At 43.7% G+C, this 72,089-nt stretch overlaps 1 protein-coding gene across 1 annotated transcript; it reads right to left on the bottom strand.

Annotated features, from left to right (window-relative positions):
- Positions 1–41,319: 41,319 nt before the first annotated feature.
- Positions 41,320–44,492, bottom strand: LOC144503562 (C-X-C chemokine receptor type 4-like). Its single transcript, XM_078228045.1, has 2 exons — positions 44,391–44,492; positions 41,320–42,821 (listed from the first exon to the last, which is right to left on the bottom strand). The coding sequence occupies exons 1-2, from the start codon at positions 44,418–44,420 to the stop codon at positions 41,751–41,753; spliced, it is 1,101 nt and encodes a 366-aa protein (XP_078084171.1). The 5' UTR covers positions 44,421–44,492; the 3' UTR covers positions 41,320–41,750.
- Positions 44,493–72,089: the final 27,597 nt, after the last annotated feature.

The raw sequence follows: 72,089 nt of genomic DNA, 5'->3' as shown, positions 1-72,089 counted from the left end.
GGTGCGACGCCTCCTGGGGGAGGGGATCATTGAGGCCAGTACCAGTTCCTGGAGGGCCCAAGTGGTGGTTGTCGAGACTGGGGAGAAACTTCGCACGGTCATTGACTACAGTCAGACCATCAACCGATACACGCAGCTGGACGCGTATCCTCTTCCCCACATATCGGACATGGTCAATCAGATTGCACAATATCGGATGTTCTCTACCATTGATTTGAAGTCTGCATACCACCAGCTCCCTATCCGCCCGGAAGACCGCCAATACACTGCCTTCAAGGCGGATGGCCGTCTCTACCACTTCCTTCGGGTCCCCTTTGGCGACTCCAACGGGGTCTCGGTTTTCCAGCGTGAGATGGACCGAATAATGGACCAGAACGGGTTGCGGGCCACCTTCCCGTACCTGGATAATGTCACCATCTGCGGTCACGATCAGCAGGATCACGACGCCAACCTCCAACAATTCCTCCACACTTCGGCACTCCTCAACCTGACCTACAATGAGGAGTAGTGTGTATTCCGCACGCGCCGCCTCACCATCCTTGGTTGTGTTGTGGAGAGCGGGGTCATCGGCCCCGACCCCGACGGCATGCGTCCCCTCCTGGAACTTCCCCTCGATAAGATAAGAACAATAAGATTTTGAGGTGGAGGATCGAGCTCTCCACCTACAATTAGGACATGTTATACCGGCCTGGGAAGCTCAATGAGCCCCCAGAAGCCCTGTCCCGGGGGACCTGTGCCAGTGCGAACCTAGACCAGTTACAGACCCTCCACGATGACCTCTGCCACCCGGCGGTTACCAGGTTCTTCCATTTCATCAAGGCCCGGAACCTGCCATATTCCATTGAGGAAGTCAGGTCTGTAACCAGGCACTGCCAAGTCTGCGCGGAGTGCAAGCTGCACTTCTACCGGCCGGACAGAGTGCACCTCATCAAAGCCACCCGCCCTTTCGAATGCCTGAGCGTTGACTTCAAAGGTCCCCTCCCCTCCTCTGACCGCAACGTATACTTCCTCAACATCGTTGATGAGTATTCGTGGTTCCCCTTTGCTATTCCCTGCCCGGATATGACCTCGGCCACGGTCGTCAGGGCCCTGCACAGCCTCTTCACCCTGTTTGGTTTCCCCAACTATATTCATAGCGACCGGGGTTCCTCTTTTATGAGTGATGAGCTGCGACAGTACCTGCTCTCCAAAGGCATAGCCTCGAGTAGGACCACCAGCTACAACCCCAGGGTGAACGGACAGGTGGAGAGGGAGAATGCGACAGTCTGGAAGGCCGTTTTATTAGCTCTCCGGTCTAAGGGTCTTCCAGTCTCCCGCTGGCAAGAGGTCCTCCCTGATGCGTTACACTCAATTAGATCTCTACTGTGCACGGCTACCAACGCCACCCCTCATGAGCGAATGTTTGTTTTCCCCAGGAAGTCCTCCTTGGGGACCTCATTACCGTCGTGGCTGATGTCCCCTGGCCCTGTCCTGCTCTGGAAGCACATGCGGACCCATAAGTCAGACCCCCTGGTCGAGACGGTCCGGCTCCTCCACGCCAACCCCCAATACGCCTATGTGGCGTATCACGACGGGCGGGAGGACACGGTCTCCATTCGCGATCTGGGCCCCGCAGGTACTACGTCCCATGGCCCCTCACCCCCAGCTCCCAACATCGTCCATGATGCACCAGAGTCGCAGCACGCTCATTTAGCCCCCGTGTACGGCACGCCTGAGCCCCAGGAGCAGCCTCCTCACACCCGGCAGTCTGAAGGCGCTACGGACGGCTTCACCGGTTATGGAATGGCGTCTGACCCATCACCGCGGCCTCCTGAACCAGCACCACGGCTGACATTGTGGCGGTCGCAGCGGCAGATCAAGCCCCCGGAGAGACTGAACTTGTAACTTGAATCAATAACTTGTGACTGTTCTTCCACCACCTCGCCCCTGCCGAACTCTTTTCTTAAACAGGGGGTGAATGTGGTGAACCACTGTAATACTGAGTGTATATGGGATATGCCTGGGCATGCCCCTGCTGCCTCAATCTGGGGCTCCGCCCTCCTCGGGGTATAAAAGTGGCTGCTCTCTGCCCCTTTTGCCTCAGTTCGGGTTTCGCCCTCGGTTTGGGAGCGCTTCTGTTTTTGTTAATAAAAGCCTGTTGTTTCGCAACATCTAGTCTTTGCGTGAATCAATGGTGCATCAGTTACCATCCCGCCCACCACGGGAATTGGAGCAGGTGAGGGGCGCGGACCATGGAAATGTCTGTTGACCGAGGGCGGGATTTTACGGTTTCAGGATGAGTGGGGCTGTAAAATCCAGCCCTATGAGTCCAACTGGGTACTTTGTAACAAAAACAGAAAATGTTGGAAAATCTCAGCAGGTCTGACAGCATTTGTGGAGAGAGAGCAGAGCTAGCCTAGCATTTCGTGTCTGGATGACCCATCGGACACTCAGACTTGAAACATAGCATCTGTGGAGAGAGAATAGAGGCAGTCAGACCTGCTGACATTCTCCAGCATTTTCTGTTTTAGTTTCAGATTCTAGCATCTGCAGTATTTTGCCTTTTTCTGGCTACTTGGTAAACCTTCCCAACTTAAATGTGGTGACATTGGATTGTAGATTTTCTACGCCCTGCTTTTTAATTGTCTATATTTTTAACTGTGAGACGGTGCACACATGCACCAAAACCTGCAGCCAGGTAGCATACACATCTAACACAAGCCTCCTATATTCAGCCACACAGGAGTAAGGCAATATAAACATTTCACAGCTGTAACCGAAAATGCAATTACTGATCTCAGCCATTTAGTGTGGTGTGAATGCAACCTTGGTTTCAGCGTAAGTGGATGTGAAGTATAGAAGGATTGTTTGTGGATCATTTGCCTATTAAATGTAACAGGCCGTGTTGTGAGAAACAGTTGAAGTTCAAGAAAATCATTGCCTGGGAAATGTGACCAGGGAATGATGACTTGAAGACCATTTATTTGATGCCAGCAGATTAATAGATCAATCCACGGCATACATGGAACATTTATACAACAGATTTGATGAAAAACATTGGAAATCTGAAAGAAAAATGCTGCAAGTATTGTGTAGGTTGTTTTCCTTAAGCTTTTAAAAGAAGAACATTCTTTTGAATTCAAACAGAAATAAATGATCCCACATTTTCCCACCTGTGAATCCCGTAATTCCTTCACCAAGTATACACAAGCCAAAAAAATAGAAATTTATTTTCCTTTCATTATAACACAAGATACTCCTCTAATATATTTAGTAATTTCTTAGAACAGCTACTTATTGTTGTAAAACAGTCTGCTAGCTGGTGACTTGTGTCAACCCATTGTATTTTAGAGATTTCCCTTCGCTCTAACATTTTTTTTATGTCGGCTAGGTCTATCCGCCTTTTCTCGGTTACATTCTTTGTTGAATGAACATTGTCTCAAAGAGACCACTTGTCAACATAACATTCTATGGGTAAACTTTTCCCACATTCCTCCTTATACAAAATATCTGACAATATACTGGAGAAGAGAACCCCCATATCCAGTGCTTCTTCCAATGCCAGTGTTTCAGCAGCTAATGTGTTTTTTATGATTCTTTTAATTTTCTTGGCCTCACAAACCAATGGACAACACTTCTCATTTTCTTCCCACCTCGAATATGATAACCCTGTTATGCTAAAGTACCCACCTGGGAGATTGGCATGTGAAACATCACTAACCACATATCTTCTGGCTCACCCAAGGCTGGGAACTTGAGCACACATCTTTCCAAATGTAACTTTTTTAGTGTGTTATTTGCTCTCAGAATTTCCTCAACTGAAGCATGTTTCATTTTGGTACTTAGCTAGCGTCAGGTCTAATATGAGTGCCCAATCAAACTTCTCAGTTGTTCTGTTTCTTCCTTGGTATCTGGATTCCCCCCTTTAGAACATAAGAACATAGAGGATCTAAACCAAGTCATAGGGATATAATTAATTTTTTCTAAACAAGACTATTGATTCAGTGTCACTCCTAACTTGTTTTGTGTAATGTCTAAACCTATGTATTTAAAGGTCACTGAAGCTGGACTTCCTACCTTGAATGCCTTCTTTATCTTCTTGACCACCCCTTTCTCAGTCTCCCCACCCCCCAGGAAATCATTAACATGCATGATGAAAATTCCAGCTACTTTCACCTTCAACTGAACGCAACCTGTTTTCAACAGGACAGAACTCATGGAAAAATACCATTCTTTTAACACATCATTCAATCTGTCAACATACTTGTTCAACTTCCATAGCTTTCCTTTTACATCACTAACTTTTTTGGGTGGTACCAAAAAAGATTTCTCTTTCAAACTTCTTCCCTTGCAAGAACGCAGCCTTTACATCAATTGATTTGTATTCCCAGGTATAGGATGCCAAAATAGCCAAAAAATCTTCAAACTTACTTTCTCTGCAATAGGTGAGTTTATCTGGACATTCTGATCCCCGACTCGCTGTTTAAAACCTCGGGACCTAATCTCGCTTTGGCCTGATATGTGCTATCTGGGAGTATCTTTTCTGTACAGTTCCACCAGTGAGATAAAGCTGGCTGTCCCCTTTCAAGTACTTCAGTAAATACTCCAAATTCCTTCCAACTTTAACCCTGTTTGGCTTTCTTTTAGCTTATTTTCCAGTTTATTAACAGCTACTAAAATGGCTTGGTCATGAAGATTTCTACTGAGATTGCTAGCTTGCTCTCTGGATCTCATTCTTGTTAAGCTATGGCTTCTATCATTCCTGTCCCTTTGGATTGCTACTATATGATCGTTCTCCCATACGAGCAGAACATCGTCCGCAAGTTCGTGATTTTTTTCTGGGGTTACAGCCACTTTCTGGGTCAGTGTCAGAACTGATACACCACTTTTGGACTTCAAACAACTGCCCAACCTCAAACAGTCCATTATTCGCAGCAAACTACCCAGCCTTCAGGAGAACAGTGACCACAACACCACACAGCCCTGCCACAGCAACCTCTGCAAGACGTGCCAGATCATTGACATGGATATCACTATCAAATGTGAGAAATCACCCATCAGGTACACGCTACATACTCATGCGACTTGGCCAACGTTGTCTACCTCTTACGCTGCAGGAAAGGATGGTCTGAGGCATGGTACATCGTCGAGACCATGCCGACGCTACGACAACGGATGAACGGACATCGTGCGACAATCGCCAGCAGGAGTGTTCCCTCCCAGTTGGGGAACACTCAAGCAGTCAAGCACATTCAGCCTCCGATCTTCGGGTAAGCGCTCTCCAAGGTGGCCTTCGAGACACAACAATGGAGAATCACCAAGCAGAAACTGATTGCCAAATTTGGTATGCATGAGGACAGCCTCAACCGGGATCTTGTGTTCATGTCACACTACATGTAACCCCCACCATTTGGCCTGGGCTTGCAGAATCCTACTAACTTTCCTGGCTTGAGACAATTCACACCTCTTTAACCTGTGATTATCCCTCTCTCCACTCACACTGTCTGTATCTGTCAAGACTTGATTACCTGTAAAGTCACCTTCCAATCTGTAATTATCTTGCAGTTGTGTCTATGCCTATATATGCCATGTTTGTGAACCTACCTCTCCACTCACCTGATGAAGGAGCAGTGCTCCAAAAGCTCATGATTCCAAATAAACCTGTTGGACTTTAACCTAGTGTTATGAGACCTCTTACTAATAATGCCAATGCCATACCTTGCTTCTTTCAGAGTACAGAAGTAACCCAAGTCCACATTTCAACTTAAGCTTTCGATTGCTCATATGGTTCAGAATCAGAAAAAAATAATGGATAGTCAAAACTTTCAATTTTGCACCATCCTTCTGCCAATCAGTAACTTAAATTGTCAGCTATAGTACATTTGTTTTCCTCAATGTACTGAGACAAAAAGGCTTCACGTATAGCCAGCCAGTCGCCAAGCTTAAGGTTCATCCTCTTCTACCATTGTTACTCAACAATAAAGAGTTATGGTGGAAGAATCAATCCCAACAGGTCATTCAGATTCAAGCAGGATTATTGTATAACACTTCCTCAGCGCTACTGACCTACAAGAAGCTCCCCAACCCTGAAGGGTTCCAGCTTTCTCTACTTATGGGGAAATCAATATCACATGTTTAACTAGCAATTCCCTGAACAAGGTGATTGTCATACAAGGTTCTTAATAGTATGTTGGCAAAGGAGTCCAGAGAAACAAGATTGAAACCTTGTGAAGTGATCCGCCTTTGAAGCAGTCCAACTTGAGCAACTTAGGACAGAATTCCAGGATCTTCAAAAGTGAAGACTGGAATCCCTCGTGGGAGAAACCGCGTTCCAATGATATTGGTTAACTCACAAGTGTTTACTGACATCTGGGTGGGATGTTGAGAAATCAGTGGGATCACTCTTTGTTACATTTTCTATTTTGCGTGCAGAGTGGTGTGTTTGGCCATAATTTGTCTGCTAATGTACATGTACCTCATATTCACCCTGAATGTTGGAATATAAGATAGATTGTTTTATCTTTCTGACTTTATATTTTGTTTGCTCAAGACCAGTGGAACCTGATCCTCTTAGCAAGTGTCTTGAATCTTAAACTTTGTTTACTTAAAACAAAAGGTTACTGGTTCCTAACAGGCTTGTATCAAGAACATGGGGTCTGGTCCAGGGTCATAACATCTGTGGTGCTACAAATTATTTCTCTTCAGATATAAATATCTTCTCTTCATATCAAATTTTCATTTAAAGACCTTGATTGTATCTGTTTTCACCTCACTCCCAGGCAGTGGATTCCAGATCCTAAACACTCGTTGCGTAAAATGCTTTTTCTCATGTCACTGTTGTTTCTTTTGCCAGTCGCCGTGAATTGGTGTCCTCTGGTTCTTGATCCTTCCATCAACGCAAACATTTTCTTCCTATCGAGGCTGTGCAAATCTCTCATGATTTTATTAAATGTCCTCTTAATTTTCTCTTCTCCAAGGAGAACAGTCCTAGCTTCTCCAATCGATCTGCATAACTGAAGTTCCTCATCCCTTGAACTATTCTGATGAATCTTTTCTATCCCCTCTTGAATGTCTTCACATCCTTCCTAAAGTGCCCAAACTGGATGGAAGACTCCAGCTGAGCTTGAATAAATGTTTTATACATGTTTATCATGACTTACATGTTTTTGGACTTTATAAGGCCTTATTTTTAAAGCCCAGGATCTCACTTCCGGTCTTGCCCTCTTCAGCAATTTGTGCATATATACCCCAGCTGAGCCTGCTCCTAAGTCACCTTTGCAATTGTGGCTTTTATTTTACATTGCCCCTCCTTTTTCTTCCTACTGAAATGAACCATTTTGCACTTCTCTGCATTTAATGTCTACCCGTTCCACCACCATGTCCATGTTTTTTAAAAGTTTAATACTATCCACTTCACAATTCACAATAATTTCAAGTTTTGTGTCATCCACAAGTTTTGAAATTGTGCCCATCACACCCAGTGTAGATTATCAATCTAGGTCAAGTAAAGCTAGGCCTCTCATAGTGACTCCTGATGAGCTCCACTATGTATCTTCCTCTAGTTCAAAAACAACCATTTTTCATTACTGTTAGCAAATTTCATTTTCCATGCTGCCATAGTTCCTTTTATTCCATGGTCTCGAACTTTGCTGACAAGCCTGTACTGTGGTACTTTTGCAAGAGCCTTTTGGAAGTCTGTGTAGACTATTTCAACCACATTGCCCTCATCCTTACTCTCTACTGCCTCATAAAAAAACTCAAGCAAATTAATTGAACATGATTTTTGCTTATCAATTGCAATTCTCAAGCCCTTTGGCATCACCCCTGGATCTAGGGAGGTTTAAAAAATTATGGCAAGCTACTGCCCTCAGTTTCTGGTATGTACATCATCCAAATCTGGGCCTGGATGGTGGGGGCTCACTCCCGATCGTCCGGTTGCCATTTCATGCTCAAATGAGCATTCAATGGCAGCAGGAAGGACCTCTATCTGCACTTGGAAGAAAGAGCTGCCTTGAAAGCTGTTGACCATTCAGCACTTAAGAGCCTTAATGGGGGCAAGAGCGAGCTTCCTATCTCACCATAAAATTGCGTCCTGATTGGGCCAAGTGGAATTCCAGAGGGAATCCCATCCATGCAATTTCACACTCCTAGCTGCCTCCTGGGGAATGTAAAATTCAGAACTTTAAGTGCAACCAGCCTATCCAATACGTCCTCTTTATCAAATTTTAGTCCATTCAGTATCCAAGCTATTTCCTGTTTCACTATGACTTGGCAGCATCTTCTTTCTCAGTAAAGAAAGATGCAAAATATGGATTTAGTATCTCAGCCATTCCCCCGCCTCCATGTGTAAATCACATTTTAGGTTTCTAATCGACTCAAATCCTCCTTTTACTATTAATGTGCTTATGGAAGACTTTTGGATTTCTCTTTGTGGTGGCTGTCAGTCTTTTCTCATATGCTCTCTCTCCCTCAGTATCAGCTGAATGTCGACCAGGACTTACTGTATGTTGACATGGACTGCATCATTACCTGAGGAATTGTGAATGTACCTGAACACTGTGCAATCATCAGCGAACCTTCCAAAATTGTGACTTTCTGATGGAGGGAATAACGTTGAAGAAGATGGTTAGGCCGAGAATATTGTCCTGATTAACTCCTGCTAGAACTTAGGTGATTGGCTTCCAACATTCAACGCCCTCTTCCTTTGTGCATGATATAACTCCAAACAGTGGAAAGATTTCTTCTTGATTCCCAATGACTTAATTTTACTAGGGCTCCTTGATGCCGCACTCGGTCAAATGTTGCTTTGATGTTTAAAGGCAATCACTTTCACCTCACACCTTGAGTTCAGTTCTTTTGTCCATGTTTAGACCAAGGCTGTATCCTGACAGAACCCTCTACTGAAGTGATTTAGCTTTGAAATGTTAACTCTGTTTCTCTCCACAGATGCTGCCAGACCTGCTGAGTTTATCCAGCTTTTTCTGCTTTTATTTTGGATTTCCAGTATCCATTTGCTTTAATCTGAGCCCAGTTAATTTCAGAAAAACTCTGATTTCTGTGAACAACCTTTGGCTTTTCATTATCCTTTTCTAATCTTACATAGGAACATAGAAACATAGAAGATAGGAGCAGGAGGAGGCCATTTGGCCCTTCAAGCCTGCTCCGTCAATCATCACGATCATGGCTGATCGTCCAACTCAATAGCCTACTCCTGCTTTTTCCCCATAACCTTTGATCCCATTCACCCCAAGTGCTATATCCAGCCACCTCTTGGATACATTCAATTACATTGAATGTTGTGATCAGTATTTTCCAGTTGTTTTCACAGCCTCACATGAATTGCTTGTCCAACTTCATTCCCCAGAACTAAAGTAGGCAATATTTTGTTCTTTATATTGGACAGAGTGAAGTCACTGCCTTCGCTCCCTGCCATAAACTCTGTTTACTGGACACTGACTTCACTGACTATTCCTGCCCATTCTGAGCTTGAGTCAGACTGTTTGCAACCTTGCCATCCTATGTGAACCTGAGCTGAGTATCTGATCTCATATCTTCTCCATCATCAGGACCTCCTATTTCCACTTCCACAATATCGGCTGGACCTGCCTCCGACTCAGCTAATTCACTGCTGAAATCCTCATCCTCCAGACGCGAATATTCCAATATTTTGTGACCCACATCTCACCTTCCACCCTGTGTAAATTTGAGCTCATCTAAACTTTGCCTCCCGTAATTCTCACTTGCATCAAATCCTATTTCATTCATCATCCCTGTTCTTGCTGATGCGCATTGCCTTCCGGCCTGGCAACGCCTCAATTTTCAAATTCTGATTCTTATTTTTCATTTCCCTCTATGGCACTCTCCCTCCCATTTCTGTAACCTTCACCAACCCATCAACACACTGAGATCTCAGTGCTTCTCTAATTCTTATCTATTGTGGATACCCTATTTTAATTGTTCCACTATTAGCGGACGTGTCCAGGTCCGAGCGAGTTCCTTTCCTAAACCCCTCCAGCTCTCTGTCTCTTTTTTCTCCTTTGAGATGCTCCTTGAGACTTATCTGTTTGAACAGGCTTGGTGAATGCCTTGGGTCATTTTTCTATGTTAAATTTGCGATATAGATATAAGTTGTTATGTTTATTACTGAACGGGGAACATACTAAACTTAGAAGCTTATCTCTTGAATGGCTTGCTTTGCCATTTCAGGGGCTATTTAAGAGTTAGTCATGTTAATATAGGACTAGAGTCACATATAGTCCAGCTCAGGTAAGAAGAGTGTTATTTTTTTCTGAAGGGATAATTTTGCAGGAATAGACTTTTAGCTTCTGCTCAGCCACCTCCCAATTATTTATTCCCTTCTAGGACTGACCCAGGGGCCACTCTGTTAACATTGCAGCAATTTGAAAATGAAACCTCTTCAGCAGTGGGCTTCCTGGAACACTCACCGTGCACTTGCGATTCACAGGTTTCAGATAACCGAAACTTAAGGCCTGATGTTAGCTGCAGTTCTGACCGAGTTATTCCAGTGCAGAATTAAAGCAAAATACAGCTGATACTGAAGCTCTGAAATGAAAACAGGAAATGCTGGAAAAACCCAGCAGCACCTGTGGGCAGAGAAACAGAATGTTTCCAGTCCAATATGACTCTTCTTCAAAGTTTTTGTTCCAGTGCAGGCTTTGTTTCCTGTGGTGCCCTGATTTCTAGTCTGTTATCTGGAGCCTCTTCCACTTGGGATGTGTTTATTAGAGCACCTCTGGAGTTACAAACATTGTTCCAAACTATTCCCCCCCCAAAAATCTGTTCAACCTGTGGTAAACCACTGTTAAACTTATTGCCTGTGGGTGTGTGTGACATGCCTGGGCATGCCCCTGCTCGCCCTGCCTGAGACTCCTCCCCTCCCTGGTCCAGGTATAAAGGTGACTGCTCCCAACCCCCCTGCCTCAGTCTCTGGACCAGTTCATCAGCATGGGTGTGCTCCAAGTCTTTTGCGAATAAAAGCCTATTTGTTCTTGCATACAAACTAGTCTTTGCTTGATTGATAGTGCATCACAACCATCACAGATTTAGGATGGTAACATTAATCTAAAAATATAAATTCATAACGCAAATTTCAAGGGAATCAGTGCCGAACTAATTCAAGGCTTCAACCAGATTTAAAGAATACTGAAACAGAGAATGCTGGAAAATCTCAACAGGCTTAACAGCATCTGTGGAGAGAGAATAGAGTCAACATTTCAAGTCAGGATGACCGTTCGTCAGAGCTAACTCTCTCCATAGATGCTGTCAGACCTGCTGAGATTTTCCAACATTTTCTGTTTTCGTTTCACTTTCCAGCATCCTCAGCACTTTGCTTTTGTTAAAGAATACTAAGTTCCTTTCACTACGTAAAAGAAATAGAAAAATGAAGATTTTAGGTAATGCAAGGTTCGAATGTATTTTATTGAAAAAGTATGGCAGTTGAAGGTTACCCTATTCTTCAGAATCATAGAATTTCTACAGTGCAGAAAGAGGCCATTCGGCCCATCGAGCTTGCACCGACAATAATCTGCATAACCCCATATATTTACTCTGCTAACCCCCCTGACACTCAGGATAAATTTACCATGGCCAGCCCATCTAACCAGCACATCTTTGGACAGTGGGGGGAAACTGGAGCATCCAGAGGAAACCCATGGAGACACGGGGAGAACGTGCAAACTCCACAAAGGCAGTCACCTAAGGAATTGAACCTGGGCCCCTGGCGCTGTGAGGCAGCAGTGCTAACCACTGTGCCATCGTGCCACCCTTTAATGTTATGCATTTATCATTCAGATGTATTATTGTTTTTGTTCCCAGCCTGATACAGTTTTCTATTTCACAAGTGTACAGTACTAACCACTTGCTGTAGAAGAATTCTAGCTACATCCTGCTGTTGTGTTACCATCTAAAGTCCGATGATATATGATGCAATTGCTGCTTGGAGAAATTTGAAAAGACAATGCTGCAATAGTCTTATGAAATGTTGTTTATGTGCAATTGTTTCTGACCAAGTTGACAACATGGAAAAAGGATTTCTGAGATTCCACACCATGGGTTACTTAAACAAACCAATGCAGCTTTATTTAAAAGGTGTTGCCTGATTGAAGTCCAACATGGAAGAGGGATAAAAAACTGTGAATGCTTCTGGTGCTGTCACAGCATGTCATGTGAATAATCACAGAGCGATGCATTTCTTTATCATACGCAATCTTCATTTGATATTTCTTTGCTCAATGCACAATATGCCATTTACCTTTGCAAAAAATAAATCTCTTACTAAATCTCCCAGGATGTTGCTCACAGTTAGTCTGAGATGTGGAATTTTACGTCATATGTTATCTGTATTGTTCTGATGTCTACTGTTTAGATTCAGGTTGAAGTCTTGTCTCTTGAGAAGTTTGTTTATTCATTGATGGAAATTGCAGGCATTCGAAGGGGAGCTGGAATTTGACTGGAATTCATGGACAGAATTCTCCCATGCCTTCGCCAGCTGGTTCAGTGGTGGACAGTGGGGAAGAATTCGGTGGGAGGCTTAAGAATCAGTTTTATGTACGCGTGAGTTTCCCACACTGGTGATCTTCCACTGGTGCCTGCTATGGCGGATTAGGAAAGCTGCAGGAGGACAGTATGAAGCCAATTTCCATGCCACTAATGGGATGCAGATGAAGGCCCGACTGGAATCTTCCACCCACGCTTGATTCTCCGCGACACCAGCGGGAAATCACTGGTCCAGTGGACCAGAACATGTGTGGAACAATCTTGTATGCAGGACTCACCCGAACAATGCCTGAAGCTGCCTCCAGAGTTCAAGATGGAGGCTGCCAGCTACCCTGGACCCCGGGACACCTCGGCAGTCAGTGGGATAAGGATTTACAGGTGGATCTTTCAGATTAGGTGTTCTGGGGGAGGTCCATCTTCCAACCTCAGAATGTTCCTGTCGATCCATCTTCATTTTCAGCAGGTCACCTTCTTCAATAGTGGGTCAGTCATAGAGTCATAGAGATTTACAGCATGGAAACAGGCCCTTCGACCCAACTTGTCCATGCTGCCCTTTTTTTTTAAACCCCTAAGCTAATCCCAATTGCCCGCATTTGGCCCATATCCCTCTATACCCATTTTACCCATGTAACTGTCTAAATGTTTTTTAAAGGACAAAATTTTACCTGCCTCTACTACTATGTCTGGCAGCTTGTTCCAGACACTCACCACCTTCTGTGTGAAAAGAATGCCCCTCTGGACACTTTTGTATCTCTCCCCTCTAACCTTAAACTTATGCCCTCTAGTTTTAGACTCCCCTACCTTTGGGGAAAGATCTAGCTGGTCTATCTAGCTGGTCCAAGCCCCTCATTATTTTATAGACCTCTATCTGATCACCCCTCAGTCTTCTACGCTCCAGAGAAAAAAGTCCCAGTCTATCCAGCCTCTCCTTATAACTCAAACCATCAAGTCCCGGTAGCATCCTGGTAAATCATTTCTGTATTCTTTCTAGTTTAGTCAGTGATGTCGAACACCTTTTCAATGTGGCGCCTGGATACGACGGTGGACTACGCACCATGGAATATGGTGCAAACCACCCGGGTGCATAATTAATGAGTTTGGAACCCGAGGATATGGTGTGTTTTCCAATGGCACCTTCAATGGGAAATACCCAATGTTCTTGCCCCAGCCACAGGACTTAGCCCAAGGTGGGAGAATTCTGCCCCACGTCTCCACCTTGGAGATGCTGTTGTGCCAATAGTTTTGTTGCCTTCTGGGAAGAGGTGCTATGTGGGCTCCAATATTAGTGCTACTAATTTTCTCAGGTATTTTGTTCCCTTTTCCACTCTCATAGTTTCTATTATTGTTGTTTTCTTGGATTTCTTGCTGGTTGCCTTTTTCCTGTGTCGATGTTCCTCTCTGTCTGCCTCACTGTCTTTCAGTGTTTGCCACTATTACATTTTCACTGTTGTTAGTGCGATCTCTATAATCTCTCCAGATTCTGCTCCATGGTAGCCACAGTGCTGTTAAATTATCCTCCAATATGCCACACATGTAGTCACTGAACTCCTTCACCCAATAGACCACTTGTAACACATTATCTGATACAGCTGTTTGATACATTATTTGTTTAAACACAGGACCACATATAGTGACAAATTTCTCCTGTCCACTCGTGCTCTGTGTATCACACAATGCATTTTCCTCTGACTTACTCTCTGATGCCCGGGTGCGGAATCACTCCCAAGTGGTACTTGAAAAAGATAGAATGAATAACAATGCATGCATGCTGACATTGCAAGATGCTAAAGGCTCTTTGGTTTCTTGCTGGGACTCATATCGAGGAGGATCAGAAATAGACAGATTAGGATGGTTTCCTGAGGAGCAAAGCTCAGACGGCACTTTTAATAGAAGGTTTGATATGAGAGATTCAGCAGTGGCTAATAGAAAATTAATGCAAGCTACAACAGGAAGAGATGAAACTGAAACAGATTTCACAATAAATCTTCTATTTGCACAATCCCGCCAAATTCTCAATTTCTGACACCCAAGAGGAAATCGAATGCCATGTATACACTCGGGAATCTCACTTGTTGCAGATCATGGTAACAAAATGTAATTCTCACTCTCTGGATTCTTTTCTGATGGGAAAGCAGCCCATAATAGTTAAGACTGTATCACAAAGGCTGAAGGTCCCCAAACCCTGCAATGAGGAGGGAACTTCACAAACTCTGCTAATTTTAGATTTTAAAGTGAAATTAAATTTAAAAATCCAGTCGGAACATGAAACACTGCTGATTTGCTTTCTGCGCAGTCCTTAGAAACCTGCAGCAGCATGTTTCTTGTTTCTCTCCCACAATCTCCAACAGGCGATCTCCCAACGTGAGGTGCTTATCGTGCTGAGAGTTTGCAGTTAGTAATGAAATTACATGCCTTTTCAGAAAATCTTGGCTGGTATATTCTACAACATACCTTGAACAACACAACTGGTGACTTTAACATCAATGACCTTCCTTCCATCATAAGGTCAGAAGGGGGAATGTTTTCTGATGACTGCACAATATTCAGTACCATTCGTGGCTCCTCAGGTAATGAAGCAGTTCATGTCCAAATACAGCACGACCTGGGCAACATACAGGCTCAGGCTGACAAGTAGCAAGTAACATTCGCAGCACAGAATTGCCAGGCAATGACCATCTGCAACAAGAGAGAATCTAGCTATCGCCTCTTGACATTCAATGGCATTACCATTGTTGAATCACCCACCATCAACATCCTGGGGGTTACCATTAACTAGAAACTGAACTGGACTAGCAATATAAATACTGTGGCATTCAGAGTAGCTTAAAGGCTAGGAATCCTGTGCAAGGAACTCACCTCCTGACTCCCCAAAGCCAGTCCACCATCTACAAAGCACAAGTCAGGAGTGTAATGGAATACTCTCCACTTGCCTGGACGAGTGCAGCTCCAACAGCACTCAAAAAGTTTGACACCATCCAGGACAAAGCAGCCTGCTTGATTGTTACCCCTTCCACAAACATTCAATTCCTCCACCACTGATGAACAGTGGCAGCCGTGTGCACCATCTACAAGATGTAATGCAGTAACTCACCAAGATTCCTTAGACAGCACCTTTCAAACCCATGACCACTAACATCTAGAAGAACAAGAACAACAGATACCTCAGAGCAGCACCACTTGGAGGTTCCCTCCAAATCATTCAGCATCCTGATTTAGAAATATATTGCTGTTCCTTTACTGTTGCTGGGTAAAAGTCCTGGAACTCCCTCCTTAACAGCACTGTGGGTGCACCTGCACCTCAAGGACTGCAGCAGTTCAAGAAGGCAGCTCACCATCATCTTCTCAAGGGCAACTAGGAATGTGCTATAAATGCTGGTCTGGCCAGCAATGTCCACATCCCACAAATGACTTTAAAAGAAGTCATGAACAAGAGTCATACGGACTTAGAATATTAGCTCTGTTCTCTCTCCACAGATGCTGCTTCTTGACCTGTTGAGTTTTTTCAGCATTTTCTATTTTTATTTCCGATTTCCAGCATCTGCAGCATTTTACTTTTGCAACTGATGATTTGTTAGTTCACACCAATTTTTTTTCATAAATGTACATCAAATCCAATGCATTCATTTAAGTAGTGAATTCAAACCCCTTTGGAATTGAAACAGTATGGTTTGATCCGAGCTCATTAGCCAAGATGGAGTAACTTTAACATTACCAGAGGTGGGAGCATGATAAGAGTAGAGGAGATGGAATTATTGGCTGCACCAAGACTACTGAGATGGCTTCAAAGCAATTATAGTATTATGACTTATATGGTAAGATGACTTGATTATATTATAAAATATATTAGCCCCATTACAGATGTCCTGATACCTTTCCTCAACAAATCTATTTAGTGGAAAGCCTCTCCCTTAAAATAAACACTCAACCGACACTGCCGGGGTGCCAGGTGGGCACTGCCCAATGGGCACTACCAAGCTATGCCTCTGACCACCCGGGGGCTAGATGGCCTCTCAGCCCCCAGCCAGGTGCGCTAGGTCCCCGCTAGTCTAGACCAGTACTGATTCTCACCGTTCTCGCGCCACACCCAAAGGTCAGAAGATTCCGTGGGCTGGGAGCTGAACAGGCCAAGCGTATTCAAATGCTACTCTAAATATGCTAAACCGCTTTCTGCCCTTTCTGGGGCTGTTTGTGCCATTGAAAAGGGACCGGGATGATTGCAAACTGTTTGGCGCTGGGCTGGAAACCGATTTTTAGGCCTGCACGCTATTTTCTGGGATCAGCACGACCTGTGCCAATCGCAGCGAGGCTGGAAAATCAGCCCCCGGTATCCCTGTTCACCTTACCAGAGATGCTCCCAGAGCTCCAAAGTATTTCCAGCATTTTATGCTTTTAATACTCCTCTCTCCACCTTTGAGTTAATAACAGAACCATTGTTCCAACAGAATACATACAGCCAGGAACGTAAAACAAAAGGAAAATGTGGGAGATACACAGCTGTTTAATTAAGAGAAATATGGGTTACTGTTTCACCATGACCATTCATTCAATTCCATATGGTCCAGCCGGAAAGTGTGTTTTATTGAACAAAAAGGAAGTCAGGACTTTTCCAAGATCCTTAGAACTATAAAAGTTCACAGCACAGAAGGAAGCTACTTAATTCATCATGTCCCTGCCGAATCTTTTTCAAAGCAATCCAAATCTATGTCTACTGTCACGGTCTACCATACTTTCCACAGCTTAAAAATAATATCCTATTTTCCTTTAAAAGAGGCAATGTTTTATGTCTATGTTCCAACCGCTTCTGATGACAATGTATTCCATGCTCCAACACCCTTTTGTATAAAGAAATTTTTCCTAATTCCTCTCCTCACTCAATTATTAATTTAATTGATAATTCCTTGTCATTGAGTTCCCAACCGCAGCAAATAGTTTTTCCCACTTCACCCTACCTAATGAAAATTAGCACTGTTAAATATTTTTTTCGCTTCAGTGAAAAATTGGCTGGAATTTTACTGGCACGCCTGCCCTGATTCCGGAGGTGGGTGAGGCTTGGAGAAAGGCATTCTCTGTTGGCCTCGGGCGGGATTGTACGAACCCCGGGTGGACGTGCCGGTAAAATTCCGCCCACTGTCTCAGTTTTGACTTCTAACTATAATTTTTCAGCTCACAACCTATGCTCTATTCTTTTTATGGCCTTACTGTCCATTTATAATGATGTACAATACAGTACATTGTATTTGAAAAGTGGTCAACAATAACAATTTACATTTTCATAGCACCTTTTCCACAGAAAAACACACTAAGGCACTTCATAGATATATAAGGAATAATGCATACTGAACCAAAGAATCAGAAATTTAGAGGGTTGACTAAAATATTGGTGAAATATGTTGGGGACGACTCTCCTAAAAAAAGTCTAAGTGCCGAATTCATATAAAAACTGGAGTAACTTCCGCTGGTTTTTTAGCGGGATTTTCAAAATGAATTCCCACACTCTGTGCACTGCAGAGTGCCCTAGCGAGATTCACGTTGAAAATCTGTGGACGGGGCTTATTCCAGCTAGAGAGGCTGGCAGTGTAGCGCTTGTGTTGATCTGTCAGTGCCGAGATCGGTGCATGCGCAGTGGCACCGCACTGCCAGCCTTTTGGTTGCTGGCTAGCTCGATCGCTGGCCAGCACAATGACCCCGCATCAATGTCACTCCGACCACCCCCAGCCCCCGATCACTGCCCTCCTGGACCTCTCTGGGCCAGCACTGACATCCCCCCTCTCCCCCGCCCACCCTCATCTCCCCAACTGCCCTCCTGATGCCCCTCCCACCCCCTTGGCAGTTCCGACACTCCCCACCACCCAGATAGAGTCATAGAGGTTTGCAGCATGGAAAAAGGCCCTTCGGCCCAACTTGTCCATGCTGCCCGTTTTTTTAAACCCCTAAACTAGTCCCAATTGCCCACATTTGGCCCATATCCCTCTATACCCATGTAACTGTCTAAATGCTTTTTAAAAGACAAAATTATACCTGCCTCTACTACTACTACATCTGTCAGCTTGTTCCAGACACTCATCACCCTCTGTGTGAAAAAATTGCCCCTCTCACCTTAAACCTATCCCCGCTCACCTTAAACCTATGCCCTCTAGTTTTAGACTCCCCTACCTTTGGGAAAAGATATTGACTATCTAGCTGATCTGTGACCTTCATTATTTTATAAACCTCTATAAGATCACCCCTCAGCCTCCTATGCTCCAGAGAAAAAAGTCTCAGTCTATCCAGCCTCTCTTTATAACTCAAACCATCAAGTCCAGGTAGCATCCTAGTAAGTCTTTTCTGCACTCTTTCTAGTTTAATAATATCCTTTCTATCATAGGATGACCAGAACTGTACACAGTATTCCAAGTGTGGCCTTACCAATATCTTGTACAACTTTAACAAGACGCCCCAACTCCAGTATTCAATGTTCTGACCGATGAAACCAAGCATGCCGAATGCCTTCTTCACCACTCTATCCACCTGTGACTCCACTTTCAAGGAACAATGAACATGTACCCCTAGATCTCTTTGTTCTGTAACTCTCCCCAACGCCTTACCATTAACTAAGTAAGTCCTGCCCTGGTTCAATCTACCAAAATGCATCACCTCGCATTTGTCTAAATTAAACTCCATCTGCCATTCATCAGCCCACTGGCCCAATTGATCAAGATTGCCTTGCAATCGGAGATAACTTTCTTCACTGTCCACTATACCACCAATCTTGGTGTCATCTGCAAACTTACTAACCATGCTTCCTATATTCTCATCCAAATCATTAATATAAATGACAAATAACAGTGGACCCAGCACTGATCCCTGAGGCACACCGCTGGTCACAGGCCTCCAGTTTGAAAAATGACCCTCTACAACTACCCTATGGCTTCTGTCAAGAAGCCAATTTTGTATCCATTTAGACAACTCACCCTGGATCCCATGAGATTTAACCCAATGCAACAACTTACCACGTGGTACCTTGTCAAAGGCCTTGCTAAAGTCCATGTAGGCAACATCAACTGCACTCCCCTCATCTACCTTCTTGGTTACCCCTTCAAAAAACTCAAACAAATTTGTCAGACATGATTTTCCACTCACAAAGCCATGCTGACTGTCCCTAATCAGTCCTTCCGTCTCGAAATGCCTGTAGATCTTGTCTCTCAAAATACCTTCCAACAACTTACCCATCACAGATGTGAGGCTCACTGGCCTGTAATTCCCAGGCTTTTCCCTGCAGCCCTTTTTAAACAAAGGCACAACATTTGCCACTCTCCAATCTTGGTGATGGCCAGCCCCGATCACCTCCTCCCTCCTTCTGCCCGTGATTCCAAAGCAGAGTGGTAGTGGAACCCCTCCACCCCTAACTGACCCTCCCCCATAGGCCCCACAACCTAATAAGCCCCACACCACCTGGCCCTGCCCCCTTGACACTGTCCGATGCCCAGTGGGCAGTGCCAACGTTCCCCTTGGGCATTGCCACTTTGCCCTTTGGGCAGTGCCGGGGGCCAGGTTGGCATTGTCAGGCTGGCAGTGCCCAGAGGGAACCCCCCCCCCCCCTTTACCCTTAATCTTCTGGGGGGCTTACATGGCCTCTGTTCACTCCAGCAGGCTCAGCCGCCAGTTCCTCGTTAGTGGGGAGCTGTTGTAAACCCCACTGGAGTGAACCATTTCTTTCGGGGGGGGGGGGGGGGAGATGGAAACCTCAGTCCTAGACCCGCTAATGGGATTGAAATTCAAATTTTATTATTTAAATCAACTCCGCATCGATTTCCGCCGTGGAGCTGATAACTCAAAAAAACTTGGAGCTGGAGACGTGTGGAAGCCATAGCGCCCAACGGGGAGCCAATAAACGGCCTCCACTGATGTCTCCCAGCCCATGGTACAGCTAGAGCAGTGCAGGGGGCTGGGAGAATTACCCCCATTGATTTTAAGAATGTTCTTAAATAAGTAAAGGGAGTTAGAGGGGTTTCGTACGGTGTTCCTGAGTGAGAGGCCGAGGTAGCTAGAAGTATAAGTCACCAATTGTGGGATAAGGGCATGGGAGGGAAAACGACAAACAGACTGGAGTCAGAGAGAGTGAGGGCAGTTATAGCTGAAGGAGCTTGCACAGATAGGAATGGTGAGCTCATGAAGGGCTATCAGTACAAGGATGAGAATTTTAAATTTGAGCTGTAAGGAGACTGGTAGCCAGTACAGATCTGATAGGACAGGGGTGATGTGTGAGCAGGACTTAGTGTAGGTATGATAAATGCGACAGAGCTTTGGCTGAACTGAGGTTTGTGGAGGGTGGTGGATGGAGTAGTTAATTCTGGAGGTGACAAAGGCACAGTTGAGAGCTTCAGCAACAAATGGACTAAAGTACAGTGGAGATGGGCAATAATTTAGTCTAGATAGATGGACTTTGTGACAGAGACAACGTGAGGTCAGAAGCTCAGCTGGGGAGTGAATTTGAAAGGTGAGTTTGCTAACAGCCTGCTTCAGTCTCAGTGTCTGGGGAGGTGGTGGAGTCAGACATGAGGGTAAACATCTTCTGGCAAAGGCTTAAAAATTGCTATGACCTTCCCAACATTTAGCTGGAGGAGGTTTTTAGCCAAAAAGTTGAACAAAACAGCCTGACAGTGCAGAGGAAGTGGGTGGGTTGAGCAAAGTGCAGGAGTGGTAGGGCTCTCCAATGTTTTGTACAAAATTATCATTACGTGATCGCTACAAGAACTCAAGAAATAGGAGCAGGTGTAGGCCGCTTGGTTGCTCAAGCATGTTCTGCCATTCAGTAAGATCATCACTGATCTGATTGCACACGTATTTCCTGCCTGACTCTTGTAAATCAAAATATTTTTAATTCTGCATTTAATATATTCCAAGATCCAGCCTCCACTGCTTGCTGGGGAAGAAAACTCCAAATACTAATGATCTTCTGAGAGTTGACATTCTTTCTCATCTTAAATGGGGGACTCCTTATTTCATTTGTGCCCCCAGCTGTGGATTCCCCCACGAGGAGAAATATCCTCTCAGCATCTACTCTGTCAAGCTCCATCAAAATCTTACATCTTTGATCATCTCTCATTTTTCTAAATTACAATGAATATCGGCCCTGTTCAACCTTTCTTCATAAGTCAAGTCTCTCATCCCAGGGATCAGCCTACTGGACCTCTCCTGAAGTGCTTCATTTTAAGTCTCTCCTTCCATAAGTAAGGTGACGAAAAACAGTACTTTAGGCGTGGTCTCACCAATGCCCTATACAGTTGCAGAAAGATTGCTCTATTTTTACACTCTAACCCCCCCCTTGCAAAAAAGGCCAACATTCCACCTACATGTTGACTTTTTATGATTCATATGCAAAGACACCCACATCCTTCTGTACAGAAGTATTCTGTGGTCTCTCTCCACTTAATTACTATTCTGCTATTCCATCCTTCTTGCAAAGTGGATAAGTTTGCATTTTTCCACATTATCCTACATCTGCCAAATTTTTGTCCGTTCACTTAACCTACCTCTCTATTCCTTTGCAATCTGCTCATAACTTGAGGCCCCAGCACTGATATTTGTGACAATCCACTCATTACAATTTGCCAACATGAAAATGACTCATTTATTCTGACTCTTTGTTTCCTGTTTCTTAGTCTCTATTCATATTGATATTTCACCTCCAACAGCATAAGCTCTTTCCCTGTGTCACAGGGCAAAATCTTACCAAAAACTGGCAGAATGTTGGGCCTGGTGCAAAAAATGGAGGGTGCAATCTTATGACTTTGACCTGCCCGCCATTCGGTGAGGCGAGGTGGTATGATTGGGTGGGTGGCGAAAAATCAGAAGCACACCCAGTTTCTTGCCCCCTCCCCTCCCGATCGTACCAGCCCTGTTTTGCTGATGAATTTGGCTTCATGCCCAGAAATGTACTCCCCCCCCCCTCCCCATTCTGCTCAGGAAAGTTGGGACTACAATATCTGCTGTAATTTTATTTACTTGGACAAAATAATCAAATCTTTCAGTAGATGAGCTCCACTGCTCAGTGTTCTCATCATCTGGTCCCATGCACCAAAAATTCCTACCATTTCTACTATGGAAAGGGCTTGCGTAAGCATGATGTGCCACTAAACCTTTAAGCACTACCTTGCTTCTTTTTTCAACAAGGCACCCCAGATCGCAACTTGTTTCCTTCCACGTTTTGCAACATCCCCAGCTCTAAACTTATTTTTGGAGGGTACTTGATACTTACAGTACTCCGAATACTGTTCCAGATCTTTCCAGGCAGAACACGTAGCGAGCTTGTTTTCGACGTTGTTGCTCCGAAACCTTTGTTTAAATTTTGGTTCCTTTGATGGCTGCTGCCATTATTTGGCATCTCTCCATCTCCAGCTTTGGTGCTGCAATGTTTTTTTTTAACTTTAGTCTTTCTGGATATCTGCAGTGTGGACTGATGATTTTCCTCTCCTTCCACTGGATTTCTGGAATTCTTTTTTGGGTGTTTGCAGTGTGGATCAACCACCTCGTCGCCAGTTTTCTTTGTGGCATTTTTAAAGGATAGACTTGCAAACTGTGAAGGTACAAATAAACAAGAGCTTAATTGGAAAGGTGTGTACTCTACAGGCTGTTAGGATAGACTGCATGCTTGCCCGTGCAAATGGCTGATAATGTCATCAGGACATTACGTGATTGTTCCTTTAAAATTCCAACTAGGAACAATGTGAATACACACCTACATCCTCAAAGAACACTAATAAATTTATCAAATAAAATTTCCCATCCACAGAACCATGTTGACTCTGCCTGATAGTATTATGTCCTGCTAGTAATTCCTCAATAATGGTGATGCACTAAATGTTTTAGATAATCATCATCCATTCAGAACACAAAGGGTGGTGGTAGAAGGCACACGCTTTATTTTAAAAAAATTGTTACAAAGAAAATGCTTTCCATCTTTCTAAACACACAATATTGGGAATTGCAACCTGACACAACACTGCACTGCTATTTGAAGATTTTCTGAACCTCAGGTTATTGACAGGAGCATAATGGAATCCAAGGATAAGGAAAAAAAGACAGTTGCATTTATATAGCACATTTCACAACCTAAGGACATCCCAAAGCACTTTACTTCCAATTATGTACCTTTGAATTGTAGTCACTATTGCAATGTAGGAAGTATGATAGATAATTTACACAATTGGCAAGCTCCCATAAACAATAATGTGCTTGTTATCACAATCTGTTTTTTTGTTGCCTTGATTGAGGGATAAATATTGACCTAGATACCAAGGATAACCCATCTGCTCTTCTTCAGAAATATGGTGAAGCATGCTTTACATCCACCTGAGAGAGTTGATCGGGACTTGGCCTAGTGTCTCATATGAAATAGAGCACATTTGATTGCATAGTACTCCTCAAAACTGCACCATTGACACATAGAGTCATACAGCACAGAAAAGCCCCTTCAGCCCATCAAGTCTGCACTGACAACAGCTCCCACTAAAGTTGCACTAATCCCATTTTCCAGCACTTGTCCCATATCCTTGAATGCTATGATGTTTTAGGTGCTCATCCAATGCGTTTTAAAAGTTGTAAGATTTTCGGCCTCCACTACCTTCCCAGCAGTGCATTCCAGATTCCCACCCTCTGAGCGAAAAAACTTTTTCTTAAATCCCCTCTGAATCTCCTGCCCCTTACCCTAAAACCATGCCCTTTCGTGATTGAACCTTCAACCAAGGGGAACAGCTGCTTTCTATTCACCATGTTCATACTCCTCATAATCTTAAACACCTCAATCGTATTCCCTCCTCAGCCTTCTCTGCTGTAGAAAAAATAATCCAAGCCTATCCAGTCTCTCCTTATAGCACAAATGCTCCATCTCAGGCAATATTCTGGTGAATCTCTTCTGTACCCCCTCTAGTGCAATCACCAGAATGGCACACAGAACTCCAGCTGTGGCCTAACCAACATTCTGTACAGCTCCAACATAACCTCCCTGCTCTTATACTCAATACCATGACCGATAAAACCAAGTGTCTAATATGCCTTTTTAACTATTCTGTTCACCTGCTCTCCACCTTCAAGGAGCTGTGAAAAAGTACCCCAAGATCTATCTGTTCCTCCTAGTGTCCTGCCATTTATTAAATACTTCTTTGTCTTGTTACTTCTTCCAAAATTCATCACCTCATACTTATCAAGGTTAAATATCATCTGCCACTGCTCTGTCCATCTGACCAAACCATCTATATCTTCCTGTAGCCTACGACCTTCTTCTTCACTATTAACCACCCTACCAATCTTGGTGTCCTCTGCAAACTTGCTTATCATTCCTACCACATTATCATCTATATCAATTATGTATATAACAAAATACTGAATTTTGTGATATGCCACTGGACACCAGTCTCCAGTCACTAAAACAGCCTTCTACCACTACCCTTTGTGTCCTATTACTACGCCAGTTTTGGATCCAACTTTCCCTGAATTCCATGTGCTTCAATCTCTCAACTAGGCTCTCATGTGGGAACTTGTCAAAGGCTTTGCACTGGGGCATTCATTTAGAATTCTGCACACTGGAGGGAGACTTGAACCCACAATCTTCTTGCTTGGTATCAACTCACTGAGACACAGTAACAGATAGCTTGAAAGGTGTAAGACATGTCGCAGTCAAGAAACATTACTTGACTTGTGAGGTTAGATAACATCTCTTATCTCTATTTATTTGTAGTTTTTTAAAAGCATGTTCTGTTTCATTTCTTTCAGGGGTTCTCGCTGTACTTTTGGTATTGTTTATGGGTGACAGCTAACAGGAAGCACATCATGTTCTTAATGGATGGTGATTTTCAAAACAGTATGTCTTGTGACAGTTTCATCATTGCACTATTAATGTTTTACTACAGTTTTTTAAAGTTGTATGTTAACTGAAAGCTTGATATAGAGCCTAAGGTTTGAGAGCTTTGCAATCTGAACTAAAACAAAGATAGATTGAAAGATTTTTAAAAAACAATTATGCACATCACAACTTGTAACCACAAACAGGCTTCAAAAACGGAGACGTCAGACACGAAAGCAGCCTTGCAGTCAACAACCTTTCAAGGTATAGGGAAACCAAGCAAATCTTTTTTGTAGGATCCTCACCAAGATCCCATGCAGTTTCTCCTCTTCCCTCAGCCCATGTTTAAACAAAGCTCTCCACCTTTGGTGGGTCATAAAGTCATAGAGTCATAGAGGTTTACAGCATGGAAACAGGCCCTTTGGCCTTATTTGTCCATGCCGTCCTTTTTTTAAAACCACTAAGCTGGTCCCAATTGCCCGCATTTGGCCCATATCCCTCTGTACCCATCTTACTCATATAACTGTCTAAATGTTTTTTAAAAGCCAAAATTGTACCCGCCACTACTACTACCTCTGGCAGCTTGTTCCAGACACTCATCACCCTCTGTGTGAAAAGAATACCCCTCTGGATCCTTTTGGATCTTACCCCTCTCACCTTAAACCTATGCCCTCTAGTTTTAGACTCCCTGATCCTTGGGAAAAGATGTTGACTATCTCGCTGATTTATGCACCTCATTATTTTATAGACCTTTATAAGATCACCCCAAATCTCCTACGCTCCAGGAAAAAAAGTCTCAGTCTATTCAGCCTCTCCTTATAACTCAAATAGGAGTCAGGACACTTTCCCATCTAGAACCCCTGGTAGGACACATTGTTTTGCCGTTCTGGAGGCAAACGTGCCTCATTCCTTTTGATGCGCTGTCCTCCAATCTTACACAGGGCAAGTAAGAACCACTACTGGCCTACTTCCTTAGATATTGCTAATCCAGTACGATCACCAATTGATGGCACATTGTATTCTCGCTTCATCTTCAAGCTACTCAATGATGTTGTACAATTTATAAAGGTTTAAAATAATAATCCAAGCTATAGTCACGTGAAGCTGAATTATAGAAGTAAAATATTTAGCATTTCTTAGATATTGTGTGAACTTTCAATTCAAATTAATCTTATTTACTGTGTCATGACTTTTGAGTACGTCCTTTTATGACAGTACGTCCATGGCATCAACATTTTTGACACTCTTTCAATGTTATTCTGCATATTAATATTTGGCTGATAAACTTATGTAACATAAAATCTTAGCCATGTCAGCTGTGTTTCTGCTGGTAAAACTCTTGCCTCTGACTCACAAGGTTCTGTGTTTAAGTCCCACTCCAGGGCTTGAGCACATATTCTCAAGCCTAACGCTCCTGAGTGATACAGAGGGAGTGCTGCAGTGTTCGAAGTGATGTCTTTTGGATGAGACTCCAAGCTAATGCCACAGTTAACTGCTCATGAAGATGTAAAATGTTCCATGGCACTATTTCAAAGCAGAGCAAGGGAGTTTTCCCCAGTGTTCTCAACAACATCTACTCCCGAGTCAGCATCACAAAAGCAGACTATTTGGTCATTATCACACTGCTGTTTGTGGAAATCTCATGCATGCAAAATTGGCTGTTGTGTTTCCTGGTTTGCAACAGGGACTACACTTCAAAACATATACTACGTTGACTGCAAAACACTTTCAGATGTCCAATGGTTGCGAACAGTGCTATATAAATGGAAGTTTTTCTTTGCAATGACTGGAAATTAGGCAATGCAATTCCATCACCCAGATTTGCCTGTCATTTTCTTTTTAAATGTGATTTTCAGGTTTTTCAGCTCTTCCTCTGACTGATTTTATTTTTGGGGAGTTCACTACAGGGGGGTTGGTTTCACTCCTCTTCAAACCCATTTGTGCCTGCCAGATTCTAACTTCAGACCATGACCTCAGTGCTGCCCACCTATCTAATTTCCTTTTTTTCAGTATAATCATTGCATATCTAACTCTCTTATTAATTTCAAATTTGTTCCACCAGGCCCCTCCAGTTTTGCATCCTCAGGAGGAATAGGGCCTGGGTAGGATTGTGGACAGTGGAGACTCAATGGGCTGAATGGCTTCCTTCTGCACTATAGGCATTCTATGATTCTATGAAGTTGAGCCTTGTGAAGAACCTCACATGTTTCAATTCTCAGATTATATGATTTCTTGACTAAAGATCCAGATCCCCTGAACTCCCTTGCCGTGTGAAGAACCGTCATTCATTTTTGGCCATTAGACCTCTAGACTAATTGCCCCCTTTTGCATGTTGCATTTCTAATGCTGAACTGACAACAAGTCTTACAAGCACTTAAAGTGATCATAAAATACTAATATTTCAGATGAAGTTCCTACATTAATTAAAAATGTGCCTTGATCAATGCTTTGTGTTGTATAAGGGTGTTCATTTTAGCATGGGCTAAGGTGGGATGGGGAAACATTATGATGTGGAGAGTCAAATGATAGTGGATTGAATATGGAGTGAGTCTAGTAGAAGTTGGCATGAAGTTAGTTCCTAGTCTTGGCTATATGTTGTACTTATGTATATGGTTATGTGATATCTATTCAACCTTACAAGCCTGTAAACCTTTTTGTGAGCCCTATTAGCAACCCTTACAATATGGTGGCAACTGGTGAAGGACCTCAAAATCGCAAGGGGAAAAACTAAAGTAACTGTGGTCTGACTTCCGTGAAATGCACCTAATTTGAAGACATTGCTGGACGTCATCTAAAAAAAAAGTTCCGGGGCAGATATGGCGGCTGAAGGGCAGAAGGAAGATCTGCTGTGTAGATGAAAAGGACTTCATCAGTGCACGTGAAGATCCATTGCGAGTCCTGATTGAATACAGAGTCAAAGGACCGAGCCAGATTCTCAAAGTTTGATTTCAAATGAATTCTGAATGACATTAATTTTTAAATTATTCTTTCACAGGATTTGGGTATCGCTAGCTAGGCAGCATTTGTTGCTTATCCCTAATTGCTCATTGAGAAGGTTTTGGAGATGGTCATTGCTTGTAACTTATTTGGTGCAAATGTTACTTGCCATCTTATCAGCTCAAGCCTGAATGTTGTCCAGGTCTTGCTGTGTGTTCTTCAATATGTGAGGAGTCGTGAATGGTGCTGAACATTGTGCAATCAGTGAACATCCCCACTTCTGACCTTATGATGGAGGAAAGGTCATTGGTAAAGCAGCTGAAGATGATTGAGCCTAGGACAGTACACTCAGGAACTCATGCAGTGATGTCCTGGGACTGAGACTATTGACTGCCAACGACCAGAACCACCTTCCTTTGTGCTGGGTATGACTTCAACCAGTAAAGAGTTTTCTCCCTGGTACCCACTGCCAATTTTGCTAGGGCTCCATGATGCCACACTAGGTCAAATGCTCTCTTGATGTCAAGGCTAGCCACTCTCACATCACCTCCGGAGTTCAACTCTTCTTTCCAAGTTCGGACCAAGCCTGTAATGAGGTCAGGAACTGAGTGGGCCCAGTGGAGCCCAAACTGAGCATCAGTGAGCAGGTCATTGCTGAGAAAGTGCCACTTGATAGCACCATCGACGACATCTTCCATCTCTTTGCTGCTGGGCTGATGGTAGAGTATATTGATGGGGTGGTGATTGGCTGGTTTGGGCGTCCTGATTTTTTGGCAAGGACATACCTGAGGGATTTTCCACATTGACAGTAAATACCAGTGTTGTAGCTGTACTGGGAGAACTTGGCTGGGGATGTGGCTCTTTCTAGAGCGTAAGCTGATTTTGTCAGAGCCCATAGCCTTTATAGAATCCAGTGTCTTCAGTTATTTCTTGATCTCACATGGATATAACATTGATAACACCAGGTTAAAGTCCAACAGGTTTATTTGGTAGCAAAAGCCAGTGGCTTTTGCTACCAAATAAACCTGTTGGACTTTAACCTGGTGTTGTTAAGCTTCTTACTGTGTTTACCCCAGTCCAACGCTGGCATCTCCACATTATAACATTGATACCAACGTATTAACAATTATGTTACAACCTCCTAACAGAATAAATAACATCTCTGAACATGTGCAAACCTTTTTTTGTGATTTATTTTTATGGTTAATAAAGACAGCCAGTAATTGTTTATGGATATTATATTGTTGTTTATGATGTTGATTACTGAGGTAAAAAATCTTTCTCTTTTGAAGCTTTGCAATAAACTACTCAATTTTTATGAGTTATTTTTGTGTCCATAAAGACTAATGGTTAAGTCTACAAACTCACTGAATTGCACGAAATTAGGAACTTGTGAGCCCAGCCCACATTTAGTTTGTCCATTCAGTTTATGAAGCAGGAAGTGCTTTAACACAAGAGCATTAAAAACAGGAACTTGCTGACAATGGGTAAAGTGGTATTGGGAGTTTCTAAGGGTGCAAAATTGGAAAAGAAAACTGGAATATTCCTCTCTGCCCTTGTTGGATGATTGAAGTTAGTCCTGGGAACCACTCTCACCCTAATTAATGTGATATGATATTTACCTCTTATACGAGATGATCCACCAAAAGGGCAAAGCTAATTAGAGCTAGGAGGTGGTTCTTTGTTCTAAAAATTCAGTGAATCAGCATTCACTGCATGCACCGAGAACCTGTTTCACAGGGCCACTGTTTTTAGAACAAAGAACCACCTCCTGACATCTAACATAATTTTAGATTGAGATTTCTTAATCTCCTCGGTTATAACAAGTTGTCTAAAGAAAGACAACGGAATTGCTTCACTATTTATAAATCTTTACCAAAATTACACCCAAGTCTGTCTCTCTGAAGTGCTTTTAACCTATCCTGGTAACGGAGATGTTTTGTGACCCTTCTCTGTACCCTTTCCAAATTCCAAAGCATTAATACTATTTACCACCTGAAGAGAGCAAGCTACACACAACTTGCTAAAGCCGAAGCAATGTATTGTACAAGGACAAAATCGTATACTTTGTTTTATAGTGCATTGTCTTGTAAATACGTCATCACACTCTATTTGCTCTAAGCTATTGAATCATGTTATTGGTTATTAACCTTTAGAGAGCTATGTACTCTTCCTTTCTCTGCTAGCTTTTATTATTTTCCCTGAAGTGTGTATATATGTTCAACATTCGCCTTTGCCACATGCATAACATTGCTCTTAAACATAATTTGTATCAAGAGCTCAATCCCTCAGCACATTTAGATCTGCTTGCAGTAGTCAAGCATTAGGTTCAGTCCTGAAGAAATACAGATATAATACTTTTGTCATGAAGCCATGTCTTATAAAAATAACTTTATGAATTTACTGGCTAGAAACTTCTGACTTGTTTTTGAAGACTGAAGCCACATTTCAATTACTTAAAATCACAGACAAAGTTGACTGAACATTTGCATTACTGTACCTTTTACATTCCAAAGCAATTGAAATGAAAACAGCCTGTCTGCAAAGTCGAGCATTAACAATTGTCTTGAAAGAATAGGAATTGGGATCATCTCCTACCCCATTAACAAAGCAACCAGATAATCACTTGGATACTCATCTGGCTGGGGTGAACTGTTAGACATAACCATTTGGACAGTGGGGCTCTATCTATGAAAGGAATGTACCCAGATGTAATCTAATCATGTAAGGCAGGCAACTGAAATCCATATTGGGGGTCACTGTGCAATTGGAGAGAGGGTCATGTGACAAGCCAACTAATGCTTTGTGTACTTAAGCACATGTCTTCTCTGAAGACCAGAGCACAGCAAATGAGATGCTGATGAAGTTCCCTCTCTTTGTTTCTCCTTTTCCATTCAACTTTCAAGTTTTAAATCCTATCTGCTGATTTTGACTATCAACGGGCCACAAGCAGAGATCTTTCTAATGAACTCAACCTAACAGCTTCTGCCTTGAGAAGAACAAATAAATTATCCATCTACATCTTTAAACTGCCTCAACACCCAATCCAGACGGACCATCAAGTTCAATCTGAAATCAGCCAAGTGACTAACCTTCAAGAGCTGTATACCTTACAACTTTACTGAAATTTGAATTGCCGAATCTATCCTTACACGCTCGCATATGTGTGGGTGAGTGTGTGCTTGTGTGAGTGAGTTGAAGGGTTTTTATTATTTTCCTTAGGCTGGGTTAAGAACAATAAATGCTATTCTCTTTCTTTTTAAAAAAAATCAAGTCACCTGTTTGTTTGTGTCCTTTATGGTCACAGCATGTAAATGGTTAAACACTCTTCGATTTGGCTATCACATTCTTTTTAACAAAACAAAACCTGTTGTAGTCTAACAAAGATTAGGAAAAGGGGGAACCTTGCTAGCTCTCCTCATCTGGTTGTAATATTTTAAAGATACTATTAAATATTGAGAGTTAAAAGAGACATTACTGATAAAAAGTAAATGGAACTCTGCACATACCGTGACCAGGAACTATAACAAGGGCGTCAAAGTGAAAGCGTTATCAATAACTGACATCCCATAAATAACATGGAAGTCTTATTTATGTTAAATGCATAGATTTTGACTATTGAATCAATCACAGATTAAATTGAAGATAATTGTGTCAAATCCCAGGTGTGGCACTGCTGCCTCAAAGCGCCAGGGACATGGGTTTGATTCCTGGCTTGGGTCACTGTCTGTGCGGAGTCTACACGTTCTCCCTGTGTCTGCGTGGGTTTCCTCCGGGTGCTCCGGTTTTCTCCCACAATCCGAAAATCATGCCAGTTAGGTGCATTGGCCATGCTAAATTCTCCCTCAGTGTACCCAAACAGGCGCCGGAGTGTGGCGACTGGGGGATTTTCACAGTAACTTCATTGCAGCATTAATGTAAGCCTAGTTGTGACTAATAAATAAACATTACTTTACTGACATTAGAATCTAATATAACTATGTGATAGGATTGTAAATCAATCTCAGGAATAGTTGCATCTTTTGCTTTAGCGAAAATGAAAGATCTTTCTTGAAAAAAGTGGCAGAGTAGTGAGCTTTGTATTACAGGAGTGCATATTGGAATTTTGGATGTGTGTCAGCAGAATGGATGGAAAATTTTACAGTGTTAATTAATTGCACTATTCGCCATGCCCAAATTCCATATTTGTGCCCTGTGCCATTAGTGCTAAATCACAAATTTACTCCCTAATGGGGAAAAGTATTGTTAGTTTAGTTGAGTAGATTCTTTCAAACTTGTATGTATTCTTCCCTGATTTCATTCATGTGTTCATTTCTCAGTAGGGGAAATCACTGACCCATTCCATGATTTTCTCCCACATCTCCTTCACCAGGTACTTCTGAAGGGAACGTGGCTGGGGGATGAGGATCTCATCTGTGTCATTAAATGTTTCTGTCATTCCATGGGGCACAGCATTTATAATTTCAACTATGCTTCTGACATTTCTCTGTTTGGATCAGACTGGGATGACACAGAAAATATTGGATGCTAAGATGTGTAGAATAGAAAAGGTGGAAGCTTGAATTAAAATTTGGAGGAAACAGAGGTTGGGAGTTAAAAACAGTTACTCGGAATGCCTAGAGGTTGTTAGCCATGCTGCATTGGCTTCAGATCTTGTAATTGGTTCTGTTAACAGCAATGAGGGTTTGGGTTTAGCAGAGATGGTATCCACATTTGCAGGCAATGCTAAAATAGGCAACTTAAATTGCAAAGGACTATTGATATGATGATGGAATGAAAAAAGTAAGTGTAGATGGAATTCAATAGCAGTAAATTTAAGGTGTATGTTTTGGCAAAAAGGATAGATGTTGAATGGACAAAAAACTGAGCGATAAGGTAGAGCAAAGGGATTTGGGGCTTTAGGTCGCAACCCATTAAAAATAGCACATTAATTTGATAAAGACACAAAAAATGCAAATGGATACTGGGTCTTACAGAAACAAGTATGGTAAAAGTGTGGTGAAGGTATTTATAATTTTAGTAAGACCACATTTGGAATAGTGTGTGCAGTATTAACATAGAAACATAGAAAAACTACAGCACAAAACAGGCCCTTCGGCCCCACAAGTTGTGCCGAACATATCCCTACCTTTTAGGCCTACCTATAACCCTCCATCCTATTAAGTCCCATGTACTCATCCAGGAGTCTCTTAAAAGACCCTATTGAGTTTGCCTCCACCACCACTGACGGCAGCTGATTCCACTCGCCCACCACCCTCTGTGTGAAAAACTTCCCCCTAACATTTCCCCTGTACCTACCCCCTAGCACCTTAAACCTGTGTCCTCTCGTAGCAGCCATTTCCACCCTGGGAAAAAGCCTCTGAGAGTCCACCCGATCTATGCCTCTCAACATCTTATATACCTCTATTAGGTCTCCTCTCATCCTACGTCTCTCCAAGGAGAAAAGACCGAGCTCCCTCAGCCTATCCTCAATCCAGGCAACATCCTTGTAAATCTCCTCTGCACCCTTTCAATCTTTTCCACATCCTTCCTGTAATGAGGTGACCAGAACTGAGCACAGTACTCCAAGTGGGGTCTGACAAGGGTCTTATATAGCTGCATCTTTATCCCCGGACTCCTAAACTCAATCCCTCGATTGATAAAGGCCAGCACACCATACGCCTTTTTAACTACCTCCTCCACCTGCGGGGCTGATTTTAGAGTCCTATGGACCCGGACCCCAAGGTCCTTCTGATCCTCTACAGTACTAAGAGTCTTTCCCTTAATATTGTACTCCTTCATCCCATTTGACCTGCCAAAATGGACCACTATGCATTTATCTGGGTTGAAGTCCATCTGCCACTTCTCCGCCCAGTCTTGCATCCTATCTATGTCCCTCTGTAACTTCTGACATCCCTCCAGACTATCCACAACCCCACCAACCTTCGTGTCATCGACAAACTTACCAACCCATCCCTCCACTTCCTCATCCAGGTCATTTATGAAAATGACAAACAGCAAGGGACCCAGAACAGATCCCTGGGGCACACCACTGGTGACCGACCTCCATTTAGAAAAAGACCATCTATACCCACTCTCTGCCTCCTTTGGGCAATCATGATGTGGAGATGCTGGCGTTGGACTGGGGTAAACACAGTAAGAAGTTTAAGAACTTCTGTTGTTCAACTTCAACAAGTTTAACTGGCTGTCTTGTCTGGAGACAATACACATCTTTTTAGCCTGTCTTGATGCTCTCTCCACTCACATTGTTTGTATCTTAAAGACTTGATTAGCTGTAAGTATTCGCATTCCAACCATTATTCATGTAAATTGAGTCTGTGTCTTTATATGCCCTGTTTGTGAACAGAATTCCCACTCACCTGAAGAAGGGGCTTGGAGCTCCGAAAGCTTGTGTGGCTTTTGCTACCAAATAAATCTGTTGGACTTTAACCTGGTGTTGTTAAACTTCTTCCTTTGGGCAAGCCAGTTCTGGATCCACAGGGCAGCAGCCCCTTGGATCCCATGCCCTCTCACTTTTTCTAGAAGCCTTGCATGGGGGACCTTATCGAACGCCTTGCTAAAATCCATATAAACCACATCTACCGCTTTCCCTTCGTCAATGTGTTTAGTCGCATTTTTGAAGAACTCCACCAGGCTCGTAAGGCACGATCTGCCTTTGACAAAGCCATGCTGAGTATTCTTGAGCATACTAAACCTCTCTAAATGCTCATAAATCTTGTCCCTCAGGATCTTCTCCATCAGCTTACCAACCACGGAGGTTAGACTCACCGGTCGTTAATTTCCTGGGCTATCCCTATTCCCCTTCTTGAAAATAGGAACCACATCCGCAATCCTCCAATCCTCTGGCACCTCTCCTGTCTCCATCGACGATGCAAAGATCATCGCCAGAGGCTCTGTAATCTCTTCCCTCGCCTCTCACAGTAACCTGGGGTATATCCCATCCGGACCCGGCGACTTATCTATCTATTATTATCTATTAAGTTCCACAATATGGGGACAATGTTGAACAAATAGAGAGGACATGATACAGGTTTACGAGGATGCTGTCTGAAAGGAAACGCAAATACAAGGAAAAACTCAAAAAATTGGGCGGTTGTTAGAAAAGACTAAAGGGCTATTTGACTGAGGTGCTTAAAATTTTGAAGGGATGAGGCAGAGTAGAAAGGACAGGCTTGATGATTTTATGCGATAGCGTGAAATCGGATGTTTGTTTTCTTTTCATGGAAATAAAAATCAAGAAGATGTGAAACTGCAGGAGAGCGATAGTTGTGGGGGACGCAATGGTTAGAGGCACGGACAGGCGGTTCTGTAGGAGTGAACGAGAATCCAGGAATTTGTAAAATGCGTACTGGAAGGTTCTTTGGAACAGTATGTAGATAGCCCGACTAGAGAGGGGGCTATACTGGACCTAGTTCTGGGAAATGAGCCCGGTCAGGTCGTCAAAGTTTCGGTAGGGCAACATGTGGCAAATAGTGACCACAACTCTGTTAACTTTAGGATAGTAATGGACAAGGATGAGTGCTGTCCTACGGGCAGGGTGCTAAATTGGGGGAAGGCTAACTATAGCCGGATTAGGCAGGAATTGGTGGATGTTGACTGGGAGAGGATGTTCGAGGGTAAGTCCGCGTCTGGCATGTGGGAGTCTTTTAAGGAACTATTGATAAGGCTGCAGGATAGGCATGTGCCTGTAAAAAGGAAAGATATTAAAGGTAGGATTCGAGAGCTGTGGATAAGCAGGGAAATTGAGGATCTGATTAAAATGAAAAGGGAGGCGTACGTTAAGTCCAGGCAACAGAAAACAGATGGAACTCTGGAGGAATACAGAGAGAGTAGGAAAGAACTCAAACGGGGAGTTAGAAGGGCAAAAAGAGGTCACGAGATGTTCTTGGCAGGCAGGATTAAGGAGAATCCTAAGGCATTCTATTCATACGTTAGGAACAAAAGAGTTGTCAGGGAGAAAATCGGACCTCTCAGGGACAAAGGAGGGGAATTATGCTTAGAACCCAAGGGAATAGGGGAGATCCTAAATGAATACTTTGCATCGGTATTCACGAAGGAGAGGGGCGTGTTAACCGGGAGGGTCTTGGAGGGAGGTGTTGACCCGTTAGAAAAAATCTCCATTACAGGAGAGGAAGTGTTAGGTTTTTTAGGGAACATTAAAACTGACAAAGCCCCAGGGCCTGATGGCATCTATCCTCGACTGCTCAGGGAGACGAGAGATGAAATTGCTGGGCCTCTGACGGAAATCTTTGTCGCTTCTTTGGACACAGGTGAGGTCCCTGAGGATTGGAGGATAGCGAATGTGGTCCCGTTGTTTAAGAAGGGTAGCAGGGATAACCCAGGAAATTATAGGTCGGTGAGCTTGATGTCCGTGGTAGGGAAGTTGTTGGAGAGGATTCTTAGAGACAGGATGTATGTGCATTTAGAACGGAACAATCTCATTAGTGACAGACAGCATGGTTTTGTAAGAGGGAGGTCGTGCCTTACAAATTTGGTGGAGTTTTTTGAGGAAGTGACAAAAACGGTTGATGAAGGAAGGGCAGTGGATGTCGTCTATATGGAATTCAGTAAGGCATTTGACAAAGTCCCACATGGCAGGTTGGTTAAGAAGGTTAAGGCTCATGGGATACAAGGAGGAGTGGCTAGATGGGTGGAGAACTGGCTTGGCCATAGGAGACAGAGGGTAGTGGTTGAAGGGTCTTTTTCCGGCTGGAGGTCTGTGACCAGTGGTGTTCCGCAGGGCTCTGTACTGGGACCTCTGCTATTTGTGATATATATAAATGATTTGGAAGAAGGTGTAACTGGTGTAATCAGCAAGTTTGTGGATGACACGAAGATGGCTGGACTTGCGGATATCGAAGAGCATTGTCGGGCAATACAGCAGGATATAGATAGGCTGGAAAATTGGGCAGAGAGGTGGCAGATGGAGTTTAATCCGGATAAATGCGAAGTGATGCATTATGGAAGAAATAATGTAGGGAGGAGTTATACAATAAATGGCAGAGTCATCAGGAGTATAGAAACACAGAGGGACCTAGGTGTGCAAGTCCACAAATCCTTGAAGGTGGCAACACAGGTGGAGAAGGTGGTGAAGAAGGCATATGGTATGCTTGCCTTTATAGGACGGGGTATAGAATATAAAAGCTGGAGTCTGATGATGCAGCTGTATAGAACGCTGGTTGGGCCACATTTGGAGTACTGCGTCCAGTTCTGGTCGCCTCACTACCAGAAGGACGTGGCGGCGTTAGGGAGAGTGCAGAGAAGGTTTACCAGGATGTTGCCTGGTATGGAGGGATGAGGAGAGATTGGGTAAACTGGGGTTGTTCTCCCTAGAAAGACGGAGAATGAGGGGAGATCTAATCGAGGTGTACAAGATTATGAAGGGGATAGATAGGGTGAACGGTGGGAAGCTTTTTCCCAGATCAGAAGTGACGTTCACGAGGGGTCACGGGTTCAAGGTGAGAGGGGCGAAGTATAACTCAGATATTAGAGGGATGTTTTTTACACAGAGGGTGGTGGGGGCCTGGAATGCGCTGCCAAGTAGGGTGGTGGAGGCAGGCACGCTGATATAGTTTAAGACTTACCTGGATAGTCACATGAGCAGCCTGGGAATGGAGGGATACAAACGATTGGTCTAGTTGGACCAAGGAGCAGCACAGGCTTGGAGGGCCGAAGGGCCTGTTTCCTGTGCTGTACTGTTCTTTGTTCTTTGCAGTGAACCCACTATCACCTGTTTACACTGTTACACAAAGTCAAGATCCACTCCATTGTTCCCAATGAGTTAGGGGTCTTGAACAAGAGGATGTAAATGTAAAATTAAATGGTAAATATTTAGGACAGAGAGCAGCAGAATTTGTTTTGCATGGAAGAATGTAAGGCTCTGGGATGCAAAAGAAGACATGCGCCACGACTTTCCAGCCCCATCATAGTGGATTATCCAGTGGTGTGTGGATCCCTTTAAATCCCTGTTTACTTTGGCGGGACTGGAAGATCCCACCAGTGGGAAGGACCAGAAAGTCCCACCTTTACATTTGTGTAGAGCTTTTCGCAACCACTGGACACCTCAAAGCGCTTCATAGCTAATCAAGTAATTTTGTAGTGTAGCCACTATTGTAATGTAGGAAACACAGCAAACAGTATGTGATAGCAATCTCCCACAAATGGTAATGTGATAACAACCAAATAATCTGTTTCCGTGATGTTGATTGAGGGATAAATGTTAACCAGAAGGTCAGCTGAAGGATAAATATTGACCAGAGTGACACTGTGGTAACTCCATTGCTCTTCTTTGAAATAGTGTCTTGGGATCTATTACCCAAGCAGACAGAAGGAACCTTAGCTTAACGTTTTGTCTGAAAGATGGTCCGGATGGCACCTTCAATAGTGCAGTGCTCCCTCAGTATTGCACTGGAGTTTTATTCCATGCTTCGTACCTGGGGCTTTGTGACTCCGCGGTAAGAGTGCTATGGGCATCAGATTTAATTATTTAAGCAAAGGCAGTGTAAACATTTAAGAAAAGGTGAGGTAGCTGTTTGAAGGAAAAGATAAACAGGGATATGGAAGCAGAGAGGGCACATGGGATTAGGAATATTGCTCATGTGAAGCATAAACCAACTGATTATGTCAAAGGTCCTGTTTCCATGTTGCAATGTTTTTGTATTTTTAAGTAAAATTTGCTGTAGTAGTTTTGCTGCACAGGCTCAAACTCTTGTTATCACCCTGGTGTTCCACTGTCCCCGCAGAAGCAGATCATAGTGTTATTGGGAATATTTAATCACCGTGTTCCATTGTTATTTTATAATCTTCCTCTCAATCTTAACAGAGTTAATCGATTTAACTTTCTTGGCTAAATAGTATGATTTATCTTTGTGTTCTGAGGAAAAGTGTAATTACTTTGAACTGCTAAAAATCTTTAACCAAATGCAGTAAATGCCTAAATTAGTTTTCTCTGGGTACAATCAAGCAGCACAGATAAGCTCTAATAAGTCAGTTCAAATGACCAAAACTTCTTGGTAGAGTAAGGCAGGCCATGAGAAAGATGGAAAACAAAGTCGAATTGTCAGATATTGTGATAAAAACAGTGGACTGTAGGTTTCTCCAGGAAATGTCACCATCTATATCATTTCGAAATCTACCAGCTTGCATAACATGCCAGTCTCTGGAAAGAAGTGACGACTGGTTTTACTTTGGTGCAAAGTGATTTTGACTTCATATCAAGACAAACTGAGCTCTGTAGCTCAAGAGTGAAGTTGTTCAAAGAGCATTTAGGTGTGCCACCACCCACAGGAGCTACTTGTGTTCTGCCTCCTTTTGTACTTGCTGTAACATATTTCCAATGGTGTGAAACAAAGTTACTCTGTGGGCCATTTGACTTTTTGAGATTGTTTCTTTGGAAAGGTTCATATTTATGGAAGAACCAACTTCCTTATAGGTCATTAATGTTACCAGTCAAGCAACATTTGGATTCAGGTGATTAGTACTTAAATTTGCTAGCCATAGATTGACATGGAGTGAGCAGGATAATTTCAATCTGCTAGCCCCCCAATATACTTACAGTAAAGCACCATTAATCTAGCTGTCTATTGCCCCTGGATATTACATTTAATTGTCTTTTTGCTCTAATTGTCATTTTGCTTGCAATTTATGGAACATTTGCAAATTTTTCTGGTTAATTATATTGGGGGAAACCTTTTTATGCAAATTCCTCAGGTAATGACCAAGTTATTAAGACTACAAAAGTTATTCATTGACCACTAAAATTTGTGCTCAGCTGTGAAACCAGTTTATTGTTGAATGAAACTAGAAAGAAAGAAAATAAAGATGTGTTGTGTTCTTTCATGTCCTCAGAAGCACTTCACAGCCAATGAAATATTTTTGTTGTAGGAAAGCTCACAGTCGAATTGCCAAGTTCCTACAAATAGCAATGTGATAATGACCAATCTGCTGTTCCGTGATGTTGATTGAGGGATAGATATTGACCAGGACATTGGAGGAAGCTACCCTGCTCTTTTTTATAATAGTGTCATGGGATCCTTTCCAGAGGGTATGAGAGTTTAGCAGATTCCACTATCATCATATCTGTATAGTTTGGTTTGTTCTTACATGTTTGAGACCTATCTTTTCTCTTAGGTTAGTGTAAACTTCCACCTGAGAGAGAAGACAGATCTCTCTCGAACATCTATGAGAACAAACCCAACTAACTGCACAGACAAGGTGATGATTTGATTTGCTTTATTATTGTCACATGTATTAACATACAGTGAAAAGCATTGCTTCTTGTGCGCTATGCAAAGCATACCGTTCATAGAGAAGGAAACAAGAGAGTGCAGAATGTAGTGTTACAGCTAGGGTGTAGAGAAAGATCAACTTAATGCAAGGTAGGTCCATTCAAATGTCTGACAGCAGCAGGGAAGAAGCTATTCTTGAGTCGGTTGGTACGTGACCTCAGACTTTTGTATCTTTTACCCGACGGAAGAAGGTGGAAGAGAGAATTGGAATCTGCTGGACTCTCATACTTACTGGACAAGTTATCAAGACCTTCCATTAGATGATTGTCAAAAAAGCATTTCCCCCTAATTCTTAAACATTAATGGGAGTAATTGGTGACAAGGTGGCACAGTGCTTAGCACTGCTGCCTCACATCACCAGGGATCAGGGTTCAATTCCATCCTTGGCTGACTGTCTGTGTGGAGTTTACACATTCTCCCTGTGTCTGTGTGGGTTTCCTCTGGGTGCTCAGGTTTCCAACTGCAACCCAAAGATGTGCAGGTTAGGTGGATTAGCCAAGATAAATGCGTGGGGTTACAGGGATAGTATGAGGGAGAACTGGGTAAAATGTTCTTTAGAGTCAGGTGCAGATTCAATGGGCAGAATGGCCTCCTTCTGCACTGCAGGGATTCTATGGAAAACCTCTGACAATGGGAAATACAAAGCTCCAGCACCCACCAGTCTCTTGTCAGCGTCTTAAAACTGAAAGGTGGATGTTTTGACATTTTGGAGTTGGCGAGAAGGTAGCTCCAAGTTGTCAGACATGAAGTTGTGAAGAGAAATACACCATAAAGTTTCATATGAGAAATAATGCATTTATTTACATAATCTGCGGAAATACAAGTGCACTCGCACTCGCTTCTAGGAAACTCTGATACAAGCACAATCCAGTGATATTGATATCTTTATGCGAAGTAAAAATAATTATATTATTCAATAACACGCTTTATTTACATCATCGTAAGTGACAAAGGAATACGCGATCCATAAACTTATGGAAACTCAGCTACTATCCATTTACCCAACCAAATGATACAGGATAATATAAAATGTATTTATAAGGTGATAAAAATTCAGACACATAAATAACCCAACGTATAAATAGCAACCCGCAACTTGAAACAAACACGAAGAGTTTTAAGATTGGAGGCCAGTAGTGAAAGTACGAAAGAAAAATCCTCCCATTAATGCAACGTTTACACAGAGTGGGTCCAGGGTGGGGAGGAACAGGTTAGCAACTTGACTGAAGACTAGAAGACTCTGACTCGGTGGAGATTGAGGGGTGAGCTCCCCGCCTGTCCCGGCTTTTGAGTTTCTTAAGAGAGGAGCAGCGGCTTTCAGACGGGCTGAAAACCCTGCGGGTGTAAGTCTTGAAGTTGACCCCGACAAAGGCGTACAGAATGGGGTTGAGGCAGCAGTGGAAGAAGGCCACGGCCTCGGTGACGGCCATGGAGGTGATGACTATCTGCTCCACCCCGCAGGAATAAGCGCTGCCCTTCATCAGCATCACGGTGTCGATGGAGATGACAATGTAATAGGGCAGCCAGCAGAAGAAGAAGGTGACGATGAGGACGATGGTGATCTTCAGCGCTTTGCGCTTCTGCAGCCCGGTGGAGCGGGACAGTCTGGAGATGATGATACAGTAGCAGACCAGGATGACCAGCCCCGGCAGCACAACGCCCACCACGATCTCCTGCACACGGAAAGCGATCACCCAGGACTGGTTACTCTGCTCCGGGTAAATGCGCTCGCAGGCCACCTCGTTGCCCAGGGTGCTGGTTTTGGCGAACACCATGTCGGGCACGGTCAGGAGGATGGCTGGTAACCAGACACCCGCATAGACTAGGCGGTCAGCCAGCAGCTTCCGCGGCCCCGCACTGTTGGTCGCATGCACCACCGCATAGTAGCGGTCCAGGCTGATGAAAGCCAGGATGAGGACGCTGCTGTACAGGTTCAGCGTGTAGATGATGTGCGCGATCTTGCACATGGCGTTTCCGAAATACCAGCCGTGGGCAGCGTCGATAGACCAGAGCGGGAGGGTGAGCACGAACAACAGATCCGCCACCGACAGATGCAGCCTGTACTTGTCAGTCATGGTGCGGACTCTGCCCTGATAGCCCATGATCACCACCACCAGACCATTGCCCACCACCCCCAGGACAAACACCACCGAGTACACACAGGGGAAGAAGATGCTCTTGAAGTACTCGTTTTCGCCATCGCACACCACCCCTTCTGGATACGTGTAGTTATAATCGTCGGTGTCGTTGTGATAACTCGGATCGTAAGACAGCTGATAATACTGCAACAAGAAACAAGAGGCTTTGTCAACAAAACATCAGAGCTGTTACTGGGTGCATTCATCTAAAGTCCTCTTCCCAAACCGCCCAGTGAAACGGCCACTCTAACTGGTCCATTGGGAAGCGAGTTTCCCTGATCTGGGTGACATCCACGTTAACTTGGCGTTGAAACATGCTTACGGGGGAAGGCAGGCAGGGTTGCACTGTTCAAGTTAAACTCTGACCAATACGCGGGCGAGGGGAACAGAGCCCTGTGTCCTACAAAGCTCCCTCTTAAAGGGGGAACCGAATTACACAGACTGGGGGGGGGGGGTTACACAGTGTCGTCCCGAGTTGATCAGTGTGCAACTGTTTGGTTACAACACGATGGTTTAGAAGCGAAATCACAGTGAATATCTACAATTAGATAGCGGTTTTGATACCGAGCTGTACACATCTCAGGGCAGCGACTGAAGTTGCAGTCACCCTGTCCAATAAATAATCATGATGTGGAGATGCCGGCGTTGGACTGGGCTGGCCACAGTAAGAAGTCTCACAACACTAGGTTAAAGTCCAACAGGTTTATAAATAAAGAATCAACACAATGGCACGTTATTTTGCTCTCTGCTGCTTGAAGCTGACGCCCGCTTTTTACAAACGTTTTCACTACTCAGATCGCCCACTGCAATTTCACCCTACGTTTTCGAAAGTATCACTTTCGGCGTTTATCCGCACATGTGTAATACGCAAAGTGCAAGGACATTCGGGGGAGATTTGGTTGTTTATTCTTAGACTAACGGTTCTACATATTTGGCAGTTGGTTGAGTTAATCAGACGTGTTAAAAGAAGCAGTTACCAGTTCTACATCTTACTAAATGTACCTGCAAAGATGATCTAAGCTGTTAGTGTGGGCATGTTCTATAAATTGAATATTGAAATGCCAAACGACCTATTCGTAGGCATCAATGAAACTGTCTTTTAACTTAAAAACAACAGAAAAAAAGATGCGGTCGAACGCCCTAATATTCAACTTTCGGTCTTCTATGATTTCTTTGGTGCAAAGGGAATGAATCAGAGCCACGCTGGTTTCAAAGGGCAAATTGTAACAAAACGCGCCCGGTAAAATAAAAATACGGAGCCGGCGAAGCAAGGCAGAAGGATTGGGTCAATATTGCCTTTTCAAAATCTCATGCTGGTGTAACCAATTCCAGTAAATGAAAATAATCACACGTTGGAGAGGTTAACCATGCCCTGTAAATATTAAAAACCCACAGAACTCTTCCTGACTTCTCACAGCATCTTTAATTGTCTAAGATTGCCTTGTGCTAAAGTGATCCGATCATCCTCATTTTACACAGGCCAGCCACAGATACATTCTTACTTCTCACAGTGTATATACACTGTATATAAATGCATTAACAAAAATATTTAAAAAGGATATTTTGTAAATAGAAAGTCCCAATTGTAAGTACAGATTGAACACAAATAAAATCAATTTTGGTGCATAATTTAGTTACTGGCATAATAAAACTAGACACAATAAAACCCCCCAGAAAAAAGTGCATTTTGATAGTAATTGAAGTTTATCTTACCAGTTCGTTGAAGTCTGAAGTTTCAGACATACTGCACTGTTCCCAGTAATACTGGCTGGTTCTGGCGGAAGTTAAACGCTTGCTGACTTCTGAAAGTGTGAAAATCTTCGCTGAAGTTTTGAACTAAGCCAAATTCCCACTTGGGTCCGCGCGTGCGCACAGCGAAGAGCCAAACCCCTAACAAAAGTGTAACTGTCAACTGACGAAGTAAAAGTAGCTGGAATACTTCATTCAAAAACAAGCTCAATTAGCAACGGACATGTGCACCGCAACCTAACTGTTGTGGATGCACCGAAAGCAACAATAGCATCCGTTACACAAATACAATTGGAGAATAATACTCAATTTCATGTGCATTTAATGAAAACGTGATTTTGAAAAAAGTGTCGCAATTGCTTTAGTAATGACCTTCCTGAAGCTATCTGTGAAACTCAAACTGTGACTCCCTGGGAGAAAAAATTAGGGAACATCCCTTCCACCAGTACTGTCTGTTCCCTCATTTATTCATAGAATCATAGAATTCCTATAGTGCAGAGGGAGGCCATTCAGCCCATTGAGCCTGCACCAACCCCAAGCCCACCCAGACCCGATCCCTGTAACCCCAGTTTTTACCCTGCTTATGCCCCTGACACTAAGGGACAATTTAGCATGGCCAATCAACCTAACCCACACATCTTTTGACTGGGGGAGGAAACTGGAGCATCCGGAGAAAACGCACGCAGACACAGGGAGAGTGTGCAACCGCCATACAGACAGAGGCCGGAATTGAAACCAAAAGAGAAAATGCTGGAAAATCTCAGCAGGTCTGGCAGCATCTGTAAGGAGAGAAAAGAGCTGACGTTTTGAGTCCAGATGACCCGTTGTCAAAGTTTATTTATCTTTTCCCCTCATCCCCTACCATTCCTTCATCACTGCTACTTTAGAATCCAAGAGACACACCAACACTTCGAGAGGTGCTCTGACTGCCACTTTCTCAGGGCAACTAAGGATAGACGATCCATGTGACCTCGTCAGCAACACTCACATCCCAAGAACAAGTAAAACTGGGCCAAAGTTTGCTTCAGCCCGTTAGCTAATAATGTTGCACTTTTTAGTGTTGCCCTTACATGTTTAGATTTTCACTTTTTGAGCATGGCAAGTTGCTGAAAGTACAAGTTGATAACACTGCAGCAAGGGAAACCACGTTTGGAACTCTATCTAATCAGATTAAAGTGTCGTGAAATGACCAGTGTAAGGACCGAGAAGAAAGTATAGATAGAGTTGGTGAGTCCAACTTCAAACCAGGAACAGAAAGAGAAATACACAGGGAGAAAGAAAGAATGGATTAAGCGAATGGAAATATCAAAATGTTTTCCTTTGAAATTTGGTCATTTTCACATCTCCAACTAGATTTAAAATCTGAATAAACTAAACACATGCAGTAGCTTTCAGTGCAGGAGAGGTTGATTTTTGTTACTCTTTCATGGGATGTGGGCATTGCTGGCTAAGCCAGCATTTATTGCCCTTGAGAAGGTGGTGTTGAGCTGCCATGTTGAATCACTGCAAACCATGTGGTGTAGGTACATCCAGAGTGCTGTTAGGGAGGGAGTTACAGGATTGTGACCTAGCAACAGTGAAGGAATGTCAATCTGCTTTAAGGCAGGAAGGTGTGTGGCCTGCAGAGGAACTTAGAGGTGGTTGTGATCCCGTGCACCTGCTTCCTTCATCCTTCAAGGTCGTCGGGTTGCAGGTTTGGAAGGTGTTGTCAAAGCAGCCTTAGTGAGTTGCTGCAGTGTATTTTGTAGATGGTACATACTGCTGCTACTGAGCGTCAGTGGTGGAGAGAGTGAATGTCTAATGTGGTGGATGCAACACCAATCAAATGGGCTGCTTTGTCCTGGATGATGGTCAGTGATTAGCAGTGATTAACACTCATCACGTTATTTAAAAGATACGGAGACTGGAACATACAGGATTTATATTTCTCTGGAGAGTTTAGTTCACCTCAACCACCCAAATGCATTAACTTCATGCCATTCATTGTACTTCAAATGTGAAGCAGACTGTGGGATGCCATTTTTGCAAAGTCATTGATGGAGCAGAGAAGCTTGGTAAGTAGCTATTGGTCATTTGAATATAACCATGTCCATACTCCTTGCTTGAAGTTGCATATAAATAATATGCATTTGCACATAAATGATGGTGATGCCATGGACAGGAAAGTCTATGCCATTATGTTCTCATTGTTCCTTTTAGTTTTTTTTATTCCTTCCAAGCTATTAAATAGAACACTGCTGTGGATAAATACTGCAAGCATATTTAGCATCTTTCCCTGTTTTGTTTTAGAAAATCAAGTCCACTGTTTGCATTGAATTCAGGATTATTAGAAATGCTCCAAGGTAATCTTTTGAGAAGTAGGCTGGTGAGCTAGATGGATCTGTGCTCTATTCCTGCCTCTAAAGGTCACCATGTGGCCGAACGGGATCTTTCAAAGTGCATCCATTCAGAATCATCAGTTCTCTAGAGCAATTGCTGAGCAGTCACTGGCTTTAGACTAAATAATGTTGTAAAAATGTTATTTGTAAGTCTCTTCCATTCATTGGAGTTTTCTGTACATCCGTTGCTGTATACTGACTTTAAATTACTGGTAGCTGCTGTCAGTTTCTTAGGCTGTATTTTTCAATTTCTACTGAATCATGGATGTCATTGAAAACACTTATTCATAATTACTTTCTTTCACAAATTTTTATTTCATTTTATTTTTATTGTTTGCCATTCTCCTTAAAGCATAATTTACGACAATGTATTAATAAATCTTTGAATGCTGAACTTGGCTGAATACAATGTAGTCACTAACCTTATTAAATACTATAATCCTTACTTTGTTCTTTCAATGCAGCTGCCTGCAATCCCCATTGTTTGTTTTGCCTGTAAATCGCATTTATCAATTTTCCAATAGTGTGATTATAAGTTACTTTGATAATTTCCTGTATAATATGGTTATATCTCCTGCAATAACACTAGCTTCTTTGACAACCTTCTCTTATTTGTGGTTGATCTCCTGTCCAGAGGTCAAGCAGATGTTTTGATCCTAAAATGGCAACCACAGTTAATACACACATCACTTGAAAGTGCCCCATGCAGATCATGGCAAGATCTTGTCATTACCCAATCATGCCTGTAGAGGGGGAGCTATCCCTTGAGCAAAAGCAGTCCGAAATAAATTGCAAAGTGTTATGACTCCCCAGTAAGTATGTACGTTGTTACACTCCAAAGTGATGATTGCGATCGGGCAAACGTTTGAATTGAAATTTTAAAGGCAGTGTTTTCATAATTATTTTAACATGTCTCAAACTTTTTACAGTAAGAAGTCTCACAACACCAGGTTAAAGTCCAACAGGTTTATTTGGTAGCAAATACCATAAGCTTTCGGAGCAATGCTCCTTCGTCAGATGGAGTGGTCTCTGTTCTCAAACAGGGCACAGACACAGAAATCAAATTACAGAATACTGATTAGAATGCAAATCTCTACAGCCAGCCAGGTCTTAAATGTACAGACAATGTGGGTGGAGGGAGCATTCAACACAGGTTAAAGAGATGTGTATTGTCTCCACATCAAACTTTTTAAACAGTTGCTGATAAAATTACAGAATACAGGAAAGCAACTTTTTCTTTTAGCTCTTTTGGGCAACTCTGTCGGAAGCCAATGTAAATTTATTTTTCCTAATTTTACATTTGACAATACCATAATATCCAACTGAAAGGATAAGCCTCAGTCAATATTATACAGCTACAATGCCTTACATTTATGAAGTACCTTCAATATAGCAAAGAGGAGGCAGTGGTGTAGTGGTATTGTCACTGGACTAGTAACTCAGAAGACTGAGGGCAACATTTGGGGACCCAGGCTCAAATCCCACCATGGCAGATGATGAAATTTGAATTCAATAAATATCTGGAATTTAAAAGTCATATTGTAATAAACCGATATGCCTCAGGGAAGGAAATCTACCATCCTTGTCTGGCCTACATGAGGCTCCAGAGCCACAGCAATGTGGTTAACTCTCAAATGCCCTCTGAAATGGATGGTAGTTCGGGATGGGCAATAAATGCTCACATCCTGTAAATGAATAAGATTAAAGCTAATATTATACTTCAGGCAAAATTTATAAAAAAGACACTGAAATGCACCACAGGTTGATCATTATCTGAAAGATTGAAGAAGTATCTTTCTGGAACTTCTCTAATCTTAATGTACTGGTCGGGGTGAGAACTTTGTTTTCTCTTTTAGATACTATGATATTCTAGTTTGCCTTTTTATTTCAGATTTTTCAGTCTTAGTATTTTTTCTCTTTGCACCATCGTCAAACTGGTGCTGGGGCCTATGACCACAAGATTTTCATGATGTGGACCTCTTCACAAGACCTCTTCCCCGCATAGGACCTTCAACCGATGCTATACACTAGATATATCAATGACATTTTCTTGCTTTAGACTCATGGCGAACAATCATTGAAACAACTATATGATGACATCAACAAGTTCCATTCCACCATCAGACTCACCATGGACTACTCTCCGGAATCGGTTGCATTCTTGGACACACACATCTCCATCAAGGATGGCCACCTCAGCACTTCACTGTACCGCAAGCCCACGGATAACCTCACAATTTCCACTTCTCCAGCTTCCACCCTAAACACGCTAATGAAGTCATCCCCTATGGTCAAGCCCTATGGACAGGTGGGAATGGCTAAGTTTTGATGTACTTATTATATAGGTGCTATATGCATTGGCTCCAAAATTCCTTGCATTGGAGAGAGCATAAGTCCTATTTCTGATAGCTGGGGAGTATGGCCTAGCATATGGTCAGGATCCAAGATCTGCCAGGATACTGTTCCTTTTGACCAAGCCATTAAATTCTGACAGGGAATCTTGTGAGTATCCTCTCACTGTAAGTCACATCAAGAGGGGATGTCAGAGGTGGTTTCCAGGCTACCACAGGACCAGGTGTAAATCTCCATAAGGCATTCTGAAAGACCCAAGCATTTAAAGAGTAAAAGTCTTGGAAGCGATGGCTTACCAGCTAAGTTGTACTCGGCGCTGTGGGACTGGATCAGCCCAGACCTGCTGGAAGTGTATGAGAGTATGTTTCTGGATGGCAGCATGTCAGAATCCATGAGGAAAGGCATCATTATCTTCATCTACGAGCGGAAGAGGGAAAGGGAAGAAATTAGAAATCGGCGGTTTGAGCCTTCTGAATCTGCCATATGCCTCCCTTTTTCTCCTTTTCCAATCTTGTATATCCCTTGACATCCTGGATTCTCTGGACTTTTTGGTCCCACCCTTTATCTTTGTTGGTCCTGTATTCTCCTGAATTCCTTTTTGAATGACTCCCACTCCTCTGGTGTGGATCTTCCTACAAGTAGCTGCTACAAGTCCACTTTGGCCAGACTCTGTCCTATTCTATTCAAATCAGCATTCCCCCAACTCAGAACTTTGTTTTCCAGCCCATCTTTGTCATTTTCCATAACTACCTTAAATCTTACTGAGTTATGGTCACTATCACCGAAATGCTCCCCCACTGACACTTCTACCTGGCTTCATTCCCTAAAATTAGGTCAAGTACCATCCTCCCCCCTCTTGAAGGACTTTCTACATGCTGGGCTCAAAAAGCTCTGCTGGATGCACTTTAAGAATTCACTCCTCTCTAAGCCTTTCAAACTCTGCCTATCCCAATTAATATTGGGGAAGTTGAAATCCCCTACTATTATTACCCTATTGTTTTTACACTTCTCTGCCTACATATCTGCACTTCTATCTCTTCCTGACTGTATGGGGGCCTATAGTACACCCCAGCAATGTGATTGCTCTTTTTATGCTTTTAATTTTGACCCTTATGGCCTAAATTGAGGAGCCTGCTAAGATATCATCCCTCCTCACTGCAGAAATTACTTATGGATCAATGTTGCAACAACTGCCCCCCATCTTACCTGAATATTGAGCTGCCAGTCCTGCCCCTCCCTCAGCCATGCCTCTGTGATAACAATAATATCATTTTCCTTATGTGTTAATCAATGCCCTCAGATCATCTGCTTTACCCATAAGTTTTCTTGCATTAAAAGAAATGCCATCCAGGCTTGCCATATTCCCATGTGCCTTAACATGTTGTCTCTTTGCTCAGCCTTCCAGACTTGGTTTTCCTTCTATATTTGGCTGTACATCATCCCCTACTGTACCTCCACTTGGTAATCCACCCCCCCTGCCAAATTAGTTTAAACCCCTCTCCCCCAACAGCACTGGCAAACCTCCCCACAAGGATGTTGGTCTCACTCCAGTTCAGGTGCAATCCTTCTGACATGTACAGGTCCCACCTTACCCATAGACGGACCCAGTGATCCAGGACACTAAAGCTCTCCCTCCTGCACCATTTCTTCCGTCATGCATTCATCTGCTCTATCCTTCTATTCCTATCCTCACTAGCACATGGCACTGGTAGTAATCCAGAGATTATAATCTTTGAGGTCCTGCTTTTCAATCTGCTACCTAGTTCCCTACATTTTTTCTGCAGGACCTCATCCCTCTTTCTACCTATGCCACTGGTAGCAATGTGAACCATGACCTCTGTCTGTTCACCCTTCCCCTTCAGAATGCCCTGCAGCTGTTCAATGACATCCGAGACCCTGTTCCCAGGGAGGTAACACACCATCCTGGAGTTATGCCTGTGGCCGCAGAAACGCCTGTCTGCACCCCTCACTATTGAGTCTCTTCCACTCTTACTCCTCCCCCCTTGTGTTGCTGAACCACCCGTAGTGCCGTGAACTTGGCTCTGGCTGCACTCCCCAGAGGAATCGTCAGACTCACCGTTTGTCAACACAGAAAAATGGTTCTTGAGTGAGATTCAGTCTGGGGCTTTCCTGACTACCTGCCTGCCCTTTTCTTCTGCCTGGTGGTCACCCATTCCTTCACATCTAGATTCCTCCACAAGAAGAATTATCCTTCCAGCATCTACCCTGTCGATCTGTTTCAGAAACTTATATGATTCAACAAGATCATCTCTCATTCTGCTAAACTCCAATGAGTAAAGGCATAACCTACTCTTCCCAGACAGTTCCTATGCTTAACCCTCTCTCCACTCACATTGTCTGTATCTTTAAGACTTGATTACCTGTAAAGACTCGCATTCCAACCGTTATCTTGTAAATTGAGTTTGTGTCTATATATGCCCGGTTTGTGAACACAACTCCCACTCACCTGATGAAGGGGCAGTGCTCCGAAAGCTTGTGGCTTGTGCTACCAAATAAACCTGTTGGACTTTAACCTGGTGTTGTGAGACTTCTTACTGTGCTTACCCCAGTCCAACGCCGGCATTTCCACATCATAAGTAAGGTGACCAGAATTGTAGAGTACTTCAAATGTGGTCTCACCAATGCCCTGTGCATCTATAGCAAGACGTCCTGACTTATATACTCCACCCCCTTTGCAATAAAGGCCAAAATTCCACTTGCTTCCCGAGTACTCAAACAGGTGCCGAAGTGTGGTGACTAGGGGGCTTTCACAGTAACTTCATTGCAGTGTTAATGTAAGCCCACTTGTGACATTAATAAATAAACTTAAATTTAATTACTGGTTGTACCTGCAGGCTAACTTTTTGTGAATCATGCAAGGACACCCAGATCCTTCGGTACTGCTGCGTTCTGCAGCCTTTTTCCATTTAAATAATATTCTGCTTTTCTGATCTTCCCATCAAAGTGGACAATCACTCACTGGGCTGATCTTGCTGCAGGCCTGCAGCATTTGGATTGCTTGATAAACCTGAATCTGCTGAGTGTGGCAGCTCGCCAGTCCCACTGAAAGGAGGCTGAGCCTCAAAATGACTCTGGCCTCATCGCCTTTGGAACTGATGGGCTGCTGGCATTCTCTAAAACTAAATCTGCTTTTAAAAAGAAAACAAATCTTTGGCTTATTTCTGCATTAGAAAGATGGATTGGCTCAGATCAGAGCGTAGAATGATAGAATCATAAAATCCCCACAGTTCAGGAGGCCATTCAGCCCATCGAGGCTGCACCAAGAACAATCCCACCCAGGCCCTATCCCTGTAACCTCACATATTTACCCTGCCAATCCCCCTGACACTTTGGGACAATTTAGCATGGCCAATCCACCTAACCTGCACATCTGTGGAGTGTGGGAGGAAACCAGAACACCCGGAGAAAACCCATGCAGACACAGGGAGAATGTGCAAACTCCACACAGACGGTCACTCAAGGCCAGAATTAAACCTGGGTCCCTGGCGCAGCAGCAGAGCAGCTGGCACTGGTGTGTTTCATCCCAGCTATTTGAGTAACTTTGATCTTTGGGTTTTGGGATGAAGGTCTCCAAGCTTCAGAAAGGCAGAGTGGGGGGTTCCGTCCTGCTACACTGGTGCCAGTCGAGTGGGGCCTCAGAAGTTTTCAGACTATTGTACCTACTTGTCAATAGCAGCTCTGGGAAGGACCCAAAAGCAGACAGTCACTCTCAGGAACACATAGTCAAAGGAGGTGTGAGGGGAGGCAGCCATCAAGTACCCTTCAGCGGAAGATAATTGAGTCAATTTTGACTAAATGTTTTAAAGTTTATTCATTAGTGTCACAAGTCAGCTTACATTAACACTGCAATAAAGTCACTGTGAAAATCCCCCAGTTGCCACACTCTGGCGCCTGTTCGGGTACACTGAGGGAGAATTTAGCACGGCCAATGCACCTAACCAGCACATCTTTCGGACTGTGGGAGGAAACCGGAGCACCCGGAGGAAACGCATGCAGTCAATGTGCAAACTCCGCACAGAGAGTGACCCATGGCAGGAATCAAACCAGGCTTCCTGGCTCTGTGAGGCAGCAGTGTTAACCATTGAGCCACCACATTGCCCTAACTTGCCAGGTGGGAACCTCACAGGAGAAGTGGAAAGCTGGCCAATAATAGTCTCCATTGACTTGAAAGGAGAGTAAAATCAGGGACTGCAGCAGATCCCATCAGTTTCCCAGTGAACAGTTTAGGCTACATGGCCCCCAAAATCCTAAGAGAAAATAAAGACCACCAAATGGCCTTTCTGGTTATTTAGTTTACCAATGATCTTGTAGCAATTGACAAATTCCCAATAATGCTCAGTAGCAAAACAGGGCTATTGAGACATTTTTTAAAAAATTGTGCACTTTTTAAGAGACAATGTCTAATATGTGCAAGTGTAGTTTAGTGTTTGCATCGATGCATATACTTACACCCCTATACATAACATGTATATCATAGACCCCAAAACATTAAAGCATTAATAGATGACATGCATTCGCACGTAAAACAGCACCTCAAACAGCAGTTTACAGGAGAAGGAACAGATGGTACAGAGACAACGCCTTTTTGTTATAAAGTACATTTCCTGTCAAAACAAGAAACCGACCGTTAATTTGCTTTAAGAACTGTCTGATGACACATCCCCTTTGACGTCTTTCAGCGGTTGATAAGGTCTAAAACCGCAAAACTTTGTTGGATGGGTGGGGTAAGGGGAGGGGGTTCGATAACCACAACGACATGCAATAGGGATTAGCGTCTGATTCAACAAACCCAATTTAAGGGACATCAGATAAAATGGGGCGCCGCCACTGTCTGAGGACACGCTCTAGACAGATGTCTGAAGTGGTTCATGTTACATTTTGTAATGCTGCGGTCTGAATATTTAACAGTTTATTTTGTCAATAAAAAACAAGTTGCACCGAATTAAGGGTAACTGCAAAGCCTTTGAAATTGAGCTTTAATATATTGGACATTTGGTATTTACCCTAAAATCACTGATGTTCAGTGTAATGCAATCTGTCGGACAGGTAAGCAACACTCCTTTAACATCTACAGTTGAGAGCATGCAGAAAACCTATTGTATAGACATGTTGATTCAGAACAATTCCCTATATAAGTGACTTCCATGGATATTTTGAACAGAACCTGACATTAAAATAGTAAACTTTTCCCCTACCGCACTCTCCATAAATTTATAAAATCTACACGATAGGCTGGTTGAACATAAAATTTTACATTAATATAATCCCTTTCACAACAGCAGAGCACTTTACAGCCAATGAAGTACTTTTGAAGTGTATTCACTGTGGTCTTGTGGGGAATGCAGCAAAAATTTGCATCTAAGCTCCCACTAAACAATGTGATTATGATCTGATAATCTTTTTTAGTGATATTGATTGAGTGGTAAACATTAGCCAGGACTCTAAGAATAACCTCCTTGCTGTTTTTCAATATGGTATCATGAGGTGGAATTTTCCCGTGCCTCTCTCCACAGGAATCATAGCGGGCAGGATAGGATCATGAAAAGGTCTGTTGACCTTGGGTGGGATTTTCCGGTCTTGGGGCGAGTGTGGCCAGAAAATCTGGCCCATGGAGTTTTTTTACACTTATCTGTCAGAGCAGATGGAGCCTTTGTTTAACATTTGAACCAGGGCAGGATTTACTCAGTTAATGGTAGGGCGTTGGGGAGAGTTACAGAACAAAGAGATCTAGGGGTAAAGGTTCATAGCTCCTTGAAAGTGGAGTCACAGGTGGACAGAATGGTGAAGAAGGCATTCAGCATGCTTGGTTTCATTGGTCAGAGCACTGAATACAGGAGTTGGGATGTCTTGTTGAAGTTGTACAAGACATTGGCAAGGCCACACTTGGAATACTGTGTACAGTTCTGGTCACCCTTTTATAGAAAGGATATTATTAAACTAGAAAGAGTGCAGAAAAGATTTACTAGGATGCTACCGGGACTTGATGGTTTGAGTTATAAGGAGAGGCTGGATAGACTGGGACTTTTTTCCTCTGGAGTGTAGGAGGCTGAGGGGTGATCTTATAGAGGTCTATAAAATAATGAGGGGCAGAGATCAGCTAGATAGTCAATATCTTTTCCCAAAGGTAGGGGAGTCTAAAACTAGAGGGCATAGGTTTAAGGTGAGAGGGGAGAGATATAAAAGTGTCCAGAGGGGCAATTTTTTCACACAGAGGGTGGTGAGTTTCTGGAAAAAGCTGCCAGAGGTAGTAGTAGAGGTGGGTACAATTTTGTCTTTTAAAAAGCGTTTAGACAGTTACATGGGTAAGATGGGTATAGAGGGATATGGGCCAAATGCGGGCAATTGGGATTAGCTTAGGGGTTTAAACAAAAAGGGCGGCATGGACACGTTGGGCTGAAAGGCCTGTTTCCATGCTGTAAACCTCTATGACTCTATCTCATCCAAAGGGCAGCAGCTCCAACTGCCTCGGTACTGCACTGAAGTGCCAGATTGATTTTTGTACTCCAACCTCTTGAACTGGGACTTGAACCCACAACCATTTGGCTCCGAAGTAATAGTGCTGCTGCCTGAGTAATGGCTGACAACTCCAAACTGTACAATCTGCAAACAGGTCAAATATTTGTATAGTTTATGTGCCTGTATCGAATAACTGGACACTAAGTCCTTAATTTCCAAGGCAACCTTAACAAAATCTGAATAACCTTATTGCTTATTCTGCATATGCCTGGATTCAATATCACCAATGTATGGAGTGAGAGGTGACGTGGAGTGCTGAGTTTCAGCATTGGGCAAGTTACCAAATGAACTGTCACACATTTAATGATCAATTATAGAAGGACATCTTTCTATGTACTAAGGGTGCATTCAATTACAACTTTGGCAGTTGGGGGCTATATCAGAAATCAGGGCTGACCTGACACCAGAGTGAAGTAGAATGAGGGAGAGCTAAGAGAAAGCAATCTCACACTGCTTCACTTCATTGTCAGTTTGGAATTTCATCACCTGCTTTGCACCAATGCTAAACTCATAGTTTAGCCTAAGGTTGCCATGGCATAGATTTAATGAAATTGTTACATTTCATGAAGTCTGCCCGTTCATGTTATGTAAGAAGTATCTGATGCACTCACCACAGTGTCACAACACCAGGAGCGAGACTCCGAAAGCTTGTGCTGCCAAATAAACCTGTTGGACTTTAACCTGGTGTTGGGAGACTCCTTACTGTGCTTACCCCAGTCCAACGCCGGCATCTCCACATCATGTTCATGTTATCACAGTGGAAGTTAATCAGCGGCATCAAACGTGTTGGATGAAACAGATCATTGTTTTTTAGTGGCAGGACTTTGCTAATCACAAAGCTACAACTGACAATGGAGGCCAGGATATTACTACATAACGTCGCTATGCTGAAATTGACACGGTGAAATCTTGCAAACTGTTGTAAAAGATACTAGATTAAAAAAATCTAATGATTTAACATTGAGTCTCTGGGTGATAAGAGCCCAGGAAATCTGGTTGCACATTACATTCCACATTGATGTGTGGTCATCACCATTTTGGATCAGGGCTCTGATTAAACGCTTGAACTCAGCAGGCACCTCGTTAAATGAGGGTCCTACTCCTGTTTCTGGAATAAAATTTAAGATAACTTTGGCGAGCTCATCACCAGTTTTAAAGTAGATCTACAAATCATAGTCAGGAACATTCAGGAAGCTATAATTTCCACATTATTTAAATAGGTCCCCAGCTTCTGCCATGCAGTTCAACTGACAGTGTGCTGCTGCTTTTGCTGTTGTAATGAATATTAATCTTTGCAAAAAGGTATCTGGCTGAGACTACATTGAGACATGAGCAAAACCTCTAGTTGGTATTACGCATTTGGTGTTTTGAATATTATTGTAGCTGGAAGGGAGGGTGAAAGAGGAACAGTGGGCTAGACCTGCAGCTGCTGACAGAAGAAATAGGTTTTCAAGAGATCTCAGTGCATTAGAGTTTACAGACCAAGAACGTCATACCTATAGTTCAGTGATGAGCAAAGGTAGAATCACAGAATAACTACAGTGCAGAAGGAGGCCATTCAGCCCATCAAATTTGCACATTTTTGGAGTGTGTGAGGAAACTGGAGCACTGAAGGAAACCCACACAGACATGGGAAGAATGTGCAGACTCCACACAGACAGTCACCCGAGGCCAAAATTGAACCCCGGTCCCTGGCGCTGTGAGGCAGCAGTGTTAACCACTGTGCCACCGTCCTCTGCTGTACCAAGTGAGTTCACCACAGATAAATGTTGGCACTTAACTTCTAGGCTTGCCAGTGTCAGATTTGGGAGAATGTGCTGGGGAATCCCTCTTGGATGTTCCCAAGTAAGGGATTGCGCAGCAATTGTCCAGATGTGCGGATTTCACCTGGGCAATTGCACTGCTCTGGGAACCATCAGACAAACTGATTTAAATTGCCTACTTCAGTTGCTTCTGCCAGTGTTACGCTAACAGTTACTCAGAAAAAAAAGAAGAAATAAAACCTCTTTTAACATCTGCACAACTGTTTAAACACCCAGACTGATCCCCACATGGAACACACTCACAACCCTAGACCCTCCAGGGGAAACCCCAACCCCCCCCCCCTCAACTAATCACCCCCAACCTCTCCACCCCTGCTATGAGATTCCCCCTACCCCCCTGACCTTCAGCCTCACAGGACTAATCCCCCCACACCCCCTCCCAACCTACGGGCCAGACTCTCATACCCCCCCACAACCCGAAATCACCCAACCCGATCCACCAACCCATCCAGCCCCATCCCCCTGATTTGAACCATTAACTGGCTCCCCTGACCCAGCCAAACTGCCCGCCGTCCTGAAGCCCTGAACCTGCCACCTCCCACCCCTCCCTGGCCTGACTCCACCCCTGACCTGGCTGGACCTGCTCTCTCCTGACTAAATCCCCTAGCCCTCCCCATCCACAGCCCAGTTGGATGACGTCCGGATCCAAACCACAAACCCCTACCACCCCACTGACCCAAACTGGGCCTGGCCTGACCCGACCTGACTGACACTGCCTAACTGTGCTGGGAACTCTTTTGATCCAGGCCCCAACCATTGGAGGTTTTGGTGCAGTTTTCAAGAGCAGCTAATTGTCTTGTAATTCCAGTGGGAATTCCGACGCTAGCTAGACGTTATGGCCCATCATCTCATGCAGTCCCAAGCACAGCCCAGGACCAGATCACACTCAACTTGAAAATGACTGTAGCCCTGAATTTAAATGCCTCAATTTCTTAGAAATCTTAGAAATCTTAGAAACCCTACAGCACAGAAAGAGGCCATTTGGCCCATCGAGTCTGCACCGACCACAATCCCACCCAGGCCCTACCCCCATATCCCCACACATTTACCCACTAATCCGTCTAAGCTACGCATCCCAGGACACTAAGGGCAATTTTAGCATGGCCAATCAACCTAACCTGCACATCTTTGGACTGTGGGAGGAAACTGGAGCACCCGGAGGAAACCCACGCAGACACGAGGAGAATGTGCAAACTCCACACAGACAGTGATCCAAGCCGGGAATCGAACCCAGGTCCCTGGAGCTGTGAAGCAGCAGTGCTAACCACTGTGCTACCGTGCCGCCCATGTGCTACTGTGCCACCCATTCCAGGTTACAACAGGTGGCAGTGGCAATATTTAGTCATTCCATCATGCATTCCTGCATTGAGTAGGTGACAGAAGTGCTCTTTGCCAGAGCATACAGATTAATCGCTTTCTTTATGGAAACAATGGAACAGGAAGTGAGGGAGAACAAGGCCTGTCTATCTTGCTGGTTGCAAAAGCTTTTTGACAGCGAATCATCTCAGAGCACCAGTTCCTAGTTACCCCATCCAGCACCAATCCCACTCCCTCCTTTATTCTTCATATTGCACCCAACCTGGTATATTTTCTGTCAAATCAATTCTCCTGGTCAATAAGTACTCACCAAACAAACCCAGCACATCACCAATATTGGGCAAAACAACATTTCCTTGATAATGAACATAATTAAATGTAGAAATCAAGGATCATCCCAGTGCAAGCTCTGGGCCGGGATCTTCTGCACCCAACTGGGATGGGGGGGGTGGGTTTGGTAACAAGATTGGATAATCTTGATTCCTGATGATGCAAATCCAGGGATTTTGATTTGATTTGATTTATTTTTGTCACATGTATTAGCACACAGTGAAAAGTATTGTTTCTTGCGCGTTATACAGACAAAGCATACCGTTCATAGAGAAGGAAATGAGAGAGTGCAGAATGTAGTGTTATAGTCATAGCTAGGGTGTAGAGAAAGATCAAATAAAGGTAGGTCCATTCAAAAGTCTGATGGCAGCAGGGAAGAAGTTGTTCTTGAATCGGTTGGTACGTGACCTCAGACTTTTGCATATTTTTCCCAATGGAAGAAGGTGGAAGAGAGAATGTCTGGGGTGCGTGGGGTCCTTAATTATGCTGGCTGCTTTGCTGAGGCAGCGGGAAGTGTAGACAGAGTCAATGGATAGGAGGCTGGTTTGCGTGATGGATTGGGCTACATTCATGACTTTTTGTAGTTTCTTGCAGTCTTGGGCAGGGAAGGAGCCATACCAAGCTGTGATACAACCAGAAAGAATGCTTTCTATGGTGCATCTGTATAAGTTGGTGAGAGTCGTAGCTGACATGCCAAATTTCCTTAGTCTTCTGAGAAAGTAGAGGCGTTGGTGGGCTTTCTTAGCTATAATCAGAGGAATGACTGACCCCCTCCCACTGTCAATGGCCACCAAACATTAGAAGCTTCATTTTAATAAATTTGCACCTCATTATCATGGTCTCGCACCAGATTCATCACCCCCACATCAAGTTTAAATTCCATCTCGGTATAACTTTAGAATGGCATGATTTACAAGTACTTTTAAAAGGCAAGTTTCCTGGTGACCTGAACCTTGAGGGGAACTTGGAGGTGATGCACAAAACTTAGTGCACTTGAAGATCTCAATGCAAGGAAGCTGCTCTGTGGATTTTGGGGCAGGGTCACAGGCAAGTACGTACAGTGGCTTCTTCCTGGCTGGCTTTTGGTGCTGAGGAAAAAGCAATAGTGCCGGAGACAAGAGTAGAAAAGGCACCTCAGAGTAAGGGAAACAGTGCTGGAGATAAGAGGTGGCAAGGGCACCTCAGAGCAAAGGCAACAGTGCCAGAGACAAGGGAGCTTTGGGGAAAGGGCAACAGTGCAAAGGTGGAAAGGGTCGTGGCAGCATGACTGAAGGTTGCATGCAACCACATGGGGGGGGGCGTGTGAAATGTCAGTGGGGTTAGTGCGGTAGGGAGGGAGGGGGGGTTGTAGAAAATGGCCAGCGAAATGGAAAAGCATGTTAAAGATGAGCACACTTCCACAGCTGAAATTGTTTAGCTTGAGCTCAATTGACATGCTTGGAGTCAGGTTAGTTCAGCAATTTTGCCCACTCAAGCAGCACTAATTTCTGAGAGTGTCAATGATTGCTGCTCACCATTTAACCCCTCATGCGCAGACTTCCAAATTAAATGAATGCTATGGTGCTGTAAAACCAGACAGATGCGATAATGGCACTTGGTTCGCCAAAGGCAGGAGCAGAATCTCAAGACCAAGGGATCTGTGGGGATACACAGAGTATGAACCACAGAGAGCCATAGGTCGTAAGCTTATCAATAGACCCATGATCTATGGAAGAAGCATGTGCCATCTGCAGATGAATGAGTGTCACTGCTGACTGTGCATGTCAAGGATAACTGGTCATGCACATAAGCCACCTTCGACAGTATTTGGTGCCATGTGAACTCGGAGGCCATCCACTGCCAATGGCAGTGAAAGTGATCACTGCGCTCAATTTCTACAGCAGTGGCTCCTTCCAGGGCTCCATCGGGAATCTGGGACACAGGCTACCTGCAAAGGACATGGCTGATGTCACCTGTACCGTAGCCTCAGACTTCTGCTTAAAAAAAGCACAACAAGGCTCATGATGCAACCTGGAGTTTGGTGGAGACGATCATTGGCCTCCTGAAAATGAGGTTGCGGTGCTTCAACAGATCTAGTGGAGCGCTCCAGTTTACTCCCTAAAGGGTGTCCCACTTCCTGCTTACTACACAATTTAGTGATGCAAGGGGGGAGGATCTGGATGATGAGGAGATGAAACAACTGCACATCTCCTCCAAAGAGGAGGAAGTTGAAGGGGATGAGAGTGCTGTGGTCCTGGAAGGTAAGAATGCAGGTGATGAAGGCAAGTGTGCTCGTGAAGCCCCCATTGCCACAAAATTCCAGAAGGATGATGATGAGATGCAGTGGGGACACTCTTGAGATCTTCACATTGCTGGGAACATCTTACACCTGTCTGCCTGAGGGCAACGCACATACACTCTGCGAAGTGAGTCATATCATGGTGATGCTGCTGAGCTGTTGGACTTTAAAAACACTTGATTCTTTGGTATCCTTCATCACCGGTTCCCTTCAGCACCACACCTTCACCTGTCAGGAATGGTGATGAATGGGAGTCAGCTCCACTCCTAAGATGCTGAGAGCAGACACAGAACATCATGGAATCCTGTGATGCTTGAGTCCAAGATTCTTGCAGCAAACACAAGCCACATCGAGGTGCAGGCATCACTGATCTGGAGAGTTATTTTGAAGCTGGACATTCACTGTGGTTAGAATGTTACACACCGCACAGGAGGAGGACCTAGACTGTGACACTTGCCTTAATTTTGTGCAGGAACCAAGGGTTTACATCTGACTGACACAAACGCTACTCATCATAACAAGGAGCCATAGACGAGAAGACATTCTTGGGAGTGTATTTACAATGGTCAACGTAATGCACAGGCGATTAACACCTGTGTCAAGTTGTGCAACTAAGTCTTCTTGACCTTTGTAACCTTGCTGCAACATCTTGGTACATTCTCAACATCCACAGAGGAAATTGAAGTGTCCACTGACTGCTATGCCCTGTTGTCTCTGATGACCTTGGCGGACCTCTTCGGAGGGCCAAGACCTGGAGGGTGCTGGCCTGTTTATGGGGTCCTGCTGTGTGGCAGTGCCACACTCATTAGACTGCAGAAGAGGCCATTTGGCCCATCAAGTCTGCATCAACTCTCTGACAGATTATCTTACCCAGGCCCTCTCCCTCGCCCTATCCGCGTAACCCCGTACATTTCCCAGGGCTAATCCATCAAAACTACACATCCCGGGACACTAAGGGGCAATTTAGCATGGCCAATCCATCTAATCTGCACATCTTTGGAGTGCTGTCATCCTGAGTGAAGAAAGCAAATGCCCCTCTCAGGACACCAACTTGCACTTATATAGCCTTTATCAGTCGTACTGATCTGTGGGACAACAGGTTGCAGGAGCACTCTGACAGTACTGAAGTCCTTAGCTATCACGCAAAATCTAGAAGCACCTGGAGTCCGTGGAGATTAGTACCTGAAAGATGATAGTCTGAGCTTCCATCAAACCTGTCAGAGCTATCACCACAGGCATCATTGCTGATGAGCCTGTTGCAGTGTGCAGAGAACTAATTACATGTTTCTGGCTGACTGCATTGTACTGATGATGCACAGGTTGGAAGTGGATTCCTCCAGACTGCTTGATGGGTTGTCTAATCCACTGAACAAACACATCAGCCTTATTATAAAGTCTGGGCCCTGAAAGTCGTTCATTAGCTCTTGGTCTCCATCTCAAGCCCAGCAATCCTCTGAGAAATCTTCCTCTCACTTTGATCTCCGGTTTAGCCCCACTTCCTTTACCTCATGACTGGTGGCCCTGCAATTCAGCTGTCTAGGGCATAAGCTATGAAATTCCAAAACAAAACATCTCTGCCTCTCTTTTCTCCTTTAAGCCTTTCTGCCAACATATCTCTTTAACCATTCTTCTGTTCACCTGTGCTAATTTCTTCTTCTTTGACTTGTTCCTACGAAATGTTTTGCAACATCCTACTCCAATAATGGAGCTATATATGTGCAAATTGGTGTTGTTGGAGAAACAAAAAGTATTTTCTCACTTGGTGAGAAAGCTGAATATGCAATGTGTTTTCTAAGCATGAACCTAAATAACGTCTGAGGGAAAAATGCACTGTTGGGTTTCCCATGTAGTCACTGATTAGAGCAGACCAAAGCTGTTCCAAATATTAGTCATCAACAGTACTGGCATGTTTGAGTGAACCACCCATTTACCTGTTTTTAACCAGCAACTGACATAACTACTGGCATCCAAGAAGTGGTTTTTGTTCTCCTTCCTCTGGGTAACTATTACAGTATGGCAGTCAGAACCACCCAAATGTTGCAATTTATATCTTACTTTCAGTGGATAGTAGGGAGGTACGGTGACACAGTGGTTAGCACTGCTGCCTTACAGCGCCAGGGACCCAGGTTCGATTCCTGGCTTGGGTCACTGTCTGTGCAGAGTCTGTACGTTCTCTCCATGTCTGCGTGAGTTTCCTCTGGGTGCTCCGGTTTCCTCCCACACTCCAGAAGACATGCTGGTTAGGTGCATTGGCCATGCTAAATTCTCTCTCAGTGTGCCCGAAGAGGTGTCAGAGTGTGGCGACTAGGGGATTTTCCCAGTAACTTCATTGCAGTGTTAATGTAAGCCTATTTGTGACACTAATAAATAAACTTTATAAGTCAGAAACCACCATCTGCAAGTTCCCCTCCAAGCCACACACTTTGATCTATAATCCCTGTTCCTTCACCATCACTGTGTCAAAATCCTAAAACTCCATTTCTATAAGCACTGTGGATGTACCTACACTACATGGGCTGCAGTGGTTCAAGAAGGCAGCTCACCACCACCTTCAAGGGCAATTAGGAATGGACAATAAATGCTAGCCTAGCCAGTGACAGCCAAACCCCATGAATGAATAAAATGTATACTTAGCTTCCTGGTTAACGTTATTTGTTTTTTTGCCTTATCTTCAAATAAAGACCTCACATGATTGTTTGATCTATTTATGCACAGAATAGAAGAATGTAACATGGGGACACCATGATATCTGAAGATTTGTGAGAGGTATACAAGCAGCTGGAAGATCTGGTGTGGAAGTGAAACAACTATCTAATTCACCATTTGTAAATGATTCTGCAGCTCGTACAGATCCTACACACCATCACATAGATCTGGAATCACACCTCCCTTCAGCCAGCAGGTATCAGACCCTGGTAAGATTGTTCAAATTTGGGAGAGCTTAAATAGTATAAACTTCCCTGCTGCAATATTTAGCAGGAACTGAGATTAAACAGTAGACTCCAAGTGGTCTATCTGTAACAACTCAGGAAGCCCAACAGGAAATGAACAGTATTTATTGTTTAAGACAAAATTAATAGAACATAGAACATAGAACAGTACAGCACAGAACAGGCCCTTCGGCCCACGATGTTGTGCCGAGCTTTATCTGAAACCAAGATCAAGCTATCCCACTCCCTATCATCCTGGTGTGCTCCATGTGGGCCTATCCAATAACCGCTTAAATGTTCCTAAAGTGTCTGACTCCACTATCACTGCAGGCAGTCCATTCCACACCCCAACCACTCTCTGCGTAAAGAACCTACCTCTGATATCCTTCCTGTATCTCCCACCACAAACCCTATAGTTATGCCCCCTTGTAATAGCTCCATCCACCCGAGGAAATAGTCTTTGAACGTTCACTCTATCTATCCCCTTCATCATTTTATAAACCTCTATTAAGTCTCCCCTCAGCCTCCTCCGCTCCAGAGAGAACAGCCCTAGCTCCCTCAACCTTTCCTCATAAGACCTACCCTCCAAACCAGGCAGCATCCTGGTAAATCTCCTCTGCACTCTTTCCAGCGCTTCCACATCCTTCCTATAGTGAGGTGACCAGAACTGCACACAATACTCCAAATGTGGTCTCACCAAGGTCCTGTACAGTTGCAGCATAACCCCACGGCTCTTAAACTCCAACCCCCTGTTAATAAAAGCTAACACACTATAGGCCTTCTTCACAGCTCTATCCACTTGAGTGGCAACCTTTAGAGATCTGTGGATATGAACCCCAAGATCTCTCTGTTCCTCCACAGTCTTCAGAACCCTACCTTTGACCCTGTAATCCACATTTAAATTAGTCCTACCAAAATGAATCACCTCACATTTATCAGGGTTAAACTCCATTTGCCATTTTTCAGCCCAGCTTTGCATCCTATCTATGTCTCTTTGCAGCCTACAACAGCCCTCCACCTCATCCACTACTCCACCAATCTTGGTGTCATCAGCAAATTTACTGATCCACCCTTCAGCCCTCTCCTCTAAGTCATTAATAAAAATCACAAAGAGCAGAGGACCAAGCACTGATCCCCGCGGCACTCCGCTAGCAACCTGCCTCCAATCCGAAAATTTTCCATCGACCACCACCCTCTGTCTTCGATCAGACAGCCAGTTACCTATCCAATCGGCCAACTTTCCCTCTATCCCACACCTCCTCACTTTCATCATAAGCCGACCATGGGGGACCTTATCAAACGCCTTACTAAAATCCATGTATATGACATCAACTTCCCTACCTTCATCAACACACTTAGTTACCTCCTCAAAAAATTCTATCAAATTTGTGAGGCACGACTTGCCCTTCACAAATCCGTGCTGACTATCCCGGATTAATCTGCATCTTTCTAAATGGTCATAAATCCCATCTCTAAGGACCTTTTCCATCAATTTACCAACCACCGAAGTAAGACTAACCGGTCTATAATTACCAGGGTCATTTCTATTCCCTTTCTTAAACAGAGGAACAACATTCGCCATTGTCCAGTCCTCTGGCACCATCCCCGTGGACAGCGAGGACCCAAAGATCAAAGCCAAAGGCTCTGCAATCTCATCCCTTGCCTCCCAAAGAATCCTAGGATACATTTCATCAGGCCCAGGGGACTTATCGACCTTCAGTTTATTCAAAACTGCCAGGACATCCTCCCTCCGAACATCTATTTCCTCCAGCCTATTAGCCTGTAACACCTTCTCTTCCTCAAAAACATGGCCCCTCTCCTTGGTGAACACTGAAGAAAAGTATTCATTCATCACCTCGCCTATCTCTACTGACTCCATACACAAGTTCCCACTACTGTCCTTGAACGGCCCTAACCTCACCCTGGTCATTCTTTTATTCCTCACATAGGAGTCACATTAAGCCACAGCTCCGTGGCGCACATTTACAAGTCCCAGCTCTCCTTTTATTTAAGCAATTCATCCAAATACACTACAATCCAAATTCATTATAAATTCCAATCCAAGTACATTATATTTTCACAATGATAAATTATTAAAACAGTAAACTGATATAAAACAGCAAGCTGACATAACTACAATGTCCACAGCAAATATACCTTCCTTAATAAAACAGGAAACAACCTCCCTTCCAATGAAAATGGAGTCCATTATAAGGTAAGTTATCTTTCACCTTCCATGGTTTCACCCTTCAGGGTTTCGCCTTCTGGAGTTTCGCTGCCTGGGGTTTCGCCGTCTGGGGTTATGCCATCCGGGGCTATGCCATCCGGGGTTTCACCTTCCAGGACACACAAATCCCAACTGCGACAACACATCTCCTACAAGTCCCAAGTGGATTAACAGTTCTGCAGATCCTTTCCAGTGTCTGGGGCGGCACGGTGGCTCAGTGGTTAGCACTGCTGCCTCACAACGCCAGGGACCCTGATTCAATTCCGGCCTTGGGTGACTGTGTGGAATTTGCACATTTTCCCTTTGTCTGTGTGGGGTGCTCCTGTCTCCTCCCACAGTCCAAAGATGTGTGGGTTAGGTTGGTTAGTCATGCTCAATTGGCCCTCAGTGTCAGTGGGATTAATGGGGTAAATACGGGGATATGGGAATAGGCCCTGGGTTGGATTATTGTCGATACAGACTTGAAGGACTGAATGGTCTCTTTCTGCACTGTAGGAATACTATGATTCTATAATTCTATGATTAAAAAGGGCTCAGCTGATGAGTTCCATCTGTGTCGATGGTACACAACACCGCACAACCCTGCCACAGCAACCTCTGCAAGACGTGCCAGATCATCGACACGGATGCCATCATCTCACGTGAGAACTCCATCCACCAGGTACACGGTACCTACTCTTCCAACTCGGCCAACGTTGTCTACCTGATATGCTGCAGGAAAGGATGTCCCGAGGCATGGTACATTGGGGAGACCATGCAGACGCTACGACAACGGATGAATGAACACCGCTCGACAATCACCAGGAGAACACTTCAGCGGTCATGGGCATTTGGCCTCTGATCTTCGGGTAAGCGTTCTCCAAGGTGGCCTTCACGACACACAACAGCGCAGAGTCGCTGAGCAGAGACTGATAGCCAAGTTTCGCACACATGAGGATGGCCTCAACCAGGATCTTGGGTTCATGTCACACTATCTGTAACCCCCACGACTTGCCTGGGCTTGCAAAATCTCACTAACTGTCCTGTCTGGAGACAATACACATCTCTTTAACCTGTGCTTAATGCTCTCTCCACTCACATTGTCTGTACCTTTAAGACTTGATTACCTGTAAAGACTCGCATTCCAACCATTGTTTTGTAAATTGAGTTTGTGTTTTTACATGCCCTGTTTGTGAACAGAACTCCCACTCACCTGATGAAGAAGCAGCACTCTGAAAGCTAGTGGCATTTGCTACCAAATAAACCTGTTGGACTTTAACCTGGTGTTGTGAGACTTCTTACTGAGTTCCATCTGGGCAGGCCATTGCCTGTTACCAAGGGAACTCATATTCAATGAGCCCCACAGGGAGATCAATTTGTGATTCCCTATGGAACTCATGGGGGTTATCACACCATCTCTAAGCAGAACTCCACAGAGAGAAATATATTCCTGTGCTTGCTGTTCCCACAGGAGTTTAAAATATTGAAGGTTGGGCTTGTAAGAAAATGTCAATTTGGTTAGGAGGAACAACTCCAAATCTCCAAAAGAAACTAGTATAAAAATTGTTTTTCACTGTTTAATTGTATCTTTGAAGCAGGCTCTCCATTTTCATACTTAAATTACTGCTTTGTGGGTGGATCTTCAGTCAATCCAAGTAAACTAGAAAGAGCTCAACAGCGCCACCACTGGAGTCCATCTGTAATTTATGACAAGCTCAGGCAGTGGCCAGTATAGGTACTGCAACACAGGGAGCTAAACAGCCTGAATCGCTATCAAAAGTTCCAGATGGTTTGAAAAATCTGGCACAAAGCCACAAGCTGACCGCAACATTTCCAACAGTCAGTCGGAAGGCAGCAGACCTACGACCTGAGTTTACTTTGTTCCAACAACATGTAGAGCTGTGTTGTCTGGACCTCAGCATTTCCAAACCAGATAAACTATCCATTAAAATTATTTTTTATTCATACAGTAAGAAGTCTTACAACACCTGGTTAAAGTCCGACAGGTTTATTTGGAATCACAAGCTTTCGGAGCGTTGCTCCTTCATCAGGTGAGTCAGTTTTATTTATTGACAATGAAGGCTTCCACAGACAGAACACATTCAGGTCAGTCTGATGCCCATCTTAAAAATCTGGATAAAATATGGTCAACACTCAAAATGATACTCAACGTCCAAATACGCCATCTCGAAATCATGTTCTTCAGACAATAACTGACAGAGACAATTTGCCAATTCATAAGAATGTGCAGAAGGGGCATGGCTGTGGTTTTATAGCATCAGAGCTCGCTGACAGAATAAACAAGCTTGTGATAGCATCTGCCTCAATTTCAAAAGACGTCTTGGACCACCTCAAAGGTTGTAATGTGGAAGCACTACTACAAAGCAGAAACAAATACACAGCTATACTGCCCAGATGCTATGCATAGTTCATTCACCTTTGAGATGATAGCCAATACAGGAAGGCCTAGTAAGCAATACAGGCAATTCAGCCTCATGTAGGCACCCAGACATTTCCCAGCTTTTAATGCTGTATGCAAAACATATGGCAACAGAGAACATTGGAAGTGCCAATGCAGAATGCAAAGGCCAACACAAGAGGTTCGACATCATGAGAACCCACAACCAGTCTCCAGACAGGTATACCATTCCAATCAACAGAGAGCATATACCAAACAGCATCAAGACAAGATCCATGACATGTTCAGCCAAAGTCAGATGGTGAAGATGATCAGCACACTAACACACAAAGTGAGCTGACATTCAACATGGTGAACATCAAAGAATGACAGCAGCTAATGTAACACCGCTGTTTAAGAAAGGAGGGAGGCAGCTGATGGGAAATTATAGGCCGGTTAGCCTGACTTTGATCATTGGCAAGATTTTAGAGTCCATTATTAAAGATGAGATCACAGAGTACTTGGAAATGCATGATAAAATAGGACTGAGTCAGCACGGCTTTGTCAAGGGGAGGTCGTGTCTGACAAATCTGTTAGAGTTCTTTGAGAAGGTAATAAGGAAGTCAGATAAAGGAGAACCAATGGACTTGATTTATTTAGATTTCCAAAAGTTCTTTGACAAGGAGACTGTTAAAGAAGTTAAGAGCCCATGGTATTAAGGGTAAGATCCTGGCATGGATAGAGGATTGGCTGACTGGCAGAAGGCAGAGTGGGGATAAAGGGGTCTTTTTCAGGATGACAGCCGGTGACTAGTAGTGTGCCTCAGGGGTCAGTGCTGGGATCACAACTTTTCACAATATACATGAACGATTTGGAGGAAGGAACTGAAGGCACTGTTGCTAAGTTTGCAGATGATACAAAGATATGTAGAGAGACAGGTCGTATTGAGGAAGCAGGGGGGCTGCAGAGGGACTTGGACAGGTTAGGAGAGTGGGCAAAGAAGTGGCAGATGGAATACAATGTGGAAAAGTGTGAGCTTATGCACTTTGGAAGGAGGAATGGAGGCATAGACTATTTTCTAACCAGGAAAATGCTTTGGAAATCAGAAACACAAAGGGACTTGGGAGTCATTGTTCAAGATTCTCTTTAGGTTAATGTGCAGGTTCAGTCGGCAGTTAGGAAGGCAAATGCAATGTTAGCATTCACGTCGAGAGGGCTAGAATACAAGAGCAGGGATGTATGTCTGAGGCTGTATAAGGCTCTGGTCAGACACCATCTGGAGTATTGTGAGCAGTTTTGGGCCTCGTATCTAAGGAAGGATGTGCTGGCCTTGGAAAGGGTCCAGAAGAAGTTCACAAGGATGATCCCTGGAATGAAGAGCTTGTCGTATGAGGAACGGTTGAGGACTCTGGGTCTGTACTCATTGGAGTTTAGAAGGATGAGGGGGGATCTTACAGGATTACAGGATACTGCGAGGCCCGGATGGAGTGGACATGGAGAGGATATTTCCACTAGTAGGAAAAACTAGAACCAGAGGGCACAACCCTCAAACTAAAGGGACAATCCTTTAAAACAGAGATAAGGAGGAATTTCTTCAGCCAGAGAGTGGTGAATCTGTGGAACTCTTTGCCACAGAAGGCTGTGGAGGCTGGGTCATTGAGTGTCTTTAAGACAGAGATAAATAGATCCTTGATTAATAAGGGGATCAGGGGTTATGGGGAAAAGGCAGGAGAATGGGGATGAGAAAAATATCAGCCATAATTGAATGGTGGAGAAGATTCAATGGGCCGAATGGCCTAATTCTGCTCCTATGTCTAATGGTCTTATGGACAGTATTATGAGCAGAAGCCGATGCCACTGTCCAGATTATATGCCCACAGATGCAGGATCAGCTTAAGCTATATGCAAAATGGGATACTAGTGTAGGTGCAAGTATCCTTTCACTCTCTACACTGAAATGAATGTACCCACAGAAATGGCAAGTGATGGTTCAACCAACCACTGCCAAACTTACCACCTACAGTAATTTAGAGATTAAATCCCTGGGATCCATTATACTCAAGTGTGGCTACAAAAACTCACTCTGGTCACCCCAGATGTTTTATATTGTGGACACCATAGGTCCAGTGATTGCTGCTCTATTGGCGTGCAAGGACTTAGATCCTTGGTCACCATCCATGGTGTCATCAAGACAATGATGATAACCACATGGAATGCTATTGGGAGTAGGGCACTTACACTGAGAATAGACCACCTCATTCTGCAACACAGATCATAGGCTCTCAGCTGAGTGGCATCATTTGAAAAGATAATGTTACCCATTCCAAACTGGCAAACTTCCTGGTACTGCAGTACCAATATGGAATTACCATTCAACTGACAAGCGGGGCAGTCATCCGCAGTCATCTCCTGTCGATACTCCCAAGGGTACGTGATGCATCACTTGATAAACAGGGGAAGAACCAGGATGCCCATGACTGGGTATCAAAATACCCAACCTGAACGTCAGACAGAAAATTCAAGTGGAACACTCAACTGACAGCACCTGGATTCCAGCAGGAATCATCAGCAAATCTCCAGAACCAAGATTATATCATGTCCAGACAGCAAATGGCATGACAGTGCAACAAAACAGATGCCAAATTAGAACAATATGACAACCAGAAACACTGAGTACCCCAATTTCAAACAGAGCATGGTCTAAGACACAACGCAAACAAGACACCTCTAACCTGCACTCTGAAAATGTAGAGCAGCTTTCAGCCAAGATGACCATAAATAAATCTGGATGGATAAGCGAACTCCCGATACATTTCTGAGATTTGTATGTTTATTGCAATGTGTTGAAGTACATTCAGGCACAGTGTTATTTTCTTTTGTTGTCATGTAAATAGTTTGATTCTTTGAGGTTAAACCTGTCGTTGGAAAAAGGGGATGTTGTGATATGATGCATTGATGCATCTGCCTCCTTCTAGGCTGGAGCTTAAGATACTTGCAACATTTCACATTCTGCCATCCACTGTTGTAGAAGGGAAATCACTGAGGCTCTCCATTCAAAGGGAGATAATTCTCTTCTGTCAGTAATAAGCAGGCAGAGTGTGCATGTGGCATTGT

This window comes from Mustelus asterias, chromosome 14, assembly GCF_964213995.1.
Source record: "Mustelus asterias chromosome 14, sMusAst1.hap1.1, whole genome shotgun sequence".
Lineage (NCBI taxonomy): Eukaryota > Metazoa > Chordata > Chondrichthyes > Carcharhiniformes > Triakidae > Mustelus > Mustelus asterias.
Note: the sequence above shows the minus strand (reverse complement) of the source record. Positions and strands in the feature narration are given on the sequence as shown.

Bases quoted from the DNA above. Each gene is read 5' to 3' on its own strand.
- LOC144503562 (XM_078228045.1), bottom strand. From the start codon at position 44,420: ATGTCTGAAACTTCAGACTTCAACGAACTG. The intron at 42,822-44,390 runs GTAAGATAAACT...TTCTTGTTGCAG, and splicing joins CTTCAGACTTCAACGAACTG to TATTATCAGCTGTCTTACGA.